Genomic DNA, 72,089 nt, shown 5'->3' with positions numbered 1-72,089 from the left:
GGAGATTACCGAATATTGTATAATTAATTTTTATGCTGATTGGTGGATCAACATAAATTTATTAGTGTTTGAAATTTCTCAGAATGATCGTTTCACAGAGCGTTTATTCGAAACCCAATTTTCGATCAATCATCCATCAATTGGCGAATTGTTGAAAATTAGTCATGAATGAAGAGGGACCGACCACATGGGATGATTAACGCCCATGTGATGCCCAGTGCTCGAGTGAGCACGCACCATGGTTCTCAGTTTGAGAGTTGGTGAAAGAATGATGATTAAATGGTGGTTTCACCATTTACTGAAAATATTGATGGATTCATCATTAGGTGGTTAAACCTAAGTATGAGAGATGAGACCGACCAAGGGGCATGGGACCGGCTCTTGGTGGTCACGGGACCAGTTGTTGGTCATTTGGAGAATCCCCAGTTGGTTGGAGAAAGTTCGGGCCCAGTTTAAGCAATTGAGAAAATTAGGTCAGAATTATGAAAACATGTGGGGCCAGCTTTGTTCAAGCCCTAGGAATGACTCTGGTCGGTCATGAAGGCGTGCACGTGTTGCCATGGTGTCCGTGTCTCCATACTGAGAGTTTTAGTATTTTCTGATGTGCGTTCGAGCAACATCATGAATTTTCAGAAGAGTTTCATCTTGACTGAGAATTCTCGATTTTTGTTGGAATGAGCATGTATGCTCAATTCATCAATATTTTGAAAATATTAAAATAAAAGTGTTTTAATATTTAAAATTTCCGTGAGAGGCTAGCCAGTCGTGTGACAATGTTGGCTTTTGGTTTTTCGTGATTCGAGCAATATTTGAGAAAATATGAAGAAATCATAAATTTTGCTCAAACCCAGGAGTTTCAAGAGTTGAGAAAAATAATAATTATTAAAGATTAGGGATTGCAAGGTGTGGGACCAGCCACGGCTAGGGCATGGCCGGCCGGCCATGTTGCCCGGTCCCGCACACCTTTCTCTACTTTATAATATTTTTTTTCGTGAATCCTTGAAGTTATGAAGAATCCTTGAAGATATGGAGAATCCTTGAAGATATGGAGAATCCATGAGTTTTTGTTGAAACGGAGGAGTTTCGTGAGATTGGGAATAATAATTATAAAAAGCTAAGGATTGTGAGGTGTGGGACCGGCCATGGGCATGGCCGGACGGCTACGTTTCCCGGTCCCGCACACCTTTCCTTATTTTATTATATTATTTGGTAAATCCACCATGTCATGGAGAATTCACAAGTTTTTCACAAAATAAGGAATTTTGCTTAAGATGGAGAAACCTTCATAAAATAAGGAAAAATAATGGAGGAAGCATGGGACTGGCCACGGCTAGGGCAGGGCCGGCCGGCCGGTGGGCCCGGCCCATGGGAGCTTCTCTATTATTTTATTATTATTTTATCTCTCCTATTTTTGTGTAGGATTCCTCATTATTTCATGTTTTTGGACGCTCGTTCGTGCATCCGGGTGCTCAGTCGTGCATCATTGTCGAGTACACTCGCACCATTTTTGTGGGGCTTACTCAGTGATGGTTCAGATGCCCGATTGTTGAGTATTTATTACTAATTTATGAAATTCAGTGGAGAATAGTTCATGAAACTGAGTAATAAAAAATGAATAATTATTCATGATTAATTCATAGAATCAGCTATGGATTCGACTACGAATTCAGATTAATAAAATGAGCATTACCACCCTATGGGATCGTGGATTCGACCATAGAATCGGAGTAATTAAAATTATCCATTACCATTTCATGAGATCAGTGGATTCGATCATGAAATCGGAGTAATGAGATAACACAGTTGTGTTTTATTGCCATTCTATGAGATCAAGCCATGGATTCAATCACAGAATCGGAGAAATTGTTATTGCCATTCCATGGGATCAGGCCGTGGATTCGACCATGGGATATGAGCAATGTTATTTCCATTCTATGGGATCAGGCCGTGGATTCGACCATGGAATAGGAGCAATGATAGATTATTCTGGGAATTCAGTAGTGAATGTCACGGCAGAAGTAATCTATTTCAGAAAAGATATTAGCCAGTTAAAGCGTCACATCCATTCTGAATGGTGCACAATCAGGGAGTCACAACGTTGTTTACGACCTGAAGGCGTTAGTTTTCTCAATCTACGGAGAACCACCTGAATCTATGCACTCTCTCCACATAATCAGGGAACGGTGAATGTCACCGACGTCTTGAAGGCGTCCGCCGCCAACTATTCTTCTATGTGGAGGTGAGTATCTCTCTTGCAGTCAGGGAACAATGAGTATCACCGACGTCCTGAAGGCGTTAAGTTCTCAATCTACGGAGAACCGCCCAAATACGTTATTCTGCATAGAGGGCATGACGAAATGCCAGGGATCGAAGGCTCAGCTAGTGGAGGCTTTTCGAAAACATATTCTTCATGCCTTCGTAAAATATGAATCGTTGCATGCCTAAAAGCCATGTCAAAACATGCCTCATGATTTTACGATTTCGCCCTTTGTTGAAAATCCACCATCTACAAAACTAAGGAATGCAAGTTTGCAAACCGTGGCTATAAAGTTCGTGAATCGATTCGAGTGAATCAAATCATTTTTGTTTCAATTGTGTTTATTATAAAGATCTAAGAAATTGAACAACTCTCTAACTAGTTCATTTGAGTCATTTGAACTAGTTGTGGTAAAGAAGAATATGGTTGATATGAAAGTGCTCATATGGCTAACCATTTGGTTAACTACTGTTGAACCAGCTAGATGTACATGTTTGGGTACGGTTACACAAACCTAGATAAACGTGCATTTCATCTGTGTGTAACAAGCTAAGTTTCGATCTAACGGTTGAAAGATGTTAGCTTGAATCTAATCAGGTTTTCATCTAACGGTGAATATTGAATGCTTTGTTACTAAGATTGCAAACCCTAATTTGAAAGACTATATAAGGGAGAACTCTAGCAACTGGGAAACCTAATCCCCACACCTCCTGTGTGATACTAGTTGTATTAGCTAGAGCCGATTCTCCTTTAACCTTAGGTTTCTACCGAGACCCTGTATTTTAACGACTTGAAGACTTCATTGGGATTGTGAAGCCAGACCGATACTACTTTCTCGTAGTTGTGTGATCTGATCTTGTTTTTTTTGTCGTACTAAGTACAATCGTAAGGATTGGATTGAGATTGATTTCTCCGATTGGCAAGATATAAAAGTAGTCATAAACATCTTCGTCTCATCGTTTGTGATTCAACAATATATAGTTTCACCATCATACGATTTAGATTATTATGAGGTGATTGATAATACTAAGTTGTTCTTCGGTAATATAAGTTTGGTTTATCAATTGGTTCCTGTTCACCTTGATTTATCAAAAGACAGAACAAAAACTCGTAGGTATTTCTGTGGGAGACAGATTTATCTATTACCGTAGACTTTTCTGTGTGATAGAGATTTGTTTATTAAAGTCTTCGACTTTCGGTCGTAGAAACTCTTAGTTGTGGGTGAGATTATCTAAGGGAATCAAGTGTGTAGTATCCTGCTGGGATCAGAGACGTAGGAGTGCAACAATACCTTGGATCAGTGTGAGATTGATTGGGGTTCAACTACACTCCATACCGAAGTTAGTTTGTAGTAGGCTAGTGTCTGTATCGGCTTAATACAGTGTGTGTTCAATCTGGACTAGGTCTCGGGGTTTTTCTGCATTTGCGGTTTCCTCGTTAACAAAAATTCTGGTGTCTGTGTTATTTCTTTTCTGCATTATATTTTGTTATATAATTGAAATATCACAGGTTGTGCGTTAAATCGATCAATTGGGAAATCCAACCTTTGGTTTTTGATTGAAATTGATTGATACCTGAACATTGGTCTTTGGTACCGTTCAAGTGATTTCTCTTGTATTCAATTAGACTCGCAGATTTCTATTTGCTTGAGTAAGTATTGAATCAAGAAAGAGAGATATAACTCTTTGATATACTTTTATTAAGATTGAGTTTGACTGTCTAGTTGATTCTCTTAAAAGTATATTGGAGTTAGTCCATACAGATTGCTAATCGAAATATTGGGTGTGGTCGTTAGACCCCCGCTTTTTCAATTGGTATCAGAGCAGGCAAACACTATAAACCTAAAAAGTTTGTGTTTGTTTGATTCTTAAAAATTGTCCTATGGGAAATTTCTTTGGAAAACTTGCTCTTGGCATCTGTAACGCACGCCGGAATTTCTTAAAGATTGTTCAAAGATTATTATGATCAAAATCTTCGGTTTCTTATAATAATCCCGTGCCATCTACGAACTTAGAAAACTTAGATGATGAGAAACAATCTAAAGAAAAAAATAAAAAGAAGGGAAGATTGAGAAAACATTCGTTACGCTCAAAGATATGGACTCTCACTGGATTAACTCTTAATCTGTTTGAGAAATACTATCGTAATGGATCAATTGACAAAGATCTATTTAGAGCATTTGAAAGCGTTTTCAGATTCCTAGAAAAACTTAATTCTGTTAAGTTTAAGAATCGACCCGATAAAATTTTTTTACATGTAAAACTGTGGAATAACGATGTACAGACTGAATGCTCTGTCAACACAAGTATATCCAATATGGGTTCTCATGTTTTTGACAAAGGGTCAAGGAATCAGAAGAACCTTCTTTCCAGTCACACCATAAAGAAGATAGAAAGCTCTGACAACCTTGATGTATGAACTTCAAAAGAAAATCCCACATTCCTTTTGAGGGTCGTGGTTCATAAACGGGTCCAAGCCCATTAGTGGGTCTTATAAAAAGGAAGTACGCACACCTTCTTCTTCATCCCATCAGTCCGCGTACGTGAACTCTTTAGGGTTCTTGTGTTTCCTCCATTGAAACTTCTTTGGATAAAGATTAAAATGAAGGGTGTTCAAGGTTCATTCCAAGTAAGTAATTTCCTCTTGGTTCCTTCCAATTTCTAGATCTCATGATGAATTCTAAGGTTTCAAAAAGAATTTGAAAAGGCTTGAGTTCTTCTAGCATGAATCTTCCTTTGGACCAAAATTCTCTTAGGATTAGGTTTGTTAATGATTCGTGTGCTAATGCTTTTGAGAGGATTTCATCTATGGGTTTAATTATAGAAAAGAAATTGAATTTTTCTTGTGGACATGAAGAGGATTTAGTTTGCTTTGAAAAATTCAATATTGGAAACATCTTTAATGATGTTGGTCAAGGATTTGATACTCTCACAAGAATTTTCTATGCCAACATTCATGATGTTGATCTCGGAAAAATGGAATTCAAAACCATGATAAATAGAGAAAGGTTTCTTGTTAATAGAGAGTTGATTTCGAAAATTACCAACATTCGGTTGGGTAATGTTCGTCTACCTAGGCCGGGTGATGAACGACCATCACATGAAGACATATCTCTTGGTCTTTCTGGTAAGAAAGTTGCATAGAATCAAGGAAAGTTTCCTGCTAAGGTTCTTAGTGTGGCATTGACGGCTTTCGGAAAACTCGATATCTCTAATCTTTGTCCCTCCACAATTTAGAATTCATGGTGGAGTCGCGAGTTTGTGGAATTGGTTTATTTCCTTGAATTGGGTGTTCCGAGTCTCAACATTTTTGGCTTCATCATTTATCAAATGACTTCGATGACTTCACCGAACAAGAAGTTAGGTTACCCTTGTTTGATTAGTCAAATTTTCCTTGAACGTGGTTTTGATTCAATTGGAAATTCTCTTGGGGTTATAAACCTGTTTGTCCCTATACTTTCAAACATATAAGGGAGAATGTGTGCAAACGACAAAGAGATGATTCCCTTGACGATTCTTGTGATCCTACCACCTTGAGTCTTCTTCAGAAAATTTATAAGGGTGTGTGTAAGGTCAATGCAAGGGTGAAGTGCGTGCAAGAACAATTGTCATTGGTTGCAACTAAGTTTCCCGAGCTCAAGGAAGAATTGAACATGATTCAAGCATCTTGGAGTGTTTCCGATGATGAAGATGATATGTGAATTGTGTCTTTATTTTGTCTAGTAAATCTTCTTATGAGAATTTTATTCTTGTGTTTTTAGGAAGAATAACTAGAGTTTGGAATAGCCATTATTGTGATTACACATAGCTATGTCCAACATTTTCATCTTTATTGTTTTTAGATTTATTTGTTTAAATTCTAAAAAATTGTTTGGAAGATGATTTTTGCAGTATTAATCTTTATGGTTTTATATATTGCAAACTTGTTATGGGATATGTGTGTTTGTGTCCGTGAACTATGATTGTCCCATACTTTGTCAAAAGTTAAGTCTTTCATATGTCGATATGCATGTATTGATAAAAGAACGAATGAGATTTTGACATTACAAAAGTTTTAAGCCTATTATGTCTTTATGCAAATATTGATAAAGATAGGATGAACTTTTGTTTACAAGGATTATGTCTATGGTATGTCATTGTGCAAATAGTGATGGGCAATAGAATGAATCCTCGTCTATTCCGCAGTATTGATCTTCCCTGATCCATATTTTATGTATATATTGTGCGGCTCCGTAAGTTCTCTTATGTCGAGCATGACCAATTGAATTGATCACACTCTTGTGGTAATTTAGTTGTGTATTCCGATTGAATTAATCATGGATTATCTTGTGGTTAATTTAATTGAGTATTTTTGGATTCAAAATTCATATTCGTATGTGATTTGTTATGTCCAAAGAAATCCTTCTTATCTTGTGAAAGTAAGGTCGCTCTTGTTGTTCTTTCAGGAATGACATTTTATTGGGGAAAGTTCTTAATTGAACTTGTGCTTAATTGCCAAATCTTTGTGGGGAGTGCGGCTGTGGAATATTATAGGGGTTATCTTGTATCTTTATAAACTCATTGATGAATGCATTTAGTTTCGACTATATGATGACATCTAAAAAGTTGATATGTACTTGCTTTTGGTCATGAAATGTATCTATGGAAATTTCATTAGGATCCCACTAGTTTTCGTACCTTTGCCAATTTTATTGACAAAAAGGGGGGAGAATTAATGTGTAGTTCATACTACAAATACATATAATTTTCGGATCATTATGTAAGGGGAGTGATTTCCATGTGAGAAGGAGTATTGACTAAGGGGGAGTGATACATATCACCATAGTATTGTTGTCGAAGTTGTGATACAATTGAACTTTGATGTTGTATAATAATACTATGACATTGTATAACAATGATTGAGAATTCTTGTTTTCTCATTGTTATGACTACGGATTTTCAACAACGGTGATACTAAACTTACAACCTTTGGGATCATTAGAGTACTTGGAAGTAACGAAGATTTCGAGTAATGTTGAAGAACCAAGAAGATCAGGCATGTGGAAGAGAAGCTACAAAAGTTTGTTTATCTATTTTTGTATTCCATATATATTGATAGTTTTGTCACTAAAATTAACAAAGGGGGAGATTGTTAGAGCACTGCTCGGTCGAACTCGCATGCGTTGCTATCTCAAGCATGTTTGTCAATGTTAGTGATCAAAACTATAAGTCTTGATTTCTAGTCTACTATTAGCTAAGTTTCGGACTAGGATAGAAAGTGTAGTTGAGCTCAAGACTCCATGGCGATCATCATACAAAGACGAAGAACTACTCAAGGAACTGCTGGAACTTCATCGACTAAAAGGTATGTGGAGATTTGAACTTATCTGTCATTCAAAAGTCTATCTACTCTATCTCCTATCTTGAGACAAAAGTCGTTTTGCTATATAGACTTTGATTATACACATTTGCTATTTCGAGCCGAGTTTATCTCGCTTATTTATTTCTCGAAATATGTGTTGGTAAGCTTTCGCTTTGGGCAAGTTCATCTTTACTAGTGACGAAAGTCATGTTAAGTTTCAATCACTTGAAAATGGCTTTGACGAAAAATCTGCTGGAGTTTGTGAACTATTTACAAACTTATTTCGGGTACTTAAGTCCGCGAACTTAAGTTGGTTATTTCTAAAAACGATTATTCGTGAACTTAAACTTATATAAACTAAGGAATGCAAGTTTGCAAACCGTGGCTATAAAGTTCATGAATCGATTCGAGTGAATCAAATCGTTTTTGTTTCAATTGTGTCTGTTATAAAGATCTAAGCAATTGAACAACTCTCTAACTAGTTAATTTGAGTCATTTGAACTAGTTGTGGTAAAGAAGAATATGGTTGATATGAAAGTGCTCATATGGGTAACCATTTGGTTAACTACTGTTGAACCAACTAGATGTACATGTTTGGGTACGGTTACACAAACCTATATAAACGTGTGTTTCATTTGTGTGTAACAAGCTAAGTTTCGATCTAACGGTTGAAATATATTAGCTTGAATCTAATCAGGTTTTCATCTAACGGTGAATATTGAATGCTTTGTTACTAGGCTAACATTGATTACAAACCCTGATTTGAAAGACTATATAAGGGAAAACTCTAGCAACTGGGAAACCTAATCCCCACACCTCCTGTGTGATACTAGTTGTATTAGCTATAGTCGATTCTCCTTTAACCTTAGGTTTCTACTGAGACCCTGTAGGTTAACAACTAGAAGACTTCATTGGGATTGTGAAGCCAGACCGATACTACTTTCTCGTAGTTGTGTGATCTGATCTTGCTGTTTCTATCATACTAAGTACAATCGTAAGGATTGACTTGAGATTGATTTCTCCGATAAGAAGGATATAAAAGTAGTCACAAACATCTTCGTCTCATCGTTTATGATTCCACAATATCTAGTTTCGCCATCATACGATTTAGATTATTGTGGGGTTGATTGATAATACTAAGCTGTTCTTCGGGAATATAAGTCTGGTTTATCAATTGGTTCATGTTCACCTTGATTTATCAAAAGACGGAACAAAAACTCGTACGTATTTCTATGGGAGATAGATTTATCTATTATCGTAAACTTTTCTCTGTGATACAGATTTTTTTATTAAAGTCTTCGACTTTGGGTCGTAGCAACTCTTAGTTGTGGGTGAGATCAGCTAAGGGAATCAAGTGCGTAGTATCCTGCTGGGATCAGAGACGTAGGAGCGCAACTGTACCTTGGATCAGTGTGAGATTGATTGGGGTTCAACTACATTCCAGACCGAAGTTAGTTTGTAGTAGGCTAGTGTCTATAGCGGTTTAATACAGTTTTTGTTCAATATGGACTAGGTCCCGGGGTTTTTCTGCATTTGCGGTTTCCTCGTTAACAAAACTTCTGGTGTCTGTGTTTTTTCTTTTCCGCATTATATTTTGTTATATAATTGAAATATCACAGGTTGTGCGTTAAATCGATCAATTGGGAAATCCAACCTTTGGTTGTTGATTGATACTTGAACATTGGTCTTTAGTACCGTTCAAGTGATTTCTCTTGTATTCAATTAGACTCGCAGATTTCTATTTGCTTGAGTAAGTATTGAATCAAGAAAGAGAGATATAACTCTTTGATATACTTTTATTAAGATTGAGTCTGACTGTCTAGTTGATTCTCTTAAAAGTATGTTGGAGTTAGTCCATACAGATTGTTAATCGAAATATTGGGTGTGGTTAAACCCCGCCTTTTCAATTCCCTATAGAGTGAAGAGCCTAGATAATTTTTTAAGCAAAACTTGACCGTGTTCAACTTGAATAAATAATTAAGTTAGCTTAAATAATGCATACAGTCAACATTCGAAACAACTGTGGTCTTCTTTAAGTGAGATACTTGAGATACTGCATATGGCTTTTGGAAGACATGACTTGGTTTCCCACAAATATATTTAGTATCTCAGTTCTGATTTTAACTTATTTATTTTGCGGCAACTTGCTTCATTGTCACACTATGTTTTGAAATTTACAGAAGATTTCAACTTGGTTCACTACTTTAATGGATATCTCAGAACACTGGGTGTAATCCTATTTTGCATATGAGAACATTATCTTCTTTGAAGGAAACTTTGAATTTACTGTCCTTTTGGTTCTTGTAATTGCTTATTTACTTGCACATTTAGCATGTACGTAGTAGGACCAGACTTACTTTAGCCATTCCAGACGTATATACATTCACAAATGCTAGAATCCCTACTGTGAATACGCATTTTCCACTTATTTTGTCAAGTAATGTTGTTAACTCCGTTTCCTCATATGTATGGTTTGTATGAACTAATTTGCTGTAGGTCTTCTGTTCACTTAGGGTTATATAAGGCTCGCGCATATTTAATAATGAGATAACAAAATGATTCACTAACGTGTTGAGTTCACGAAACTTAATGATGTAATGTGTACTCATTTTGCAGAATACATGTCTTGCATTTCTATCTTAATGGGCCTTGAGATAATTTCTAATTTGTAGATACCAGAATGCAGAATGGAGACTCAAGTCTCTTCCTGATGAAACAATTAGGTAAGCAATGGAACATCAATTACCGGACCATTGAATTTCAAGCCCTAATTTTTGCTTTCTGCAGGTGAAGAAGAATACAAAGAAGATGGGCAGCATTACATGATGGAGATACGTTAGCACTACTGAAGATGATGAGGATGCCCGCCCCAAACAATCGAAAACTGTTCCGGTCTCTTCAAAGTATTTGCTTTGGATAGAAGAATAAAAGACTAGATGGAAAGGAAGATCTAATCCGTTCCATCTGTTGGTAGGCTCATATTCTGGTACGATTAGCGTCTTCCAGTAGCTTTATAGTTTATTCTCCCCTATATCTTTATTTTTCCAATTTTTCCTTAATAGCATGAGCAAGCAGAAGTCTTAAAATGTTCTCAACGTCATAAATCCAGAATCCATTACATTTAGATTTGTTTACCACTAAAATGAATTGGTAAGACATTTCTGGGAAGATTTTTTTCTTTCGCTAGGAAAAAAGGTATTATATTAAGAGATGAAACTTACAGATATTATGATAGGAAATCAGGAACAATTTCCCACTACTCATTACAAGTATTTTTTCTTCTGCAATGCTTAGCCACTTTATCGACAACTGAATTAAAACCTCTACTGAGATGGCTAGTTTTAGAAAATGGAAAAGAATCTAACATCACACAACAGTCATCTAAAATGGTACTACTGAACCAATATAGACAGTTATTTTTATTTTCTAAGTAATCCATAACCTTCTTTGCATCACTATAGAGGCTGATGGAGTTCAAGCTCTTGCTACTGACCCATTTAATGGCTTCAAAAACTGCTAGACTCTCTGCTTCTTCTGCATTTCTTGCTATGCCTCTGACTGCTTTGCACCCCTTGTAGTGCCCTGAACCTGTAGTCATGTAAATATCAATTCCAATATTATTAGTATTTTTATCGAAAGATGCATCACAATATATGATAATACAGTCGCTTGGAAGAGGATGAGTATTCACTGATTTGGAGATACTAGTCATCTGATTATTCACAGAACTATCAGAGGTAATAACTATCTGGCATTATCCAAAGCCAACGAATTAAAGGTATTTCTGGGAAGATTTATTTGCTTAGATTTGGGACAACCAATCTAAGCCCGTGCAGAGCACAAGCGCAACAGCTAGTTTAAAGAGAAAATGCTAGTCTTCTCCCACCCATGTCCACCATGAGGTGTCATGTAGATAGCCACACAAAAGGCGCCCCCTGCTAACTCCAACCTAAGGGTTCAAGGGCTAAGATCAATGCTATCTAATGGTGGAAAGGAGTGGGGGAAGTGTAGCAGCTTCGAGTTTAAAGAATTAACATGTGAAGCACTGAAGGTCAATACAACAGGATTTAGATATCTAAAAAACTTTGGGTTTCTTCTATGATATGCATGGAAGACCAATTTTTTTTTTTTAAGGGGACACAACTAGGATGTAAGATTTTCTTTGGGCTTGGAAAATTAGGCCTATTAGGCTAAGTCTTATGTGCTAGATTGGAGGTGCTAGAGTATTTCAATTCAAAAAAAAAGTGTGGCAAAAAAGTTAACACTAGTTCTCTCTCCTACCATTTGCTAGCACGTGAACTAGCATGCTAGATAGTTTCGCTGAATGATTCAACGCTGAGAAAATCACCTTTTCGCTGAATGGTTTAGCGCTGGACGATATATCTTTTAATCTGACGGCTGAGATTTAAAGCGCTGAACCATTCATCGTTGGGCGCGGAACCATTCATGGATGACCGCTGAATGGTTCATCGCTGGGCTGACGTGGACTGCTAAGGCTAACCCCTATGGGCTAGATTGAGCAGCTGGATTGGCCAAAAAGTGTTGCAAATCAAGAAAAAAGTGTGGGAAAAAAGTTAACACTACTTTTGTCTACTTCTCTCTCCTAGCATTTGCTCGCAGTTCAACTAGCAGCGAGATTGAAACGCTGAATTATTCAGCACTCAAAAAGTGATACTAACGCTGAACCATTCAGCGCCGTATAATTTTTTCTCATGGAAAGAGGAAAAGATAGAGAGAAAAGAAAAAGAGGGAGAGAGAAGCGTGAGAGAGAGGAAAAGAATGAGAGAGGGAAGAAAAAGAGGGAGAGAAACGTGGGGAGAGAGGAAAAGGAGAGAAATAAAATAAAATTATGTGCGTTGTTTGGTTCAGCGTTCAGCGCTGTTTTATTCAGCGTTTCGCTGCTAGATTAGAAATACCATAGGACTTAGGAGGTTGTCCTAGCTGACGTGGATAACCAATCTACCAGCTAGATATCTAGCCTATAGGGGTTAGCCTAATCTAGCTGCTAGATTAACACTCTCATAAGACTTAGATGGTTTTGCTAGCTGACGTGGACTGCTAATCTAGCTGCTAGATTAGCACCCCATAAGACTTAGCCTTAGTAGAGATTTTGAAAATCAAGGGGTCGCACTTGCGCACCCTTGTTACACGTTGGCTCCGCCCCCTTGTTACACGTTGGCTCCGCCTCTGTGTCTGAGGATGATTCCTTTTATATTACATTTGCAAGACCATGTTACATGTAGGTTACAACCACCACCTTTTAGTTCTGTATTCCAGCATAAGAGATAAAATGGTCTCTTCGACACCAAATGAAGCAAATGCACGTTCCAACAAGAAAGAAAAAAAAGAAAGAAAAACTAATTTTGGATCCTCATAGGCAGCACCGCGATACCCCAGTTTGCATTTCCAAATCTGAAATTAATCACGTGCCTTCGTTGTGAATTTTGATAACTAGCGGCTCCAATGACTTCTACTGGAAAATGCATCTCACAGAACTATTTGCTTTTATAGACAATCTCGTCATCATCCACATCATACGCCGGATTACAAAGGCATCTGAAGAGTCTGCCAATACCCTGTTTAAGGATTGAACATAATAAACCTCATCAGTAACGTATAAAACTAATGGTCAACAAAACAACCTAATCTTTTCAGAGAGTTTCAGCCCTGGGATCCTGGCAACTTGGATACTTAGAAATTGCTTGAAACTTGTAATGGATAATAAAAAAATGCTTCCATGAGGAAACAATGGAGGAACATTCTGTTAAAGTACTAAATCCTCAAACACTTTCCATCAACTAACTGAAGAAGCCGAACTAGAACTCACAAACTCACTATGATAAATAGATACTAATTATATATTCGCAACAATCATTAAGGCTTGGCATGTTCTAGTCTTCCACCAAAGTTCTAATTGTCCAGCATTCCAGCAACATCATACCTGATCTCTTAGAGATCAAGTCTTCTCACAAAGAAGATGACTTGGTCGACAAGAGAAAAAGAATAGAGAAAAACAACAATAACAGCAAATATATCACAACAATAACAACTGTAGAAAACTTCCCGACTTGCCTGAGTGAGCATAGGAGTTCTATATGGAATTGATCGCGGTGAATCCTCTTCGGAACTGCTATCAGAACTGCTATCATCTTCATAAACACTGGAAACATCTTTCGCCTTTGATGATCCACCATTTCGTATATTCTTTCCTCTCTACAAAGATTTACATAACAATATGCTACTATCACAATTGCTCGTAGTACATCAACAGATAATTAGCTAAAAAGTCATCTTCTTATCTCTTTAAAGCATTCATTTGACATCGTATATAGCTTGAGTTTGTGACATGGTTTGACTATTCAGATTAATCAGGTATATCAACATCTTCTATTCTAGATTCGTCTAACTAAGGACTGATCAATACTCCAAGAAAAACAAACTGCTGGATACAGGAGTCTCAAATGCGCACCCCACCCAAGAAATATGAGGGTCTATCACACTAGACTTAGAAATCGGTTCAGAACTACACATTCTTTACTATCATCTACAAAAAAATATAAAAATTACATTATACTGACTAATTGATAAAAATCCAAAATATTGCACCTGAAATATTTTCCCTAGGATTTTCAGAGCTACTGCACGAGTTCTAAGCTCCTCTTTTTTGATGTTGTTTTCCCTTAACACCTGCACGCAATTTGAAGAACACGGATATAATAAGATAACGCTGGTTCCGTTCACAAAATTGTTTAGCAGTTATGCTAATGGAAGTGAAAGAGTTTGAGCTTACCATTTGACAAACATGTAAAAGTGTTACTTCAATGTCTACCACATTTAGCTTCCATAATGAATTCATCAGTGTGTCCTTGTTAGACAATATATGGGACTCTAGATGGTTTGTGGGGCCAGTTCCATCCATCTTAAATTGTCGACGCATATCATCTTGCAATTGTAGCAACTGAAAAGCACCTGAACATTTTCCTCAACAAAGTAAGGCCACGCCTTAATGACAATTAAAGGAAAACCTACATGAAATAAGTGCGACGGAACTAAATGCACTCACCTTTTGCTGCTGTGATTTGTGATTTCCAGAAGTGTCCTTTATTGCGCACCCACTCAGCCACAAACGGCACTCCTAAATAAATGGCTTTTTTTCCAAGCTCTTGTGCCGCTTGTCTCTCATATATGTAGCCAATGGTATGTAGAATATCAATCCCCACAGCTGTTTCACAAAACAAGATCAATTGTACAAATTACATTTCCTCTTGTTTATTACTACCTTCATTTCAAAAAAAATAAGCAGGTTTCATGTACAAATTACACACGAAACCAGCCTATTATTTTGAAACGGAGGGAGTATTTTGCTACATGACATCATTGTCATACTTAGTACTACCCTAATTATCACTGCTAGTCTAACTCTGTCACTAGTCTCTTTCAGTATTTCATAATTACCGCTCTAATTATCATGCACAAAATCTTTTGTCATATAAATCAAGTAATGAACAGACACATCTTTCTTATGAGGTATGGTTTTACTTTAATATCTCCATGAAGTTGAAGCAAATTCGATTCTGAAGAAACAATGAAACTGATCCTACCTACCACATTGTCCATGACCGGTATGGTCACTGAAAAGTAAGTTCACTATAGAAAGGTAAAGAGAAAGTGATACCACACAGCATCCATAATGGATATTATTTACGAAAAAAATCTAATAACATGGAATTGATAAATTTATTTGTAAGAATGAACCATGTCTACCAGTCAGTGGCTGTGACTGTGTTTATCAAATAGATTTACCAAAAAGAAGATTTTATTTGAAATAGATGGCTTGCAGTTAGGTTAACTAACCTGTATCAGAAAGTCGTTTCTCTTCAGCTTCAACATGCTGGAAGAACCCCTTTTTGTCACCATGTACATATTGATCAAGAAAATCTCTCAGTAGCCTAGCGAGTTTCTCTTCTCTTTCTCTTTGGACAACCTATGTTCAAGCAGTTGCAAACATAATGAATAAAAAAGCTTAGATCCACTTCCACAAATTCAGATTTTACAAGAAGGGAAGATTAAAGAACACAAGTTTTTTCCTACGAAATATTATCAATGCCTATATGAAAGGTTTGAGCGCCCCAAGTGAATTTTTAAACAGCACGTGTAAGTATCCATAAAATGCATCAGACCCTTGGTGGAGAAAACACAAAATTACTCTTATCACTATATGTTTAATGGCATATACCCACTCCACACTCAGACATGCTCATGTGCTTGCACTCTAAGAAATCCAAACCATTCCCATGACATAAGATGCTTCAGCTAATGTTTTCAAATAAAAGCATAGTTCTCTGAATTATGAGGTAAGAACTTGTCATCACAGAGAGCTTTCAGAAACATAGAAACTTTGACACTTTGCTAAGCCAAGATGCTAAATATTTCCTATACATGTAAGTTTTACTAAAAAATTGCAGATTTAGTGACAATTTATCAAATAGGCAAAGCAAAGAGACCCATCTATGATACACCTGAGAGGTGTAGAGTCCTTCTTTCCAATGACATTGGCCTGTGAGTTGATAAAATGAAACAATACAACAGGGCTCGATTATAGGAAACAGATTCGAGCATGAATTTGTCGGGTAGTTACTGGAGAGAGTTAACACTACATGAACTCTACTTCAGAAAGGGAGAAAAAAACATCGGTGGCACTCATTAGTATTTTACTGTACTTTCGTCTAGTTGTACGAGGATATGATTGGAATTCAAATTATTTTCGTGATGATGGCTGCAACCAATATCAGACTGCTTTCATTATAAGCGTTGGGAGTGTAGAATATCAAACTATTCTCGCGATGTTGGATGAAACTATTTTACCTGTTACTATAAACATGTATTAAAAATGTGTTCCTATATCGATGAGAAGGGATTGTGCCACTTTTTGCGGCCACTGCTTAGGCACGTGGCTGAGAGAATCCATAAAGAGCTGATTTTGTGGAATGGTGTACTACTCAGTACTCAACATATATAGTCCCATTCTAAAACTTCTAAACCCATCATCCACAAGTGGAAATGTTAGGGGTACTGAATTAGTGAACAAAACACATACCCGATTATTCAACCTTTACTAAATTTTGCTAACAAAAGAAAAATGACTTACTAAAGAATATTAACTAGCCAAAAGTAGAGAACACTAAAGATTCTGAACATACTTGCCTTCATTCTGTCTTGAATTTTTTCAGCAGTATCGTTTTCACCAGCTAGGTCAGAGGATGCCATTGAAGCGACAGCAACATGTCCAATGTAATCCTCAAACAGTTCACTTCCAAAAAGAAGGGCAAAGACAGCCATAGGATCTAGCATTGTTTCCCTACAAAGGCAAGAAGCTTATAAGGCAAAAACAAATAAAATTATTATCATTTGTGACCAGACCTAAAAATAAATGAAAAAAATCACAATGATGCAACACTTCCCAGGATCAGAATGCTAAAAGTTGCCAGTAACTCCCAGAAGGCTTTATTTAGTCAGAGAAATATTGAAGTTCAATTTTTTTGGCCTACCTAGATATACAATACTTTCCATTCCGATCATAAGTCTCTCTCTGCGCTGGATCACTCAAAACCTGATAAGCTTCTCCAAGTACCTGTTGCAAAGCTTACACTTAATAAATATTCCAATATACTTGATGAAATTATACACCCTCAAATTGTAAGAGATCAGAAAACTCGCCAAAGAAAAAATTAGCTTATAGTCATTCTCGTTTAATGAATAGAATGTTGTCTCTCACGGATACAAAAAAAAAAAAAAAACAAAGGAAGTGGAAAAACATTATAATGTATGCAGATTTACCTGGAATCTTTCAGCAGCTTGAGGATCATTTGGATTTTTATCAGGATGAACTTGCCTTGCCTGAATTAACATTCACAGAAGACTCCCAATTAGACACCAATCAATTGCACTAAAGCTTCAAATTTTTATAAAAAACAACATCAAGAAATCAAATATCATAAATATCCAGCATTGAAACATAAAAGGATGTAAATGAACCAAAAAGAAATCAAAATTCATCAAGCACACACGCAATGTAACAGTAATAAACACAACTATATACACTATTCTCACTCAAATTTCAAATTTAGTACTGAATTCTTCAATAAGAAAAGAGATTGAGAACATACTTTGAGATAATAAGCTTTACGAATCTCTTCTTCTGAAACAGAAGAAGAAACTCCAAGAACGTCATAATACTCAGTCTCCTTCACCATATTACTCTCACCGAATTCTGATTACCAATTTCTGATCCACACTCCTTCTGCAATGCGAAGTGAATTGCAGAGAGAGAAAGAGAGAGAGAGAGAGAGAGAGAGAGAGAGAGAGAGAGAGAGAGAGAGAGAGAGAGGTAATGATTCAGATATCAAAAAGAAGAAGTGAAAGAAAGTAAAAGGATGATGGGAGAAGTGGGGAAAAGAAAGGGGTCGCCCCACAAATCCCATTTGAGAAGAGATTGAGAGCCTCCACGAGGGTTTCACGACTTTCCAGTTCTTCATACCAATAAACAACTGGGACCTCAGAAGCAGAAAGATAGATAGAAAGGACTTTTCTTTCCATTTTAATGATGACTGCAAATGGAATTATGGATTTTTTAAGTGATGGAGATGGAGTTGAGTGATGAAGCCGAGGAACATAAAAGAAAAAGAGGAAATCTCACTGGTCTCGTTTTTTTACTGTTTAGGGGTCTATGTAATCCTTGTTGGGATCTGAAATGTGAATGGTACATACTGTGTAATGGGATTTTAAGGTGGACAGTTGTGCTGGAAAAAAGGAGTCATCAGGACACAAGGCAACCAAATGAACTCCAGTGGAGTTGCCGAGATCATGGACCTCATTCCATTTTATCGAGGTACCTCTTCTACAATCTGCAATTGGATTGCTGGGATAACGGGGTTTTAGACTTTCCTGAGGACTCGGGGGGCAAAAAATCAGAACCTGTTAGCCTCGAGAAAAGAAAGAAGAAGAATCGTTATGTCACAAAATTTATCACTCTATAAGGCCTATATTTTGAATATCGTTAACACATACAGAGGGAGCATTTACAAATGGGGCAAACATGTGTATATAATACATACATCAAGGCATTCTCACTCTTCACTGCAAAACTCAAGTAACAGGTATTTGTACAAATGCATAAAAATACAAACACTTGGAAAGAACCACAAAACAAAACCGAAGAAACAATACAAAACTTCTTCTGAACATTCCAAGGGTAACCAGTTTCAAATCTTGCTTCCAGTTTGATGCCATAAACACTCGTTCAAACATAATGCTGCTCGTTTCTGTGGTATATCCTTCACATAACCAAACCAAGTTTTGTTTGAAGACGCAAACAAAAATCCTTTACAAGGTTCGTAATACCCGGGTCAGAACACTACCACTCTCAACCTGCATACCTTTCACTTGTTACTGTCATTGCAGTCTGTACAATAAGGAATGCCGGTGTTCAGATAAATATGCTAATGCTCATTGTTGTTCAGCTTCTCACATTTATGATTATGTGATCATTTTCTTCGCATCTCTTGCCACTGTCTCCTACTACTGCCACTTCTTTCAAATGGGTAACTGTGAACATCTGTTGAAGAAGAAGGTGTTCTTAAACTACTACTGCTTCCATTGCCTCTCTTTTGGGAGTTCCTAGTCTCTTCTAGATCGTAACGTGAGCGCTGCAAATACAAAAGATTTAACAGTATTTATTATCAATACAAGGTAAAAGAACAGTCCCCATTTTGACAAAGGAAAGAAGATTTACGCTGCCAGAAAAAGTTGTTTAGACTTTTAAGTTAGTTTTGATTTTTGAGGTATTTGGAGATAACATATAGCAAGTATAAGCATCCCCAAGTTTAAAATATCCCCTTGCACCGGCCATGTCAAATGTACCACACTACATATTTGAGATAGCTAGAAATTGTATTTATCCTGCTGTCTTTCTTTTATTTTTGAGGTGAAATGCTGTGAAGAAAGCAAATCCGGATTGGTCAAGAGTTTTGATGCAGGAGAGCGGACTAGAGTTTGATGCTAATTGAAAATGCATCTAAACAAGCCAACAACACAATGTCCTGATTTTAGAATGAGCGGGGCACTAGAAATTTGGAGTTGACTCGCCAATAAAGAAGATAATTATGTCTATGGAAGCTATGGAGGCCTTATAAACTTCGAAAAACTGCTACGCAATCAATAACTTGAAGTAACATGGATTTATGGTGGACTAAGTAACTTAAACTCTGTGGAAAGACCAACGGGATTCAATGCGCCAAATACCTGAAGAGAAACTACACGTGATATAAGTTAAGTTGCAAACCTTGGCAGGGTCTGAAAGTACGGCATAAGCCTCTCCAATCATCTTAAAAAGCCTGTCAGCATCCTTATAGACTTCTTCAGCAATATCTTTCCAAAGTGCATCATCTCCATTTTCACTTCTTGCTAAGAATTGCCCAGCCTGATTAAAAAAAAACAACAATTATTAGCTGGGGCAGGGACAGAATCAGTAACAATACCATGCAATTGATAGAAGACATGAGAGCTACGACAAGGACCTTGTCCGGATGGTGTTTAAGTGCTGCTTTCCGGTAGGCCTTCTTAATATCTGAAGCTGTGGCAGATGGTTCAACTCCTCTGCAGTGTCAGAATCACACAAAGTTCAAACATTCCATAGCACTAATCTGTTATCTTCCTTGCAACCCAGAGTACCACTATTATGTTATTTAATCACATTCCTTTTACTTTACATTATTTGACTCTTCATAAAAAGCATGAGATGAGATTATATATTATCAAATGTCACAATTTCTTTAATCACATAGTTGTTGGGGAAAACATGTGAAACATCCAAGCATATCTGATTCAAGCATCTCTTTTAATCAACAACATAAACATTAAAAGCTGATTCAGGAAACACATGCAGCGACACAAACCAGATTCTTACATTTATAACAATTAAAATAAATCCAATTCTAAAGTACATAAAAAAAAGTTGTGACAAAAATTGGAGAGAGCACTTACAAGATGAGATACATATCTAAGGGGACTGCTTTTTTGGCTTCTTCCTCTATGGAGGAAAGTTGCAGACGAGCTTCTGTTAGATCATTCACAGGACTAACTGGTCTGGCTAGAGTCCTAGACCGATTACGATTATCATCCGTTTGCTTTTCAAGGACAGAAATAAGCCTTTGAAGATCCTTAGCTGCTTGCCCATAATCTCTAATCATCTCATGTAGTGCAGCTTTTCTTGATATTGCCTGAAAGGTGTCACGGTAATTAAACCAATGATGACCAAGGAAGAGATGCAAATTTTCCCCAAATCAAACATTATGGTCTTTCAGTCAAGATTATTCCTTCCTTAGTTACCTCTAAAAGTTTAACCAAGGTACTAAAAATGGTGAATATAAAATATTTTGAAGGGTCATATAAAGGAATATGAAAATTTATAAGAGAGACTATATTTTGAATTTTGAAGCGAGAAGCGTAATAATGCAATAAAGAAGAAAAACACTGAAAAACATTTGTAACTCAGAATATATCTTTTTTTGCGCAGCAGATTACCTTAATGGCCACATAGGGATACATTCAAAATGATAGAGAATGAGAATAAACAAAGCGTAACCACATAATGTGACTGAGATTTTTTAATAGTATAAGCAAACAAGTTCCTGATCAAGAGGAAAAACGTAATATTCAAGCAACCAATGTCTGGGATAACTTAATTCTTAGGGGACTTCATGGTTTTACTTATATCCTAGTACTACTACTCTGGAATATGACATCTCCATTTATAAATGGTGAAATTTGCTAAAGCCGATAACACATGTTAAAGTGTCGATGAGCTTAGACTGTTTCTAGGCCTTCTTGTACTTCCATTTTAAGTATGCATTTCACATGAAATAACTACAATTCACTAGATGAAAACATTCCTGTTAAGATGTTTTTTTCCCACTCGAGACATATGACATAATTGACAAACCTTAGAGTAACTCCCGTCGAGAGCTATTGCTAGAGTGCAATCAGTTATTGCATCAGGAATTTGACCTAATGCTTTGTATGCAGCAGCCCTATTGCAAAAACATATTGCACCAAAGGGACGTGACTCAATGTTGCATGATAAAGCAGAAGTATAATGGTCAATTGCTTCTGAATGCTTTCCTGATTGAAATGCTTCATTTCCTGCAGCCTGCAACAACAAACAACGTAAACAATTCAAACACCAAAAGCATACTAGTTCCAGCTACAAAAGAGAAACAACTCATTGCATATGGAGCACAACTGAAAGGAAGAACTTAGATAGCTTTAGTTTATTCACTAAATTGGACCTAGGCAAAAACATCTTAATTAACAATGGAGGTGGTTGAACGTCACAGAAGGAGCATGAAGTTCATACCTGCCGACTGCCGTGGCAATAAAGAATTTGACAAAAAAAAACGAACAAAATTTAAAGGATAAAAACATACCTTATGGCTTAATAGCTCACGCACAATTGGAAGTAATGAATTTGATGAATCCATGGTCTTGCTCTCAAACCTGGGCAGTTTTCTTAACATTAGAATTCAAACTTCAAATACATGGGTGGGTGGGGGGGGATATGGCCCTGATTAATTAAAATGAAACATAACTAACACTAAACCAAGCACATAAAAAACAAATATTACTTCTCTGCAGCAGATCCTGCTAGCTCTAGCTTCTCAAGATATTCGAGTGATTCTTCAAGCCATCCAAGATAAAAATATGATAGCGAAATCAGGCGCCACTGCCAAAGCCTTGCAGGAGAGGTCTTATTTGCTTTGTCATGACCCAAATTTTTTAACTTGCTATCAGCACTTACCGAAGCACAATTGACCTCCGCAGAACTCAGAGATTGCTCACACATCTGGACCACTTCTTCATACTTTCTCAACTATGAGACAATGGAACACAATTCAGTGACAATTTATTTATATTATTTATTATTCTGCATTAGGATGTTTATATAATTCAAATACTCAAGCAGATACCAGGTTGCAATCATATTTCAAGAACCAAGAGTAATTGAAAGATCGACAAATCATTAGATCATCATTTTAAGAAAATTGTTGCAAATATTTTGATTACAGAAGCACATACCAAGAATAAGGCCTCTCCCTTCATTTCAAACAATTTTTCTGAGTAGGGACTTATTGGCAAAGCGTCGGATATTTGCTGCAGTACATGTTCCGCATCACTGGGTGTTCTCCGTTGCAAAAGATCAGCACAAGACCCTATCAACTCTTCAACTTGCTGAGAATCAGAAAATACCATTCAGTCAGACATACTGCTTCATTTCAAGTCTTGAAGAATACCAGAATATGAAATAAGAATGAACTACTCACAAACTGAAGTTATATCCAAATATGGGAGATCAAATATTGGTACTTTTTTTTATGTTTGAGATTTCAAAAAAAAAAAAAAATTGTGCGGTCCATATCAATGTTTTCCCATAGAGTTTTCTTACCAATAAACCTTCTACTTAAAGAACCCTATGGTTGATGAACTGTTTCTTAAAACCTATAAAAAACAATTACCTAAACCAAATCATTGACCCACTATGCCAAAATAGAGATACCAAGTGATGAATATCGAACAGTACAAATCTGTTTAACTTCTTATCTCATGATATCAAGTACAAATGCTTAGGGTATGAAATGTAAAAGATGGCATAAACAAGAAGAAATAACACATTAGTTATAAAGATGATCACCGTGGTCTATAAATAAAGATCAAAGCACTACCTGGGTTTTCTCTAGTCCATTAGAAGCTTCGGTCATAACTTTTTGGTCCAGAGATACTCCAGCTCCTGAGTGCAGGCACCTCTTGAAATACTTCAATGCATCTTCAGTTTCACCCAATGCAAGATGACAACTGGAAAATAACAAAAGTAAATATAAGAATTAGTAAGAACTTGTCAAATGTTAATCACAAAGAGAACTTCAGACGGGAACTTAAAGATTATACTTTTCTCAGTTTGAGACTGTGAGTTTGTGATAAACATTCAGTAATAATAGAAAATTCAAAAAGAAGAGTTCAAATGCACAACAAGAGTCTACTGTTTTTGGGAAACTCCACTTGCTGCCAATTGGTTTTCAATTGATAAAATACCACACACTCAACATGTTGCAGGAGCAGATCCATACATGGCTGTCCCGAACAGCCACCTGTTCCACGCCAGCCAATAAAAATATCCCATGTGTTGGGCTCGAGGATCTAACTAATCCAATCTATAATGATCCTTGGTCAATTTGATCAAACGAAATTGTTTAAGTTGGTTTCCCCCAAATGTTGGGAGCTAACAAATAGATCCTTGCTTCTGTGAGTTTAGGATAAATGCGAAAGCCCAAGAATGACATAAAAAAACATCATGGAGGATTTTATTGTGTCATCATTCACTGAATGATACTTAAAAAAGATAGCCCAAGATATTGGATAAGGAAAACATGGCAGTGCTTCTCCCTGTTTCAATCTACAATACTAAACTGAAGCTTGTCAGCACAAAGAGAATTTAATGACACATGAAAACCAAGTTTATTTGACATCAGTGCAAAATGAAATAAAATCATTCAAGAAACCAAAATGGGGAAGGAAAATAACCTAAAAGAACTCTTACTTTGCAGCTCTAACAAGAACTTTAAGAAAGCTGGGGTCTAAAGTAGAAGCCATTGTACAGTCTCCCAGTGCTTCTCTCATTCTTCCCGAAGACATTCTTGCTGCTGCACGGTTGCTATAGCACATTGCCAAAGCCTTGAGCAAGCTTTCAGAGGTCTCGCTTGTAGAAATACAGTTCACCCCACGTGTATAGTAGTCCTCAGCTTTCGATAGATCACCATTTGCATAAGCCTTGTTTCCCCTGACGTAAACCCGTAACTATTAATTGCTAACATGGCCAAAAAATATATATATTAAGACTCGAGATTAATACAAAAAGACTGCAATCAGAACGATGCCAACTTTACCACCAATTGAAACTATAACTATGAAGTGATAACGTCAGAATTCTAAATTCAAGTCAAAGAATGAGCATTAAGAAAACTATTATATCAAAGCACCTGAGCCGCCACTTCTCACAGGCCTCTTTGGTAGCTGCGATTGCAGAAACTGTGGAGACAAAACCTCCTTGGTTGACTATTAATTTACCAGCTTGACTTGTAGTATCTTCTGTGCTCGGAGTAATAGGCGAATGCCCCTTCAGAGCCAGCTCCGGACCCAACAGAAAAGAACCATTACCAACTCCAGAAATAGGAACTGAAGGAAACGGGAGCTGAATTGGCGCAATTGAAGTATTATAATATGAATCTTGACCGCTACCCATCTTTGTTTGACTTTTCTTTCTACTATATTGGCGCTTCATCACTGATAATTGCTCTTGCGTAGAATTTGAAGCAGCAAAGGTAAAGTTAGCATTACCAACACCCTCTAAACGAGAAGCTGGAAAGGACCCTTGCCTTCCTTCGCTTGCTTGTGCCTCTAAATTCGAAGCTATACCAGTTTCAGTTTCTGAACTGGCAGAAGTGGAATCATTGTTAACAACAAACTTGTCAGTTCTTGATGACCTCAAACCACCATCTTCAGATTCTGCCGCAGATTCAAACTCTTCCAAAGAACTTCGTGAAGAATGCTGCCTTTCGACATGATTCCTGAACCCTTCCTTGTCCACTTCTCTGTGTTCGGTAATATCTTCTTTCATATTCAAGCTCTGTGAAGGATTTGCATGTGTTGATGATGATATACAACTGCCATCAAGATTGAAGTACTTATCTGACCGCACAGAACCTAACCCTGAAAACTGATAGAGAGACGTTGCTGCTGATATATCTTCAGAAGGAGTACATCTCACAGGCGAATGACAAAATCCCATACCAGGTGATAGAGGGGTATCTTGCAAACTGTTTTCATTTGGAAAACTGTGGTTTATGCCCCACTGTTGGACGGGGGCCATCAGTGGCATAACCTTTCCTCTACCCTTCTTCTTTGAACTAACATTCTTCTTAGATGATCCCACTTTTGAACTAAATTCCAAGTTTTTACCTGGCCCAATAAAAGTAGGATTCTTAGATATGCCATGCGATGTATCCTTCGTTAGAATTCCAGAAAACGGAAATCTGCTTTCTTTATCAGGCAAATAACCAGAATCTCCAACCCCATTTTTCACATTCGGCACTTTCGTTAGCTCTTCAGGGGTTGCCAACTTACTTTCTGTGGATCTGCCAAAAGAACCAGCATTGCTGTGATTAGCTCCAAGAGCATGACTACTGTTCTCACCAAATTTAATGCTAGAGTTGTAGTTTTTCTCCAATCCATCGCCATTGCCAGAGCCTTCATTCTTAATACTTCCTCCAAACACCAATCCTGGTTTCTTGTCATTGTCATGAAAAGTAGGTTTTATAATCTTCTCAACTGCACCACCACTCTCTGCATTGGCATTGTCTATGTTCAGCTCTTTTATCTTATCTGGTAGCTTTCTAATCTTTTCTTCATTTTCACCAAGAGCAATGACTTTACTTGTAGCGCCTCCAAAGACAAAATTAGCATTATGACCGGAGCTGCTGAAAGTCTTGGTAGCATCGGATTCTTTCCCAGTCTTCTCAGCATCATCACCCACCCTAGAGGTCTCTGCTGTGTTCAACTTCCCTACTTCATTTTGGAGATTGTTAAAAACTGGCTTTCCATCAACACCATAACTTTTCTCACTGTTAATGCTTTTACCTAGATAAGGAAAAATGCTATGCAACTTCCTCAAATCCTCTGGGAACAATGTCCTAACATTTGCCCCGAAATCACCACTACTCTTCCTAGAATTCGCATTAGAATTAGAGGATGTACCAGAACTACTACTCCAATTAGCTCCAAAGACGAAACCACCATCTTCAGAATTGCATTCCATCCTATCAGAATCCCCAACACCTGATATATAATCTAAGCTCTAGCTCATGCTCTTTAGAATTTGAGCTCTCGTTGCGTTCATCACACATTTTAGTATTATCGAATTCAAATTAGGGAATATGGGATTGAAATCTATATGGTAGACACAGATGCAAGCCAAGATATGATTTAGTGAAAGAAGAAAATAGAAGCTCTTACCAGTATCCCAATGATTTAATGCATTTGCATTTGAATAAATTTCTTCTTCCACCTTCTTGTCCAATCCCTATTAGATGATCGTGATCAGATTCAATGAAGAGAAAGATCTGATTATGCCAACATTTTTCAGCTGTTAGGGTTAATGATTAATGAATATTAGTGATCAGATAATTAATCAAAAATTCATTAAGAATGATCAAGAGGAAGAATAATAAATTTTTGAGGGGTTTTTCGTTTGACTTTGGTTGATGGTATCTTCTGGGATAAGTTTATCTATTTTCAGGAAAAGATTGTTGATTTTCATCAGGACGGAGAAAGAAAAGACGAGGTAGTTTATGAAAACTTATTTATTTACAACTACTTCTCATCTGCCCTGCCCTTTTTGGCTCCACGGTTAACATTTGCCTTTTTTGTTTAAAGTTTTCAACTTCTCCTTCATTAAGGTTTTAACTTTGCTTTCATAATTTATCATCCTCGGGTAAGACGCATTTCATCATCCACCACATGTGCAGAAAGAGACACGTGGAAGGCATGCAAAACAAGATATCAAAACATGATAGCAAGCATCTCATCAGAAGATGTCACCGGTCAGCAGATCCGACGGTCAGGAACAGAGGATCACAGAGGTATGATGGCTCAGAGGAGCACCAGATAATACCCCTTGGGTGTTAATACACCCAATACCGAGGAAGATCCCAGATCAACGGCTGAGAGGAAGTTTGACTGACACAGATGTGACCAGACAAAGATACACTTGTATGACACGAGCAGACATCCATCTACCCGCATTAAATACCAAAGAGATATACACGTGTCAATCAGCTCGTGGAAGAGGCGAGGATAATCCTTCGTATTCAAGATCAGGCCGCAGCATATGCCGAAGACCTCTGCGTAATGGGCACAAAGCACAAGAAGATAAGATTACAACGGCACCTCGGAAGTAGGACCCACGTTCTAACCCTATAAATACCCCTCTCCACTAAGAGAGAAGGGGTCGACCAATCCAGAGCAATTATAGGAGAATATAGGAGAGAGAAATAGGAAGAGTAAGTAATCCCCCTACTTCTGCAGACCTATTTATACTCTAAAGTCATTCGACTATCTTTGTAATCATTCAATACATAGTGAAACACCAGCCCCGTGGATGTAGGCCTTAGTTCCGAACCACGTAAATCTTTGTCTTATTTACATTTCAGCACCTTACATTCAGCGTTGAACTTCATGTGCTTTACATTTATACTTGATTCTCTGTTTATTCCTTTATACGAAATTTATTTGATAATATTCGACTAGACAATGACAAGCTCGAAGGCTTCGAGTCGATGAATCAATATAATCATCCCCTTTACACATATAGCGTACAATTCTAGAATTAGACTGTTTGTGAACACGTGGATGGCTTCGTGATTTATGTGTTCACAATCTGGCGCTAGAAACAGGGACCTTGTCCCGGTAAAAGATTTATCTTATCATGTGATTTCACCTTAAACGCGCATTATGGTTGTGCCCTATTCTGGGTTCAGCGTACTTTCAAAACCTTTTTTATTCTGGGTTTAGCGTGCTTTCAAAACCTTTTTTATTCTGGGTTCATGGTCTTCATTTTCACAAACACCATTTCAAAGCAGACACATCCACGTCTATCTATCATAGATTTGCACGTGAGGCGTTTTTCTTTTAAAACTAAGACTTAATAATCCAAATTCATGAGTTCTCGCGACGGATATGCCTTTTCAAGAGTTTTCCTTTTCAAAAGTAGTCTGAAAACAAGGTCCATGATTGTTTATCAGAGGATTTGTATTGTGAAAACTAGACCGATGGAGTCTTTATGTTTCTCTTTTATTAAGGCCCTTGGGCAGCTCATTTCCTTCTATTCCAATAATTTTGCGGATACGAATGGCACTAACCCGATCCTCGTGGATATCTTTGGTTCTCTTTATTTATTCCCCTATGCAGAAAAAGACTAAAAATGGAAAAGATACTAGAGGCAGGAAAAACCAAAGCCTCATCAAAGGAGACACCGAGGATTACCCCGGTCATGACCCGAAGCAAGCAGAAAGGAGACAAAGCTAAAACAGCTACTCAGAGACAGGATGCTGCGGAAATCACCTCGTCTAGGAACACTAACTCCATTGCAGCCGCGGCTCTCAAAGCAACAGCCACAAAGAACAACGCAACTGTTGCGGCCCTCCAGGATACAGAAGCTAACAAGACTTTGGTTTTAAACCAAATCCATCAACAAAGAGAAGGGGTGGCAGAATCTATGACACATCGGCCCGCACATCCACCAGTCTTCGGAATGCCGTCAACCAACGGTCAGAATCAAACCATACCAGTGGTTTTAGTACCGCGGGTGGAAGCTCAAACGAGGGGACCAAACTTGGTGATACCAACAATTGAAGCTGATCCTCTGCCACCCTTAATACACACAGTAGACGAAGGGGGAACTATGGTCGTAGGGGTACAAGCCAGAACTCCCAATCAGGGATCAAACCAGTCCCACCGACTGATGGTAGAGCTCGAAGAATTGAAAAAGAGCCAGCAGGTCTACGCAGATGCCGTAGCTCTTCTGGCCAGGGAGAACCAAGACTTGAAAGATATAATTGTCCAAAGCACGAAGACTATCCAACAACTGGACGAAGCAAATTCTAAAGCACCAGAGCCTAATCGAGACCGAAGAATCATCCTAGCAAACGCCGCTCGGGGAAGCAGTGCATCCGATCTGGAATATGCCGCCGAAGACTTAGACTATTATGACAGTGAAGTTCGAAGAAAGAAACACTCAACTGAGCATGAGAACGTGGGATATTACCGCGCAATGGAGGAGCTGCGTGATAAGATGATTGCTGAGATCGGGCAGTTAAAAGCCAGACAAGGCGGAGGAAGGCTTGAAGAGGTGATGAAAGAAGCTAACTCCACGCCCCTAACTCATCGCCTGGCAAATACCCCCATTCCGTTAAAGTGCCCTTCCCAACTTTTGAATGCTATGACGGATCCAGTGATCCCGCGGCACATATCCGGTATTATAATCGTATCTTAGCCCGATGGAGTCAAAACGACGCCGTCCTCTGTAGGTATTTCCCATCAAGTCTGAAGGGATCGGCTTTGTCTTGGTTTGACAACCTGCCACCTGATTCCATCAACTCCTACGATCAACTCGCAGAGAAATTCTTGAGAACCTACATGTACAACAAAGCTGTCAACACCGGAATGGATAAACTTTTTTCTCTGGCAATTGGTTACAAGGAGAACACGAGGGAATACACCAACAGATGGCACAAGATCTGCCAAGCCATAGGGAGTGTGGATCCCGTAGTAAGCATCAACTGCTACAAGTGGGGATTAGACCGAATGAGTCCACTATTTGTTGAGATCCACGGAAGCGTACCTAAGACAGAAGGATCTTCGAATAATTATTGAGAAGTACTCGTCTTGAAGAAATCCAGCGTGAGAACCCGAGGGCACAAACGCAGAGGTCTCACCGTACCAATTCCGCAGAACAAACCAGCGGGGCCAAAAGAAATAGCTCAGTGGAACGACCGCACGAAGATAGGAAGGAACGAAGATATGAACGACGAAAAGACGATCGAAAATTCGAAGATCAGGTTTACACGAAGCTCAATGCTAGCTACGCTCGGATCTTGCGAGAGATCAAAGGAAGGGAAAATTTGGAGTGGCCGTGGTCTAAGGGAAAACAGCCCCCAAGACCGAGAAGTCTAAAGATTACTGTGAGTATCATTGCTTCAATGGACACCAGACCGAGAAATGCAAAAACCTCAAAATAATGATCCAAAAATTGATTGATGCTGGCGAACTCAAGCAATACATACGAAAGGAGTCACCGAGGACAGATCCAAACGAACCAAGCAAGTCCAACTTCCAGAGGGAAACCGCACAATCAACACCATCTCGTGTTCCGAAGCCGCAGGGCCCTCACTTACAGCGCAGATAGGAAAGAGGCTACGAAAGCAATTCGAAGACCACTGCGAATTATATAAGATTGATGGCGTAGAGGTGGACGAGCACGAAGAGTGGATGGACGCACCTATCATCTTCGATACTGAAGATATCGAAGAAGATATGGAAGACCATAACGATCCCTTGGTCCTCACACTACCAGTGGCCGGATGTAACCTCAAAAAGATCCTCATCGACGGGGGAAGCTCAGTGAACGTTCTATTCTACGACGCCTTCAAACGGATGAGAGCTCCATGATGAACAGTGATGACCTCTTATTACACCATCTACGGGTTCAACGGAGCGCCCACAAAGCCATTGGGAGACATCGTGTTGCAGGTGAACGCCGGGCCCATGAAAGTAGAAACACGATTCAGCGTGGTTGACGCCCCATCCCCCTATAACGCCATTATTGGACGAAAGTGGGTACATAAACTCAAGGGAGTGGCAGCAACTTACTACCAATATCTCAGGTTCCCTACACCCGAGGGAGTATGGAAATCAAGGGAGATCGGGTCTCTGCAAAAGAGTGCCAGGCCACTCAGGATCGTATCAACAACGAACAGGAAGAGCAGCGAAAAACCCGAAGGATCAAAAATAAAGAAGCTGCGAAAGAAAAGGCCATAGACCTGTTCCTCAAGGAAACCAGGAAGGGCTTGACAAAGATGATAATGTCCTTAACACAGAGGCAAGTACTTCAGCAGCCAACGAAGGACAGAAACATACCAAATAGCAATTAAAGAACGTCCCAGTCCTTGGGGACCCGAAGCCGGTGTTCACACCAGTGGAGCCCGTAAAAGAAATCAACATAGGAACGGAAGAAAACCCGAAGATGATCAAAGTAGGGACCATAATGGACGAAAAAGAGAAGATTCCTTAACCAAATTACTTAAAGAATACGCGGATGTATTCGCCTGGAAGTTAGGAGACATGCCGGGGATTGATCCGAAAATAATCCAACACGAGCTGCGCATCAAACCAGGCACGCCACCTTTCAGGCAGAAAATAAGAAAAGTTGCACCAGAGTATCATAAGGCAGTAGAAAAAGAACTTCGGAAACTACTAGAAGCAGGCTTCATCAAGGAAGTCAAATACCCTACATGGATCTCCAACATGGTCGTCGTTCCTAAGAAAAATGGAGGGGTTAGGATATGCATCGACTTTACTAACCTCAACAAGGCATGTCCAAAGGACAGCTATCCCCTACCGAGCATAGATCAACTGGTTGAAGCAGTGGAAGGATACGAAGAGCTGTCATTCATGGACGGATATTCTGGTTACAACCAAGTAGCCCTGGCAGAAGAAGATCAACTACACACACACATACTTCTACACCCGCATGGCCTTTATTGCTACACTAGAATGCCCTTTGGACTTCGAAACGCAGGGGCAACTACCAAAGAATGGTCGATGCTATCTTCAGGCCATGGATTGGTAGTACCCTAGAAGTCTACGTTGATGACATGCTCGTCAAAAGTAGGCTGCGCAAAGATCACCACCAGGACCTGAGAGATATTTTCGAAGCAATGAGGAAACATCACATGAAAGTAAATCCAGAAAAATGCACTTTCGGTGTCACCTCAGGGAAATTCCTCGGATATCTGGTAACAAAAAGGGGTATTGAGGTAGACCCCGCGAAGATTCAGGCCATAGTGGAAATGCCATCTCCGAAGAATTTAAAAGAAGTGCAAAAGCTCAATGGGTCCTTAGCAGCCTTGGGCAGATTTATTGCCCGATCCTCGGACAAATGCAAACATTTTTTCAATATTCTCAAAAAAGGGAGTAAGTTTGAATGGACCGCAGAATGCGAAGAAGCCTTCCAAAGAATCAAGGAACACTGGCTTCAATTCCAATCCTGCAGAAGCCTGATCCTGATGAGGTTTTGGCATTGTACATAGCAGCGACAGAAGACGCAGTTAGCGCAGTGTTGGTCAAAACCAATACGAAGATAGAACAACCTATCTATTATGTCAGTAAGACCCTCAATTCTGCGGAAAGGAATTACACGAAGATCGAACAACTCATCCTGGCATTGTATGGGCTACTCAAAAGCTGAGAACCTATTTCCTAACTCACTTCATCCGCGTCCCATGCAAAGCACCACTGGAAGCAGTCCTCAAAAGCGCGGGAAAATAGGTAGAATAGCCAAGTGGAACACCCACCTGGACCAATTCAACATCATTCATGAAATTCAACATTCCCAAAAATCCCAAGTTTTGGCGGATTTCTTAGCAGACCTCCCCCTGGACAACGATGAAGAGATTAGGGGAATACCAGAAGCCGACGAGGAAAGCAAGGATCCAGTTGATGTCCTCGAACCCGCGAGTCAAAGACAATGGGAAGTCTTCGTTGATGGTTCCAAAAATAAGGAAGGGGCAGGAATAGGCATTGTCATCACCACCCCAACTGGAGAAAGGATCGTACAGCACTCAGGTTAGAATTCAAAGAGCATACTAACAACATCGTCGAATACGAGGCAGTCGTACATGCCCTCCGCTTAATAATAGAGATGGGGGTAACTGATGTAAGACTGACAAGTGATTCGCAGCTTGTCATACGGCAAATAGGGCTCGAATACAATGTGTACGACGACACCCTCTCAGCTTACATGGCCTTGGTCCAAACATTGGCATCACAAATTCCGAACATCAAGTTCCGGCACTTATGCAGAAGGGATCTCAGGCACGCGGATGCCCTAGCATATATCATCCATGCTGAAGGACAAGAGTATCGAAGCTATCAAAATAACAAGGGTATACGAGCCTTCGATTGCATCACAATTTTCCTTTGCTACAAATCAAGATACAGTGGAAGAAAATATCGAAGATCAGGTGGGAGAAGACATCCGTGACGATTTTGACGAAGAAGATATCCTGTCAAGAGCAAATCAAGACGAAGATTTCAACAACGAAGATGATTGGAGAATGATGATCCATGCGTTTCTCAAGGATGGAACCTTACCCGCGGATCACAAACAAACCAGGAAAATACTCTCCAAAGTAGGAAGATATGATCTTCGGGATGGGATCCTGTACAAGAAATCTTTCCTCGGACCGTTACTACGTTGCTTATCCAGGAAAGAGGGGCATCGAATTCTAAACGACATCCATTATGGTGACGCAGGGAATCATAGCGGCATGAGATCACTAGCCGACAAAGCAAAAATGCAAGGATATTACTGGCCCACAATGATACAAGATGCTGCAAGAATGTCCCGACGATGTGAAGAATGTCAGCGTTTCGCCAAAAATACACGCACCAGCAACAACGTTGAATTCTGTGGATAGTCCGTGGCCATTTGCAAAATGGGGCATAGATATCGTTGGGCCTTTCATCGAAGGATCAGGGAAAAGACGATTTTTGATAGTAGCCACGGACTACTTCAGTAAATGGGTGGAAGCCAAAGCCTTAGCCAGGATCAGAGACGTGGACGTGTTTACTTTCATATTCCAAAAATTATTTGCAGGTTCGGCATACCAGCGGAAATCGTGTCCGATAATGGTAAACAATTACAGGGGAAAAACATAGACATGCTCTTCGACACTTTCAAAATAAGGAAAAAAAGTCCACCCCCATATACCCTCAAAGCAACGGACAAGCGGAAGCTACTAACAAGACCCTCGCCCTTATCCTCAAAAAGCAATTAGACGAACACAAGGGGCGATGGTGTGAACAGCTACACAATGTATTATGGGCATACAGGACAACACGAAGATCTGCCACTGGGGAGTCCCCATTTCTCCTCACTTATGGAGCTGAAGCAGTCATCCCAACAGAGATCCTCATGCCAACCACAAAGACCGAAGCATGGGAGAAAAATCTCACAACAGACATGATGTTAGAGAGACTGGACGACCTGGAAGAAGGAGGGAAGCAGCATTGCAAAAGATGGAAAATTATCAACGGAGACTAGCGAGAGAGTACAACAAAAAGGTTAAGCTTCGAAATTTTGTAGAAGGGCAGTATGTGCTAAGAACAATCCCGCAGTATCAACGAGAGAAGAAATGGGGAAAGTTAGCACCTACATGGGGAGGACCTTTTAAATACACGACATTGCGGGAAACGGTTCCTACTATCTTCGCAATCTGAAAGGCGAGGTCCTCCGGCACCTTGGAATGCTAAATGGCTCAAACCGTACTACCCATAGGAGCAGCGCAGCTTTGCATCTGCGTGAAGAATACCAGAAGAAGAAGGCAGCGTAACCGCTTTACATGTTTCTATCTCTGGACGAGGAGTAGCAGGCCTCAACCTATCAATCAAACAAACTTTTTGGGAAATCTTCAAGCAAACGAAATGGTCAAAAGGCCCGCTGGATGAACGCATGTACATTACATAATAAATTAACAATATTGGGGAAAGTAGTTAATCTACAATCTCTCAGGGCTCCCCTATCAGTGTCTATGAGTGTAAGACCAGGGGGAAGGCACCCAGCAGAAACAGATACCCAACCAATTTTAAGGCAGCGGGTCGACGGAATGGGTGCATGTAAATATTTCAAATAAGCATTCCATATCCTAGAACGCTGCCTCGGCCCCCACCGTTTGGGAATCCTTTGGCCCAGGATTCGCCAGCGGGGTGACAGGTCTCAAGACGATCACAAAGGTATGCCAAAAGGATGATCCATTTCATAAAGAGTTGATTACAAGTTCAGCAAATAAGATAAAGCAGGAAACACATCAAAAAATGATCCGAAATTATATAATCAACAAGGATCAACTTTCTATGACTAATAAAAGAAATCTACTTGGACGATACAGCTCCATCAACAGGGTTGTCTCTGCGAGATGAAGGTACGCTACCCCTGAAGAAGGCCCAGAAGAACCAGGCAAGGGCGCGGGAAGGGGACGACGCGGATAATTCTTGACAAGACCATGTTCGACTTTAAGACAAGTTCAATCTTATCTAGGACTTTGTTGGTCTCTCAGCCAACTGACATCGAGCTTTATAAGTGATAACAGCGGTCCGCTGGTTGGCCTGAGACAATATGCAGATAGGCGTTCCGCCTCTTTGGAGGAAATCTCCGCTGCTTCCTCGCGAGACGCGGCCAACCCTTTGAAATAGTTGGCTTGTCCTTCCTGCTGCACTAAGGCAGATTGAGTTTTTTTAAGCTCATCATTTGTGCGTGAAGCTGTCCCTCGAGTGCTGAAAACAAGAAATACCAAGGGGTTAAAACGAAGAAATAACAGAATCACACTCGATAAAACGAGGTTATACCTTCGACATTAGCCGAAGCCTCTTCATACTCATTACAACTGCGTCCCGAGCCTCATCAAGAAATCATATTCGTCGGATAGTTTCTTATAATCCGTTTGAAGGTTCGTAAGAGCAAATTGACTCGCGTCTAAGTCTACCTGCTTCATTGAATCCAAGTGACGAAGATGGTTGACTTCGTCATTCATCTCCCCCATCTTTTATGGAGTCGATACACATTCACTTCAAGATCTCTTTCAATCCACTTGGCGAGCAACATCAGCTCGAGACGCTGTTGGGATTTACTAAGAGCACCAACCTCAGCCCTAGTATTATCTCTTTCCTCGGAAATGCAGCATACTATCCCTAACCCCGGGCCTAAGAAAGAACGAGCCTGTGTAACTCTCTTCCAAAAAGCGCACTCTAGCCTCTAAGTCCGAAGCATGTCCTTGAGCATCACGCAGGTTGTCACGCGTCCATAGCGGCGTACCATTAAACAGACAAGGTCATGATTGTACTTATTTTGCATATCAACCATCAGTGTTCGCTTTTCACGCCACTCAGCTGCTAAGGCGTTGTGCTCATCAGCACGAGCATTCCACTTTACGGCTTCGCTTTTCAACTTACCCACCAACTCTGCAATGCAGGATTTCTGTCGCTCCCTTTCTTTACGAAGCCATATGAGCTCGGGGACTCCACCCACTGAAGATAGGGTGGGGAGACTGAGACAGAGCACCAGAGTACAAATAGGGAATCACGAGGAGTAAAAGACCAATAAAAAAATACGAACCTGTGAGGGACGATACATTTCTGCGAGTTTGCTCCAATTCGTTGCGGACTATATCAAGTTCCGAACGGAGACTCTCCTCGGCATTACCCAGCCGCTCCTTTTCCTTCAGGCGACCCTTCAGTTCACTTATTTCCATCTCGGCCGCAGATAGTTCTTCTTCTCTATGACAAAGCTTAGCCTCCAACTTTAAAGACTTTGCTTTAAAGAATTGGTATAGAACATGGTTACAATGTTCGCTCCTCATCATCTATGTCACAAACGACAAACATTATTATACCCAAGGGATCAGATATCGCGAAGAATACAATGTTCGTATATCATGAGGGAATCAGTACAAGGACTTACCTCTAAGACACGTTGCTGGGGAAAACCGTATTGATACCCATCAGCTATGGCCATCATATCAGCAACATAGGAGGGAGGGTCAACCACTAGGTTAGCTTCTGAAGCTCTCATATTCTTCTCCCACATCTCAGCAACGCGGACTTCAGAAGACACTTACATCATCTGACGAGTATAAGCGTCAGAATTCTTCTCACCGGGGACCACTGGGGCAGGGTTGGGGACGAACATCAGACTTTTCTTCTTAAGACAAGCCAAAATGGCATCTTCGCCTCCAGGCATTAGCGAGTAAGGGAAATCCTCTGAAGGAGATTCAACCGCAGACTTCCCTTTGGCTGTTCTCCCCTCACTCGCGCAAGTCTCGACATCACCAGCCTCAGTATGACCACCGGCGTTTTCAGCCTGCTGACCGGTGGCATCTTCTTTACCAATATCCCCAAGCATATCCCAATCATCATTTGGGGAAAGCAATGAGAAGTCTTCGGCAAGACCCATGGCAACATTCACATCAAAGGATTCCCCCGCGGAATATATCCTACCGAAAGAAAATTCAGGGGAAATAACGGGCAGAGTACCCACACCAACAATATTATCGCCAACAGGGGCAGATCCACCCCCGCCAGTACCACCAACGGTAATATTACCGTCATACTCACCATCACCACCCGCGACAATTCCTTCTTCACCATCACCACCCGCGGCAACTTCTTCTTCACCATTACCACCTTCGTCATCAGGGTGATAAGTGTCGGTACGCTCTTCTCCATCGGACATTTCTTCATCCTCATCATACCCTTCGTTTACAGGACTGGTAACCTCCTCATAAACCTCAGCCTCACCGGTAACCACAGTAGAAGATTGTTTGGGTCCAAGTTTCTTCTTCTTCGACACCTACAAACCAATACACATCCCCACAAAGGCTCATTTTTTTCCCTCACTTCAAAAATGAAAATTATTTCAAGCAAGGAAAAAGGGGCAAATAGAATAGAGAATATAAGAAGAAACTATACCTTAGCAGCAGCAGCACTCTTCGTTGGATGGGTAGCACCAGAACCCTCCTCCTCATCTCCATCAACGACATCAAGAGCGTAAGGAAAATTCATGCCCGCGAAATTCGGCCGCCAAGGACAGAAATCTCCATAACGAACAAGAGGATTTTCACAAGGCTTGATGTTTTCAGAAGGACGCCAACCGCGCGGACCCGGAATCCAACCATAAGCCCAAGGATCAACTACCTCAATAACAGTAGCATGACATTCATAATCATGGTCACGCTTAATCCTTTCACGAGCAGGAAAGAGTTTCCGTTTAGCAGATCCCTCAGTACCAGGAACATACTTCAGCTTGGCATCACTCACCTCACTCAAAAGACGAATTTCACCACGGGGAGCAGCAATATTACGAAGACTAACACTCCACGGCTTACGGTTTCTCCTGTTCACATAATCCCCAAAAGAACTGTTAAAATTCTGAGGAGTGTACCACTCTCTCTCAGCAGGATTTGGAACATAGCAGGTCATCATAGTCTCTCCCTTGCTTCGCAGGTAACATTCCTTCAGTGAACGAAGATAATTCCCAGATAGTTGTGACACGGAACGATTATGAGTTTTCGTGGAAGAGCCTTCGCGACTAGCCAACACGTCATAATAAAAGGAGTCACCCGACTTATATAGGGGCAACATGAGACCCGCCTCGAAGGCTCCAACCGTAGTCAACAGATGAAACTCGTCAAACTGATACTTAGCAAGGAGCTCTTAAGTGATATCATCGTCAGGGGCATAGAAGCGAACCTCAAAAGCTTGAAGTTCATGTTTTTCCTTGAACATCTCAAGATCAATATGCTTGAAAGTGACTTTCTTCTTACCAACTGAAATGTTGCGTATCACGGGGACAGTTTCTTCTTCGTCTGCGGAATCAGAAGTAGGACTCAATTCTGAAGATTTCCTTTTAGAAGAAAGATTTTTAGACAGATCATCTCTTGACATAGTACCTTTGGAGTACTTCCCTTTGAAAGAAACCGCGGGAGGAGGCGGCAAATATTTCTGCGGAGGCACTGAAGGAGGAGCCATTGAATGAAGGGGCGGAACATCCAGTGTTTCAGTACGAGGAGGAGGAGCTCGCGTACTCCTAGAGTCATCACGAGGAGGAGAAGGGGCGCGGTTAACAGCATACCTAGATCCAAAAAGACCCTTCGGCACATCCCCTTTCTTAGTAGGCACAACCTTCGCACCAGAGGAAGATGAAACCCTATGACCCCGAGGATCCGATTGCGAAGACTTGCAAGAACCTTCCCCAAGTGGAGATCTGTCAGAATCTCGACGCGGAGGGGATCTTGGCGGACTAGACGGCGGGGTTTGGTAAGGAGACCGCGGACGATCAGACATATCTACAAGGAAACACAAAAACAGTTTAGAGAAGAATACGAGGAGATCACTAAAGATCAAAAAAATCCATAATTGATGGTTCATCCGGATAAACATTAAAACCCCTAAGAACTAAAAATAACCAGAAATACTCCATCCAACTCCAGGGATAATACTTAGATACAGACTCACAGACTTTGTAGCAAAGAACAGGGGTAAGCATATATGCTTCGACATGTGTGTTCTTCATCACAAAGCCAACAATACAGCAACAAGAAACAAACGGATAGATACATAGATAAATCAATGATGAGCAGCTAATGAAAAACCCCATACCTGTATAGAAGAGGACGACAAGCACCAACCACAGTCGAAGAAAGGAGGATCGGAGATATCAAAAGCTAGTTGTCTGCGATACATGGGCAACAACAATCGAGAGCGAAAGAGACAAAAAATTGAATGTTGTTATCTTCCTCACAAGAATGACGATAATAAATGACTAAAGAACAAGAATAGAAAACAAGAAGAGCATGAACACTGACAAGAAGAGGACAAAATTTTTTTTCACATTCTCTTTCCTATTTATGAAGCTAGAGAAGACAATAATTGTTCCTCGTACCAAGGAGCAGTTATGGGGAAAGTTAATGCAAAGTGGGAAACGTGTAGGACGACCTTTCTTCTTCTAAACTGCAATATACACCCAAGTCAGAAGAAGAGGGGCAAATTGTATGTACACCTTTCATCATCCACCACGTGTACAGAAAGAGACACGTGGAAGGCATGCAAAACAAGATATCAAAACATGATAGCAAGCATCTCATCAGAAGATACCACCGGTCAGCAGATCCGACTGTCAGGAACAGAGGATCACAGAGGTATGATGGCTCAGAGGAGCACCAGATAATACCCCTTGGGTGTTAATACACCCAATACCGAGGAAGATCCCAGATCAACGGCTGAGAGGAAGTTTGACTGACACAGATGTGACCAGACAAAGAGACACTTGCCTGACACGAGCAGACATCCATCTACCCGCATTAAATACCAAAGAGATATACACGTGTCAATCAGCTCGTGGAAGAGGCGAGGATAACCCTTCGTATTCAAGCTCAGGCCGCAGCATATGCCGAAGACCTCTGCGTAATGAGCACAAAGTACAAGAAGATTCCAGATCAACGGCTGAGAGGAAGTTTGACTGACACATATATGACCAGACAAAGATACACTTGTATGACACGAGCAGACATCCATCTACCCGCATTAAATACCAAAGAGATATACACGTGTCAATCAGCTCGTGGAAGAGGCGAGGATAATCCTTCGTATTCAAGATCAGGCCGCAACATATGACGAAGACCTCTGCGTAATGGGCACAAAGCACAAGAGATAAGATTACAACGGCACTTCAGAAGTAGGACCCACGTTCCAACCCTATAAATACCCCTCTCCACTAAGAGAGAAGGGGTCGACCAATCCAGAGCAATTATAGGAGAATATAGGAGAGAGAAATAGGAAGAGTAAGTAATCCCCCTACTTCTGCAGACCTATTTATACTCTAAAGTCATTCGACTATCTTTGTAATCATTCAATACATAGTGAAACACCAGCCCCGTGGATGTAGGCCTTAGTTCCGAACCACGTAAATCTTTGTCTTATTTACATTTCAGCACCTTACATTCAGCGTTGAACTTCATGTGCTTTACATTTATACTTGATTCTCTGTTTATTCCTTTATACGAAATTTATTTGATAATATTCGACTAGACAATGACAAGCTCGAAGGCTTCGAGTCGATGAATCGATATAATCATCCCCTTTACACATACAGCGTACAATTCTAGAATTAGACTGTATGCGAATATTGTTTGTGAACACGTGGATGGCTTCGTGATTTATGTGTTCACAATCAAAACGGCTACCTTTCCGGAAAAGAGGTACTATCACTTTTCCCCTAAATTATACTCGCTTCGTCCTAGATGACCTATACCATAAATAAGTGGAGTGATAGATTAATATTATTGTAAGAAATATATAAAATTTGATAATCATATTTATATTCATTAGATAGGTGTTTTAAAATGCTTTCCGATGATACAAAATTTACGAAAATCCGTTGTATAATTTGAGAGATAAATCATTTCTAAATTTACTAGTAAATTTTAAGTAGGTCATCTAATTAGGGACGGAGGTAGTATACTATCTCCATTTCTGGAAATTACCAACACAATACCATCTTTTACAGAAACAGATGGTGGAGTATTTCATTGTTAAAGAAGGCTATTATTGGGGCGTCACATTCCATTAGAGGGGCGTCACCTAATAGGACAAAAACGGGTCACCCATAAGTAATATCAAAAACCCCTTATCTAAAATAATTTTGTAATGACTAAACAACCCTTATTTAGTTAATTTTAATTTAATTCAATTAGATAAAAATTAAATTAATGAATTTTGTTGTATACTTGGTGAATTCTGAGACAAAGTTTTTGTGGGAAGAAAAACTGGCCGTAAAATAAATTTCTATGGTTGGAAATAATCCAAACTTGGACGTCAAATCACTTCTACGGTTAGAATTAAAAGAAAACTAGACATAAAATCAAATTCTACGGTTGGAATTAAAAGGAACCTGGACGTAAAATGAGCTTCTACGGTTGGAACAAATTCAAACCTGGACGTAAAACTACATGCAAATAAAATTCTAAGGTTGGAATTAATCCAAACCGGGACGTAAAATCACTTTTACGGTTGGAAATAATTTAAACCTGGACGTAAAATCACTTTTTCGGTTGGAATTAAAAAAAAACTGGACGTAAAATCGGATTCTACGGTTGGAATTAAAAGAAACCTGGACGTAAAATGAGCTTCTACGGTTGAAACTAATCCAAAACTGGACGTAAAACTACATGAAGATAAAATTCTACGGTTGGAATTAATCCAAACATGGACGTGAAATCACCTACGATTTTTAAGTTTTTATTTTAGTTAAAGGATAATCTAGACATTTTATATATGTGTTAGAATATCCCATAACCACCTATTTGGACATTAAAAATCCAAATGAAACCCCTCTATTTGAGTGTGATGTCCCAATAATAGCCTTCTTGTTAAAGGACTAATGGATTGGAGACATGAAATGAATGATAGATTTTATCTTTATCCTCTTTGTGGGACTCCGACACTTCTTTTTCTAGATAGGACCAAATGGTGAAGTCTCGACAAGTCGTATAGGACCAAATCGCGGCTCCATCCTTGGATCCGTGGACATTATCATCAATAAAGGGAAAAAGCCAAATGCGAAAGAGAAAGCAAACCCACCAACTGTTGCATTAATCAGTTTTAACACATAAATAAATAAACACACAAACAGTACTACAATTTGCTATTACTATAGTTTCGGTGGTAGTTTTTTTCTTCTTTTTTTTTTCTTTTTGATAGTGAATTTACATCAGACGTAAAATGCCTCCTCTTGATAGGAGTAACCTGCCATTGGAACAACTTCAGCAACAACCACTAGCTGATGCTGCGTCAGTTTGTGGTGGCTTCTGTTTAAAGATGTTCTTCTTTCCACCTGCCGAACCTTCAGCTACAAGGCTTGGTGTATCCAAAATCTGCATTATCAAGTTCACATATGAGATTCAGCTATCATCCATTACCAAAATAACTAACCAACCACGCTTTACAAAAATGCAAAACATAGAATCGATAATTTAGTAACAGTTCCAACTTTTTCAAATTATTCTTATTCACAGTGAACGGAAACACAAGAAGGTGGCGTATTTCCATACCTTAAGAACAAGCTCCTCGAAGCATTGCTCCACATTAACCCGAGTCTTTGCACTACACTCAAGAAATAGGCACCCATACTCCCTTGCGAAGTCAATTCCTTCTTTTTTAGTAACTACCCTTTCACTTTCCTGGTAATACAGCAACAATATAAATACTGGTCACTTTAAATAGAAAATATCTTTGTCACGTCTTTGAAGAAATTAAATTAATTGATGAAATTATGCATCCTCGGTCCTGAATTGGCTAGCATCTCGACGAATCCTAAATATTTACCTTGTCAACTTTGTTCCCCACAAGCATTTTGATGCAGTCTTGATTAGTGGAGTAGAGATCAATTTCCTTAGCCCATACATCAGCAAGATTTGTGAATGTATCTCGCCTGGTTACATCATAAACTGCAATTTAAATCAAAAAATAGCTAAGATGAAACATTTAACTGTGGAGTAATAAACTTATTCACAACAGAAACTAACTACAAGTACTCTAAGAAGACGGCGGAATATCTGAAAAATTAGTCGTACCTAGTATGACTCCTTGTGCTCCTCTATAATATGAACTCGTCAACGTTCTAAACCGTTCCTGTCCAGCTACATAGTAAAAAGAGCACCTCCATGAGTTAAAGTTAGGTATTGGCAGTTATCTTTCCGTCCAACGAAAATAAATTGGCGGAGGAAACACACAAATTTCAAGTTCTTTATTGCAGTTATTGAAAAGAAAAACAAACAAGACCCTGCAACAATATTCTAACAGGTATGTCAAACACTGTATCAGCAATTTTCTTAAAGAACCACACCAAAACATGAACAGTATCATCAACATGAATCCAATTTCTGTTTCTTACAAAATCATCGATTATAAGTATGCATTAGAACAAAAATCTCCAGTACAAGCTGAACAGAAAGCTCACAAAGAAAAGAAAGAAAGAAAAAAGCTAACTAGGAAAATAAAATATAACTTTGTGATATTACAAGGTAAACACGTGAGATTTATCACCGACTAGAATGTATGTTACTTAACAACTGCGATATGTAACGCATTAAAATAACCATGAACATGAAAAAGAAAGTGGATTGCATATTTGTAGTTAAATCAATACTAAGTACCAACAGTCCCTTCTATGTCTAAGTGAATAAACTAGCATAAGAAATAACAAAAGGTAAAGTTCAAGTATAATTTTTGTAGCAAAGCAGCCAAGTATAAGTAATTACAACAAAGTATCTTATCATCAAAAATAAAAAGTTAGGCAATGTTCTATACAAATAACACAATTTATTAGTAAAGTACAATTATATAATGAATTTAATTTTTGGCATAACAATTTCACAGAAAAATTGTAACAATTAACATATCGATTAGAGTCCTTATATAGAATATAAAACCGTACGCAGGCACACAAATGTACCTGTATCCCATATCGCAAGCTTCAACTTTTTCCCTCCAAGGGTAACTAACTTTACTTTGAAGTCCACACCTACAAAGAAGAGATAACAGCAGAATGGGATATCAAGAAACAGAAGACAGCAATGACTGAAAAGTAATGATGTATACAAATTTACTTTCTTGGGCCAATTAATCGATTACGTAATGGTGGGTAGTGTAACCATAGGTTTCATAAACTATTTTATTCAATCCAATATGTTTTTTCCATGATCCACACTATAGGAATGATTGCAGAAGCATCTTATTTAGTGCGTTGGTCTTGGTCTCATATAATGCGGAGCATACTATGTTTCAGGGTTTTTTATAGATATTGATTACTGATATATGCATCCATTAGTACGGCTTGAGCAGGCGGAATAGATGCTAAAAGAGTGAGTTCATACGGGTATGAATTAATGTAGCCAATCCTGCAAGGGATAGACATTTTCTGACAAACCTTTAACCACCAAGGAAGTCCCTGATAATGATTGTTGAGTTATGTTCTAATATTAGTGCAAGATCCTACCTACCAGCTTGACATACTTGCAAACATATTTTAAGGCATTGAATCAACAATGCTGTATGGCATTCGATGTCAGGGAGTCGTTCTATTTTATACTCTTAACTTGGTAAGACTTTATGTGGTGACTTGAAGTTCTGGATTAAAAAGGTGGTGTGAGCCACTAATTAAAGAGTGACATCGTCTTCAAAATTTCAATTTCCATCAAGGGCACACTTAATTCGTCAGCAATCAACATCAATACACCTCCGAAACCAATTACAAACACAAAGTGCAAGCTATTTAACCTGCAGTACTAAGTTCCATTAAAACATAACCCAGGACCAAAAGCTCAAAAACAGTTCAAAAGATAACGTCGAAAGTGTCTAACTTTAACGATATGACCCAATGGTAGCCCTTTCATTGCAGTAGATCCACCACTCATGTGCACAACATCAGTGCATCTGGTCCAAATGTTAAGGATCTAATGACACATCTCAAAAAGTGATGGCTAATCAGATGCATTGCGCCAGATACTCTTCATATTTGATCTAACTATTGCAAAGCTACTTATTCAAAGCTTTATTCTTTTTAAGTATGATACAAATGTGACATCAAGTACTAAAGCAGAACTAGACAAAAACCTAATCATTGTTTATATACAGATTAATCAAAATTCAACATACATTCTGGTTGCATATGGATACAAACATCAAGACCTATTAACATAACGCGATTTTCAAGTCCCCAGGAAATTAGAGCTCGGAGAGTATATTCTCTTGGTTGGAAAAATAAGTAGATGGGCGGACGGAGCTTACCAATTGTGGGAGAAAGATCTTCGAAGGTGTCAGATGTAAAACTGAGAAGAAGACTACTCTTCCCAACTCCAGAATCTCCAATCATCAATAACTTAAACAGATAATCAAAATCCGGCTGGCTTGAATTGGATAGAGCCATTGAACTCACCCTTTATCTATGAAACAAAAAAAATGTCAGTATCTAACTTAAGCCAGCATAGAAAGACAGGAGCACCTCAATAGTACAAGAAAGCGATAGAACCATGCGCACATTGCCATTGCACCATAATAAAGAGATTAATCCTTAGCACGAGTTTGTATTTCATTAGAACTTAGAGATTCGTACCAATCAAAATGGACTAATGTAAGATCTCCCACTTGATTTTCCATAATTCTGTGTAAGTTTTTAATCGGAAACCAACGTAAATCAAATTACTAAAACTCTGTCAACATGTCACATTCCACAACATTAAGAAACGCTTTAACCCTAAATGCTTTACAAAGTCTTACCCATGGTCAAAAACACCTTACAAAATCACTAGAATCGATCATTATAAATAATATCTCAATGCTATTTGATGCAAAATATTGTTCAAAATTTGCCGGTGTCGCGATCTAAATTTAAATTTAAAAATTGAATAATAATGCTGAAAACAAATTTTAATAAAAATAATAATTATTAACTAAAAACATGGATAAACATCAAAAGAAAAGTAAAATCAGATATCAAAACTTTAAGGTTGTACCAGAGAAATCAATCATAGGGTTTTGGTTCAAACGCAAATAGCTGAATTGATGCACAATTTCAAATATCCGAAAGAGAAATCGTACCTTTGTCACTGTCTTTGCAACGATGGGGAGAAGCTACGTGATGTTTTTATGAGGTAAGAAATGAAAACCCTAAATTGGATGGAGAATTATTAGACTGGATAAATTTTTGAGGAACGAAGATCGAAGAAGAAGAAAAGGCAGAGAATTGCATCCGAAGTAAAGGAAGGAAAAGAAAACTTTTTTAATAAAAGTCTGTGCCACGGAAACATAAACGAATCTCGGTCTACCGACTTAAAACAGACCCGGGGGCCCGATATGTGATGTGTTACCATTTGCTCTGTTAGGTTCTATTGGCACGACTCTCGGTTGCCATCTTGATTAGAAAGTATTCCCTCCGTTTCATCATGATCTATTCATTTTAAATTTTATCCCCTACACGCAATTCCTCTGTCAATGTACAAAATCAAATTTTTGTTGAGCCAGGTGGATGGTCAAATGGGATTTTGCAGTATGGGAAAGAAGTGGGTGGTTGGTCGTCAAGCACCGGAACGAAGTGTTGTCGCTGGTGCGTATCGTACAAACGCTGACGCTCGTGGTACAATCGCTGGCGCTCCTAGTACAACCGCGAGCTTGCGTACCAGAACCGCTGGCGTTTGAATCAAGACCGCCAACTGTTACTTTTAAAAGGTCACCGGAACGACTAGTTTCTACTTTCATAAATACGGCTCGAGTTTGATCTCACAAATTCACAACAATCTTTCATCCTATCAATCTTTTCTTAATTTCAATTGCTTTTAATTTTCAACCATGAATTCTGATTTTGATTCTTATGAGGAAGATATGGAGATGGATGAAATGTTATATGGAGAAGAGGAAGAAATGTGTATGGAGTTTTTGCGTCAAATGGATGAAGATGCAATTCAAGATAGAAGAAAGAGAAATTTTATGTTGCGGATCATGAAAACCTTTAGAGCCATATGAAGTTACGACTAGAAGATGGACGTGGCGAGATCGACATTTTTACCACGAAAAGATGATGCATGATTATTTTAATCATGATTGTGTCTATTCCGATGAGGATTTTCAGCGACGATCCCGCATGGGCCGCAACTTGACGCAAAGGATTATTGTCGAGCTTTCTCAGGTACAACCTTTATTTAATTATCAGTATGATGCACGACATGTGTGAGGCTTTAGCCCTGAACAAAAGGTCATTGCGACCCTCCGTATACTATGTTACGGGGTACCAGCAGATTCCGCGGATGATTACATCCGTATTGGGAAAATAACCTCCTTTAGGTATCTCAAATTTTTTGCGAAACAATAGTCGAGCATTTTGGTCCAACCTTTTTAAGAAAGCCTACTCAGGAAGATGTTCAAAGAATAATTGCAGAAACACCGAGAGGGGTTTTCTAGGAATGCTAGGTAGTCTTGACTGCGTGCACTGGATGTGGCATGCGTGTCCGGTTGAATGGGAAAGCCAATATAAGGGTCATTATCCAAAACCAGCTGTAATTTTGGAAGCTTCGGCTACTTATGATTGTTGGTTTGGGCATGCCTTTTTTGGACTCCTAGATTCAAATAATGATCTCAACGTTTTATATAAGTCACCATTGTTTGAAGATATTAAGAATGGGATCGCGCCGCACTGTAGTTTCACCATCAACGATCATCACTACACTCAGGGTTATTATCTAGCAGACGGAATATATGCATAATGGTCAACTATTGTTCAAGCTTATAGTCAGGTAGGTTTTGGAACGACGACTTCGAAGGATATGAAGTACTTTAACATCCAACAAATGAAATGCAGAAAGGATGTTGAACGCACTTTTGGCATACTAAAAAGGAAGTTTATTATCATAGCTGGGCCGGCACGCTTTTTTGATCTTCAAGAAATGAACAAAATTATGTTGACTTGTATCATTTTGCATAACATGGTCATTGAAGAAACCAGACGTGACCCAACCTGGACTAGTTTTCCATATGAAGATTTGAGGATGAATCTTGTGGTGGAGCACGGGCATCCGGCAAGAGAATATAGACTTGCCACTGACAGACTCCAAAACCGGAGAATCTATGGACAACTAAGACAAGATCTAACTAAGCACCTTTGGACTTTAAAAGGAGCAAGAGACAATGCGCAGGGGCGAGACAGAGGGAGAGGGAGAGGCAGATATATGTTATCTTCAATTTAGTGTTGTTTATTTTAATTTAAAGTTGTTTGTTTAAACGATTACACTTAAAATCAAAATTAAGGAAATTATATTAAAAGTAATTTTGAGTAAACGAGTACAATTAAATTAAACTTAAATAAACAAAAATTAAAATCAGTTATCAAGATTGTATTCATCTTCGTTTTCTTCCGAGGCATCATCTTCGTCTTCTTCCACATTCACATATTGGCCAGTTTGTTGACGGACTTGTTGTAGTTCGACCGTGACTTCTTGTTGTTGTTGTTCGGACGCGACTTGTTGTTGTTCAGACGCATCCATTTCCTTAGTCCATGCAGCAAGTTGTCGTTCATTCATTGTTGAAGTTGTTAGAGCATAGCTCGGTTGAACCCACCAAGTGTTGGTATGTCAAGTTTGGTTGTCATATTTTAGTGAACCAAAACTCATTTAAAGAGTCGCTTGATTATTTACTAGAGTCAACTTCGTATAGGTTAACTAGAAAGTTACTAGGATATGAGACTTACAAGTATTACGTGAAGACTTGAAGAATGTGAAGAAGTAAAGAGCTACATCGACGACATCATCCTTCCTCTTGAGTTTAGTAATATTTGACTTGAACTGTTTCATTCCTAACGTATCTTTCAAGTTGTGCATTTGAAAACATAACTGCGAAGCTGTGAATGATTATACTCTAGTTATACATAGTATTAAGGAATTACAATACGAAGTATAACGTCTATCTTTTGAACTTCGTATATAAGACATCGACATAATCTTAAGAATGCTATTGTGATTATGTATGGGTATGAGTGAAGATTTCGTCCTAGGAAACAATGTTTTACATTCGTTTAAAGGAAGTATAATTCATAAACTTGTTTTGTGAATCGAAAGGGAAATCGCTAGGCTTATTGGTAGTGTTATTCATTGCAAATCTTTGGATTACCAATATGTGTGTTTAGTATAACCGCTCATAAATTGTTTATGTATCTTGGTAAAACTATTCACAATGCCTGACTTTTGTATTGATATGACTTTTATTAGTGAAACCAATCTTAAGTAATCACCTGAGATGGTATGATCGATATATTATAATTGGTATGACCAACTCTAGACATTGGGGAACCGATCCTAGTAAGAGGTGCAACCGATCACAAGCATGTGGAATTGACCCTTGTAAGAGGTACAACAAGTCTTAGTAATTGATAACCGATCCTATGACTTGTGCAACCGATTACAAGTTAAATACCATAATTATGTGGTAACCGATCCTAGTACCTAGTCAACCAATTTTTGGAAAGCTAGTGTGACCGATCCTAGTACCCACATGGAGGTAGAACCGAACTTGTGTTTTGGTAGAACCGTGAAACCCGTTAATGGTGATTTGATAGGATAATCAATCACATAGTTCTTGACAGTCAGATGAACCAATTCTAAACTTGTTTGGAAGTGTGGCAAACCGGTTCCAAGATTGTAAATATAAAAAAGGATTTACAAAGTAAAGATGTCGACATATTTTGAACATGTGCGGTAATTCTTATCTTTTATTGTTCAAAGATATTCCTTAATAACTAAAGGAGAATCCCGGATCGAAATAAATTGAGAATCTTTTAATTAAGGTTTTTAGTTTTATATGCTTTTAATTTCCAGCAATTTAAATGCATATCTTTAGAAAATAAAAATTGGTAATGTGCATTTACTAATTGGAGATTTTCTGCTGAATTTCGGTCAATATTTGGACAGAGCATTTCCAAGAATTATGAAAACCGAATTTGGAAATATATTGCATATCTTGAGAATATTTTCGGTTTTGGAAATTCCTTGGTGTCTGAACTTCCTTGGTCTATAAATATTGAAGTTTGCATTTTGAGAAAACTAATCCTCAGAGCCAGCAAAACTACCTAATTGTGTTGTTACTTGTGGAGTCGTCTATTCGGAGAGGAAAGTACCCTAATTAGGCGAAATCTCTTACGACTGCTCGTTTTAAAGACTTCTTTGGGATTGGGAAGCTCTACGAGTACCGTTAGTGGGAAACTAGATAGTTGCAGTTTATTATTAGTTTTCGATTGATTTGATTGACTAACGGTTGTTGAACTTTGATTGCACCTAATATGTTTATGCTTGAGAATCTTCTCTTATGATATAAGATTCACTCAAACTAGATCTAAGTATCGACGGGTATCTTTAGACTGTTTGTAAATCTAAAGACGTCTTGTGATAATCCATTGTTAACGGACTCTGTTTTCTGTGTGTGATTGATCACAAAAGATTCGAGTTGATTGTATGCAGGTGTTTATTGAAGATCTAAGAAGATTTAAAGACAAATAAGATTTCTTATTTGAGTTCATAATCTTTGATGTGCAAAAAACTTGATCGGCTAGGGATCCAACTATAATCGGTTTATCTTTGTGATAACCTTGATTGATTAGTTGAGTAAATCGGCATCAATACAATTCTTTGTGATTCAAAGTATTGATTGCATAGTCTAGACAATTACTTTGGTAGTTATTGATAGATTGATCTAAGAACCTGACTGTAAAGACCCTCAAGCTCGTCAACGCTATTAGACTAGTCAAGACACGTCTTAGCTGTTAATAACTCGATTATTTTAACACGAACGTTAATTATTAGAAATTAATCTAACAATGATCTAGATTCGAAACTAGTATCGTTAGATAGAACTCGAGAAGTGTTGCGAAATGGACTACTCAAACATGTCAATCGGATACCAGACGAAGGAGATATCATCAGATTGATTTGAAGGGTAAAATGGTATTTTCACAAGTAGACCGACCTGGGCTTCCCTTAGCAGAGCGAGTGGGTGCAATAGTTTTACCTTGGTCTTATCTTCACCCGATCGAGAAGATAAAACTCTTCTTTATTTTCTTCTTCTTTCTCTTTATCTTTCTCTTTATCTTTCATTCTTCTTTCTTCTTTTCTTTCTTTTTTCACCATTTCTTCACGGCTGCTGTTTCTGGGAGAAGTGTGAGAAATCGATTAGAGAGGGTTAGTCGATGAAGATGTTCTGATGATGTAGGAGTTGGTGTTTCTGTTAATTATTAAGAAGAAGATTGAGATGATATTATAAATCGAAGTTAGGGTTTTCTGTGGTTACGGATTGGGGTTTTGAATTACGGTTGATTAAGATAGAATTGAAGATGGGTTTGTTCTTAATTGGTATTTGATGGAAGTTGTGGGGTTGTTCTGAAGTTGGTTGAAGATGAAATCAGAGTTTTGGGTAATCGGTTAATTAGGGCTGCTGTGAGATGAATTTGGAGTTAGATTAAGAGCAGCAGAGTTGAATCAAGAGTATTTGATGAATTAAGAGGAATCAGATGGAATCGACGGGTGGGTTCTGTTTGAATTGAAGTTACAGACAGTGGATAGAAGAGGAATTGAATTATAAGTTAGGATTTCGAAATTGGGATGGTTATAGAGTGGACAAGGCAAGGTGTTAAGATCAACTATGTTACTCAAGGAAGCTGATTTAAGATAATTCTTCTTTACTGAATTGAAGATGATTGTTTTGTTGTTTCAATTATCTATAAGTTAAAGATGTTGTTAGGTTAATTGTAAATGGTGGTATGGAGTAGAATTGTGTTGAGAAGATGTTGATAGTTGTTGTTGTTTTGAATTACTGGAATTGAACCTGTAGAGTTGGCTTTGAATATGAGTTATTGAATTAGGGGAAAGTTTAAGAATATGGCTGTGTTATTGTCAGTGATACTGAACTAGTAGTGTTGATAGTGAAAGAATTGATGAGTTTGAAGTATAATTGAGAATAGGGTGTACTGAGAAGGTTTAAGAAGATGGTGATGTCCCTTAACTGGTGGTATGGGTTTGAGATACAGGATGAGCTTAGTTGAGCTGTCATAAGTGGTGTTGAAGAGAACTTGATTGAAAGTTGGATTTGGTAATGAATGTATATGAATGTTACAACTGGTGTTGCAAATAGTGGACAAAGGACATGAAGGAGATTATGGTTGTGGTGTTATGAGCTGAGTAGGAAGAGGTGTGGTTATTATGTTGCAGGTGCAAGTGAATTGAAGTGCAGATGGAGTTTCAGTGTCATGGAATAGCTGAGTTAGTAACACTGTGGGATGAGTGGAACTTGGATTGAGTCTGAAGAGCTGAGAGTGCAAGGGGGGAAGTTATTAGTAGCTCAGATCAAGAAGAAGGTTAGAATAATCATTTTGAATTGTAAATAGTGGTTGCTGTGAAAGCTAGGAATTACTGCAATTGCAGGTAAACTTAGTTTGCATTTGTAATTGAAATTCAAAGTTTGTTTAAGTATGAATGTATAGTTTTAGTTTGGTAAATTTGAAATGTTAATGAAGTAGAATTGGAAATGAAACTATGGCAGGGGAAATGTTGCCCAGTTTGATCTTAGTTTGGTGTGTTGAGTCTTGTGAAGCATCATTATGGTGCAGTTCAGCTTCTTGCTTGTGCAAGGGCCTTGGTTTGTATAACCTAAATCAGTCTTGTAGACTGAGTCGACTCACCGAGTTCCCTATCTTGACCCAATTGACCGATTTAGACTTTCGACTTTGACTATTTGACCCTGGTCTTTGACCCGACCTTTGACGTTGACTGTTGGTTGACTTTTGACTTTTCATTGACCGTTACTTGACTCTGTTGGGCATACCTTGTGTAATGGGCTTTTCAGTGATCTTGGGTTTAGGGCTAGAGTTCATAGTTGTTGAATTGGACCCTTATGGTCTGAATTGACCTTTGGCTTCTTCTACAAAGTTGTAGATGATCATAAGACTTAGTTACGAACTATAGAATCAACCCAATTGGTTTGGTAAACTCTTAGTTATGTTAAAGGTAGATAATGAGATACCATACTGGGCTTAGATTCATTAGATAGTTCACTTAGCTTTAACTGGAACTTGTATGAATTATGTTATGAGCCTTGTGCGAGCCTCTTGGCTAGATTCTTAGAGTTCTTGTGTGATTAACAATTAGACTATATTAATAACGATCGATTCAAAGGATGAACCAGTGGATCGTGGATCTCGAGATAGGCGTGGCTTGTCATCAAAAGAGGTGTGAATACATTTAACTCTTTTGTAACCACTGTCGTTGCTTTTACAAAAGTTTATGCTTAACAAACTCATGTATTGTCTGTCCGTGCATTCCATGCTTTGTTTAAATTGCATTATGATAATTCTGTTGATTATGTGAATCTTTCCACGATTTGGAAAGGACTTGTAATGTTTTGTTTGTCAGTATGAATTTTTATGGGAAATAAGAATTTCCACTTGTGGTATATAGGATACGCTCCTTCGCATTTATACCTACATGAATTCAGCTTTTATGCTTAAATTTGGTCATCATTAATGGGTGATATCAATAGCTATTCGGTGTGGAACAACCCGACATCAATATTATACATTGTTTGAAGAAGGAGTTTGTCCATATACAAATTTTTGTTATTAGAGTGACTTGGTCACTTTTTAATGTTTGGGAAAACATGTATTGTTTTCCAACTCTTACTTATGATTACTTTAAAGTTAAATGTTATTCCTACTGGGCACCCCTTTTAGGGATGATGTGCTCACCCATTCTCATTTTCAGTTTCAGAGACAGATCAGACTTGCGCAGCGAAAGCTTCGAGGCGTTGATTTCGTTTGTTAGACTACTTCTGCTATGATTATTATGTCGTACACTTTATTTGCAAACCTAATGAATATTGTATATGTATCATTTGAGAGGAGTTCTTGTATATATATTTTTGAGCGGGGCTAATTTTGGGTTACGTTTTGTAGCAGATTTCTTAATTGAATGTTTAAGTAAATGATTTAGTTTCTTAGTGCCTCTTTATTAGTTAATCTCTTGGATTAGTCAGCTGCTAGCTTTGGGGGCGCTACAGTGTTGGTATCAGAGCTCACTATTAGATCTTATATGAGAAAAAATAGAAATAGCCGGTGCTAGTTAGTGAACTAGATTAGTTTAGAAATGGGTTGGGTTGTGAGATAAATATTAATCATTAAAAGCTATCGATAATTAAAAGATTTATTTGATTGATTGATTTGTTTGTTTGACTGTTTGTGTATGTAATGAAGTAAAAATTGTAGGGTACACCGGTAACTTTAGTTAATAAAGGTTAGGAAATAATCAGACTAAGAAGTATGAACACGTACATAATCCAATACTAGAAAAATAGTGAGATTAACACAATTGATAAATCTTGAAAGTCATATAGAAATTTATTGCGCACCTTGACTTATACATATGTTCAACAATTTATGATCACATAAATGTTAATAATTTGTTGGGATTCAATAATACTTTTAAGAGTAGTTAGAATGATACTTCAACCATCAATTTAATAATAAAAATATTATAATAGTAATTATAACTGAAAACAATAGTAATAACAATATTGAGATTCTTAGTGTAATATTAGAATTGAAAGAAAATAAATTTGTATATTGATAGGATCCTTCTTAGTAAATAGATTCAATCATCTTTTGAAATGGAAAATTAGTATGACAAACTTAAACTGTTAGAATTTAAATTAATATTATACTGAGCATAACTTAAATTAAAATATCATTAACAAATATATAGCGATAAAATATTGATTAGGATTAAATAGTTATGGGAAATTATTAGTGCTTATCTAAGTTTCAGTTTTGCAAAATTAACTAATAACAAATTAGAATTATTTGTTTTGTGCTCGAATCAGATAGATAATATAAGACTTATTAGGTAGGATTAAGAACATAAGGTCATATAAGGCATAAAGACTACACTTGTTAACGATCTTATACCCATATTATCTTTAGTCCAATAAATGATTCACTAACTCACTAAATTTTACACATAAAGTGATATATTATACAATTTTATGCAGACTCAAATTTAAATCATATTAAATTACCAACGCCAATATTTAACAAGATATAATATACAGATTCAATGTGAATAAATAAAATCTATCATATCAATCTGTACGTGAATGTAGAGTTATACTTAGAAGATTAAGGTTTAGTGTACCAACGAGACTATTAACTTAAGAATAATGAGAATAATAGATAATAGTATGCGAATAAATAGACTAGTAGGAAATTTAGAGTAGATTATATTTGGAAAATTTATATATATGGTATTACAGTAAAGTTAAAATTATCAAATATTACAAATTGGCGTAAAATCGAATTGGGATACCTATATGGGTAAAAGGATTAAATAAAATAAATTTTGATGATTAAATTGCTTAAAATGATGTAAATTATTTACATATTTTACGAAGTAAAATTTATCAGACTTACACCAGTTACGATAAAAGTTTAGAGACTAATTAATCTTAATAATTAATATTTAGTTAATCCAGCACTGGGGAATAGTGAAGGTTGTGTTTTCTCTGCTCGTAGGAAGGCATTGTTGGGCTTGGCCAACCTTGACAGGGCAACTGCATTCAGAGATGACCGATCATGGAAGCTTGGTATAATTCTTTAGGAAACAGATAAATATAATTTCACTTAGAAAGATTCGTAGGATTCTTCCTTGAGATTAGAGACAAATATCTTATAAAATAGAAATTGGTCTAAGAAAAATTAGACTTCCTTATTTGATAGAATTTAAATCAGTATAGTTGAACCTAGAGCCACAAATTTTAGTAGTAGAAAACCATATAGGTTTGTGCTTTGTTTCTTGTTGTTTTCGTTTAGACAAAAGATGAGATTATTCCATAAGGTGGGGACTTTTTGAAGACCAGAAGGATGGTTTGATGTTCGAGGACGAAAATGTATAAGGTGGGGAGAATGTAAAGACCCTCAAGCTCGTCAACGCTATTAGACTAGTCAAGACACGTCTTAGCTGTTAATAACTCGATTAGTTTAACACGAACGTTAATTATTAGAAATTAATCTAACAACGATCTAGATACGAAACTAGTATCGTTAGATAGAACTCGAGAAGTGTTGCGAAATGGACTACTTGATAGACACATTTTTGTGTCTAATTTGTCCTCAATGTCTGTATTGTTGGAACTCTATTTTTGTACTAATATTATGTTTTTATGTATTTTTAGGAAATAAAAATTTTTGGAAAATTTGGCTCGAAAAGTTGATTTTGGCACCCGGAGGACAAGTGTTATTCGGACTCTCGCTTTTGGATAAGGGGTAACCTAATTACTAAGGGGCACCCCTATGTCACCCCCAAGGCATCTGCTATTCGCACCCCAGTCCATGATAGGGGCATATCATCTTCAACCTTTTGAAATTCAAATTTTGGCGGGAAAAAATTGTTATTGAACTGCCGTGACTAGGGTTGAGGATATGAAGGTGTTCCAGTGAGATTCAACGGCCCAAATTAAATGGGTTTGTTCCTAGGGCCTAGACAGGGCTGGTATGGGTGTTGGATTCGGTCAAATTTGGTTAGATAATCGGTGGGAATCAAAACAGGGAAGATATTCTCAAATAGGGAAGATATTCTATTCTTGGAATTGTTGGATGGAAGAGACGTGCATGGGTTAACTCTATTGGCTGGAAACTTCTCCTACAGCTCAGAGATGATGCGTGAAAGAGATAAACCACGAAACAATCCGTAACAAATCAGAGAAATAAATAAAAAATAGTTCGGAAAATATTCTTTTTATGACCGGATATTCTTGAAGTTATTACAAGGATTGGAGTGACCTGTTGTGTATAAATAGGTCCCTAGTGTCGAGCAGAAGGCGCTAGCGAAGTTTAGAGAGAATTGGGAGAGGTTGAGAGCACTACAGAGCAAGAAAATCCAAGTTGCAGAGATTCTGGTTCTGCTACTGCTGCTGCTGCTGCGAGGAGGAGGAAGAACGTGAAGAACAGACTCTCCAAGGCCGTCGTTAATCAACAGTGACATCGACTGTCACCTGTGGGTCGTAGTTTCCCAACGACAACAACACTTCAGCTCTGTCGTTGACTCTGGACGCCTTGTGTGGGTCGCAAAATCCTGTGTTACATCATTTTCTCGTCTTTTTCTTCATTGTAAAACACTTTTGAGCATCAATGAAATTCTTTGAGAGGTTTTCCAACATGATGAGCGGCTAAAATACCTGGTGATTGAGGTAATGGAGGATCTATTCACTCATGTTTGATTGGTAATATTTTTATTTATAATTTCTTTAATTATTTACTTTATTTAATTCACTTGGATAAATATAAAAAAAAGGATAAAATGGTTTTCTTAATTAGTTGTGAATCAGTTTGATGTTTTATGCTTAGAATAATTCTTTGATAAATCATGCTTAAGGATTACAACTTAATATTTGGACACCTTTTAAATTAAAAAGTGATTTAATAAGAAAAAGAGCTTAATAATAATTTCTGAAATATTATTTATAACCAATCAACTTGAAGTAATAGTGAATCCTGAGCCTTAATCTTTCTAAAATCTTGACATTACTATTAATTTCCTTCATTTATTTATTTGTTTAAATCTTAAAAAAAAAAGAGTTACCTTCACAAGTTCGAAAAGAACCCCTTTTACCACTATCTACAACAACTTTTGAAAATACATCAAATTTTTGGCGCCGCCGACGCGGACCTGTGCATAGGTAGAATATTTTTTTTTGTAGGTTTATTTTTTTTTTTTTAGAATTGTTTGTTCCTTTTTACGTTTCTTTTTGTCTTTATTTTGCAGGTTCAAAGTGAAAACTAAGGACTTGGAGAGGAAAAAGCTTAAAGCGAAAAGAGAAGAAAAGAGGACAATTTTAGGATTTAATTTTAATTCTTTTTGAGTATGTGAGGAAAACTGTAATTTTTTTCTTTTTGAACTTTAAATTGGACTGGACATTTGGACTTTAATTTTTAAACCCTACGGAAGGGTACCCTTAAATACAAACTGTGTGCAGGGAAGGACGGTGATTACAATATCACCTCGGCCCCTCGAGTTCGCACACGGCATAGGAGTCGTGGCCCGAGTCGACGACAACGGTTCATCCCCCGTCTGGTACGGGAGGTAAGTCCAATCGAAACACTCGCGAATCCCCTGCAAGCGAGTTACTGTACTCCTTAAGGTGGTAATTGTTTGAGGACGAACCGGACTGTCTTTATTTTCCTAGTAAAGGGCAAGTCCTTGCATAAACAAGATAAGGGTTCGGATTTCATCACCGCTCCCTTCTTGCCCGCTTTAGGAGAACAAAACCTAACGCGAACCCAAGCTTTAAAATCTGATTAGAAAGAGACCTATAGGGTATCGAGCTTGTTAGGAAAAAATTTCGAAGGATATTGGTTATTCTTTTAGCATACTTCGAAGCTCATGACGGTTTCTGTGAGTTGAATGCGTGACTGCGCCGCCTTGTACTGCGGTGAGGCCTTGGGTATCAAAGCTCCACTAAGCTTCCCTCGCCTCGATTCAACTTACTTTGACTCGGATTGATTCCAGAGGGGTTTGCTTAAATTGTAACGAATTCCCTTTCGAGATATAGAAGCTAGTCTAGAAACAATCTAAGTGAGCCATCATGCTTGTTGTTTGCTAGAAATCTCTAAGTTTGCTGTGGTAAAGTCGAGTCAGCCTGCTGTGTGATTGCTAGAACCTTCCTGTTAGGATTTTTATTTCTTTTTGATTTTTTTTAGTGTATGCCCGATTTTTGTTAATAGGGCTTGGAAAAGAGATACTCTAGTTCGATTGATTAGAGAAAAACCTAGTAGTTCTTCTGATATAAGCAGGGAGCTCGAAGATTGTTCTTTTGAGAGCCCTGTTTTTGGAAACTTCAGTTTTAAGAATCTGTCTCTTCGTGAGGAAAGTACCCCTAGTACTTCTGTTGTGCCAGCGATGGCAACTTTCAAAGATTACATGTTCCCAACTAGGTCCAACCGAGCTTCGTGCATTAAATTGCCAGCCACTACGGCTAATTTCGAGATAAAACCTAGTATTCTTCAGATGATCCCTATATTCTTAGGAAAAGATGATGAGAACCCTTATTTCCGTATTAGGGACTTTGAGGAAATTTGCGGGACAATTAGAATAAAAGACCTTACTCATGAAGTCTTGAAACTTAAGATGTTTCCTTTTTTCTTGAGAGATAAAGCCAAGACCTGGCTGAACAACCTACCATCTGAATCCATAGAAACATGGCAGGAACTTATCGCTGCCTTCTATATGAAGTTCTACCCTATGCATAAAACTGCAGCTGTTAGGCAGAACATTAGTACTAGTGTGCAACAAGAGGGAGAGTCTCTTTATAGGTTTTTAGAGAGATTCAATGATCTCCTATCCCAGTGTCCTCACCATGGATTTGATAAGATGAAACTTGTAGAGATTATTTATAATGGTTTAGACTATTCGACCAAAGCCATGGTCGAGTCTATGTGCGCTGGTGAGTTCACTAGTAAAAATGCTGATGATGCTTTTACCTTCTTAGGAGCTATCGCTGAGAAATCCCAACAGTGGGAGTCTTGTGTGGAACCCCCTAAAAGACTCTTAGTCAATAGAAGTAGCACCAATATGGTAGATACAAGTTTTGCATCAGATGCCAAGTTTGCTGCTTTATCTAGAAGGTTAGAAGTGTTGGAAATGGGTCAACCTAAAAATAAGTCCCTTGTTGAACCTAATAGAGCCTCTCAAATCTCTAGTTGTGGAATAGAGCCCGAGAACTCATTTTGGGAAGGTCAGGTTAGTGAAGAGCAAGCTCATGCTGTCTATAACAATGCTAGGTTTGAGAACCGTCAGAAGTTTGACCCATACTCAAAGACCTACAATCCTGGTTGGAGAAACCATCCTAATTTTTCTTGGTCTAAGGGACAGAATCAAGGCCAGTCTAGTAATTCTCAGCCTCCCCCAGGTTTTGGTTATACTAAGAACCCTTCAGGGCAGACCCAGAACCCATCTGAGAATAGAATAACTAGCTTATAGGAAACCCTTAGTATATTAAGGAAGAGCCAGGAAATGCTATCACAAAGCCAGGAAATGTTAGTAAAAAGCCAGGGTAATTTTCAAGAGGAAACCAAACAGAATTTTAAGAATAGTGCCCAGTCTTTTGCTAAATTAGAACTTCAAGTCGGCCAAATAGCTAAGTATATTAATGAGAGAGAGGAAGGAAGGTTCCCTAGTCATACTGATCCTAACCCTAGAGGAGAGAAATCGTACAGTCATGTTAACTCTGTTACGACCCTTAGGAGTGGAAGGAAAGTTGATAATAAGGTCGACATACCTGAAAGTGAACATGCTGTAGTTCACCCGTCTGAACCAGAGAATGAAGAGACTGATAGAGTCTCCAAAGAGACCAATGAGGGTCCTGTTGAGCCCGTCTTTGTCCCCAGAGCCCCATTTCCCCAGCTATTAGTACCAACAAAAAGTGAATCCAACTTTAATGATACAATTGAGGTTTTTAAGAAAGTTACCATAAACCTTCCGTTACTAGAAGAAATTAGGCAACTACCAGCTTATGCCAAGTTCCTCAAAGATATGTGTACACGAAAGCGAAAGCTTAGTGTCCCTAAAAATGCCTTTTTAGCTTGTCATGTAAGTTCGATTATTCAAAACACCACAACTCCTAAGTATAAAGACCCAGGTGCACCTACCATTGCTTGCACGATAGGAAAATACCGGGTAGAAAAAGCTTTACTTGACTTAGGAGCCAGTGTGAATCTACTACCATACCATGTGTACTTAAAGCTAGGACTTGGTGAATTGAAACCTACCAAGATAACACTCCAGTTAGCTGACAGGTCTGTTAAAATTCCTCGTGGTGTGATAGAGGATGTTCTTATTGAGGTCGACAAGTTTATTTATCCTGTGGATTTCGTTGTCCTAGATACCCATCCTGTCCCTGACCCAGAGAACCAATACCTGTGATTTTAGGTCGCCCATTCTTAGCTACGTCTAATGCAATCATAAACTGTCGAAATGGTATCATGAATCTATCTTTTGGTAATATGACTATTGAGCTGAATATTTTTAATATCAATAAGCTACATTCTGAGCTAGATAACACGTGCATTGAAGAGGTGAACATGATAGGAACCTTAGTTCAGGAGCCATTACCAAACATTGTATCGGAAGATCCGTTAGAGAGTTGTCTACCCCATTTTAGCCTGGATTTCGATGATAGCAACATTGAACAAGTAAATTCTCTATTGGATTCTATTCCTGTGTTAGATATTGATATATGGAAAGATAGGTTTGAAACATTGCTAGCTTCTGAGTCTACCTTAATACCTTGTTTAAAAGAGCCTCCTGAGTTGGAGCCTAATTATACATTTTTAGGCCCACCCGAGTCTTTTCTGTGATTATAGCTTCCGATTTGGATAGTGAACATGAGAATAGGCCAGAGACCGTGCTTCAAGAAAATAAGGAAGCTTTAGAGTGGACCATAGCAGATATAAAGCAAGTAGAGGATGAACCACCTGATCATAACTTAGAGAAAGCAATCGACCTTTTTCAAGAACCCGATGGTCTAGAAATTAGGAATATTGTGACCAGTCTATGTAGAGACAACCAAAATCCTAAGTTTTGGAGTAGAGAACTAGAAGAATCTCTTGAGTATTTTAAGGACTGGGATGATCCGGAAATTCAAGCAATAATCAGAGGTTTGTCTGAGAGTGGCCAAAATCCTAAGTTTGGGGGTAGTGATGATTCTTGTGATCGTCAAGTGTCCCTAATTCGAGTCCCTAACTTGGGACTCGAACCTTGTACGTCTGGGATACTAATAGAGTCTGTTCAGACTCCGCAACCCGATCCTCCTGATACTGTCCAGGAGGTAACCCAGGTATTAGAGACCCATTTTGCGGATGACTCTAGTTATCGAGACACACATATGAAGCTCAATCATGCAAACCCAGTTGTCTTGACATAAACCTTAGATGATGACGTGCTCATTCTTTTCATTTGTCTAAACCAGTGTAGTTGTCTCATACTTGTGTTAGCTCTATTTGGTCTTGTGGATCCACAATCGTTTCGACTATCGGTATACGACTTTGGAAGGTGACAATTCCTTTAGAGGTATTTGATGTCTAGCTAATGACTATAAATTTAGCATTTATTGGGAGGCTCCCGCGCTCATGTGATACGGTAATATCCTTCCTTATTTATTTTCCCTTCAGTGGTATCAGTTTCTCCTTGTTCATGCTTTTAACTTCATCTTTAAAACATTGAGGACAATATTAGATTTAAGTTTGGGGGTATGGGAAAATCTTTTAGTTGCAATAAATAAACTCCAAAGCCTAGAAATTTATGCGTATTCAGGATGGCACTAACTAATCTAAGTGGATGGAAACATCTTGGTTGTAGGAGTTGAGGAACCAATCTGATTAGATGGAAACATCTATAGAGTCTATTCATAAAAGCACAGAGCTCAGGTGTTAGAAATAACATGATAGTTGCACCATATCTCGTTGAGTCCTTTTCACTTCTATTTTTATTTTGTTTTGAAACTATGTTTCTCTAAGTGATAGGTGGGGCCCACGATTCAAGTTGTTACCAATGCTAGGGTGAATTAGAGTGATTGAGATACCATGAAAAAATAAAAAAGAATGGTAGTTACCAAAAAGTTGAAAAAAAAAAAAAAAAAAAAAAATTGAGACCAGACCATTTGACCAAAAGGAATAAATTCAATAAAGTCGACCACTGGTACCCTTGTATATGCCAGTTGTGTTGACCTAAAGTTAGGTTATCGACCACTGGTACCCTTGTATATGCCAGTGTGTTGATATTAGTCAGACTAGTATCTCAATCCATTAGGATAGGTTCATTTTGGCGGAGGCCTTCAGACAGATATGGGAAACGTCGTTCACTTAGTAAACATCAAAACCATTTATGTTTTTCTATATCCATCTCTTAATCTTTCCATGTGATTAGTTTGACTCCGAATATGATGTCCATAGTGCAACTATCTGAGTAGAGATCTGTCACTTATATATGAATTTTAGTATGCTTGAGTGCAAACTCGTGTACATCAATTGGAATTTCGCATCAGGGTACTTCCTCTTGTAGTCAATAAGTATGCCAACCAAGGAGATTCTTTAGTGCCTTCCAAGGTTCGTTGTAGATAGCTAGGGTCTGGAGTATAAAGGTTTTGTGGGTACACCTCTGGTAAACCCTCCGGAGACAACACTCCGCCACTAGGGCCACCTAGTGGTTTAACGGCTTGCTGCACGTGCTAAGTGTAGTCATTTTATTAGTTTTGCTCGAGGACTAGCAAATAATAGGTTTGGGGGTATTTGATAGACACATTTTTGTGTCTAATTTGTCCTCAATGTCTGTATTGTTGGAACTCTATTTTTGTACTAATATTGTGTTTTTATGTATTTTAGGAAATAAACATTTTTGGAAAATTTGGCTCGAAAAGTTGATTTTGGCACCCGGAGGACAAGTGTTATTCGGACTCTCGCTTTTGGATAAGGGGTAACCTAATTACTAAGGGGCACCCCCAGGTCACCCCCAAGGCATCTGCTATTCGCACCCCAGTCCAGGATAGGGGGCATATCATCTTCAACCTTTTGAAATTCAAATTTTGGCGGGAAAAAATTGTTCTTGAACTGCCGTGACTAGGGTTGAGGATTTGAAGGTGTTCCAGTGAGATTCAACGGCCCAAATTAAATGGGTTTGTTCCTAGGGCCTAGACAGAGCTGATATGGGTGTTGGATTCGGTCAAATTTGGTTAGATAATCGGTGGGAATCAAAACAGGGAAGATATTCTCAAATAGGGAAGATATTCTATTCTTGGAATTGTTGGATGGAAGAGACGTGCATGGGTTAACTCTATTGGCTGAAAACTTCTCCTACAGCTCAGAGATGATGCGTGAAAGAGATAAACCAGGAAACAATCCGTAACAAATCATAGAAATAAATAAAAAATATTTCGGAAAATATTCTTTTTATGGCCGGATATTCTTGGAGTTATTACAAGGATTTGAGTGACATGTTGTGTATAAATAGGTCCCTAGTGTCGAGCAGAAGGAGCTAGCGAAGTTTAGAGAGAAGTGGGAGAGGTTGAGAGCACTACAAAGCAAGAAAATCCAAGTTGCAGAGATTCTGGTTCTGCTACTGCTGCTGCTGCGAGGAGGAAGAACGTGAAAAACAGACTCTCCAAGGCCGTCGTTTATCAACAGTGATATCGACTTTCATCTGTGGGTCGTAGTTTCCCAACGACAACAACACTTCAGCTCTGTCGTTGACTCTGGACGCCTTGTGTGGGTCGCAAAATCCTGTTTTACATCATTTTCTTGTCTTTCTCTTTATTGTAAAACACTTTTGAGCATCAATGAAATTCTTTGAGAGGTTTTCCAACATGATGAGAGGCTAAAATACCTGGTGATTGAGGCAATGGAGGATCTATTCACTCATGTTTGATTGGTAATATTTTTATTTATAATTTCTGTAATTATTTAATTCACTTGGATAAATATAAAAAAAAAGGATAAAATGGTTTTCTTAATTAGTTGTGAATCAGTTTGATATTTTATGCTTAGAATAATTCTTTGATAAATCATGCTTAAGAATTACAACTTAATATTTGGACACCTTTTAAATTAAAAAGTGATTTAATAAGAAAAAAAGCTTAATAATAATTTCTGAAATATTATTTATAACCGATCAACTTGAAGTAATAGTGAATCCTGAGCCTTAATCTTTCTAAAATCTTGACATTACTATTAATTTCCTTCATTTATTTATTTGTTTAAATTTAAAAAAAAAAGAGTTACCTTCACAAGTTTGAAAAGAACCCCTTTTACGACTATCTAAAACAACTTTTGAAAATACATCACTACTCGAACATGTCAATCGGATACCAGAAGAAGAAGATATCATCAAATTGATTTGAAGGGCAAAATGGTCTTTTCACAAGTAGACCGACCTGGGCTTCCCTTAGCAGAGCGAGTGGGTGCAATAGTTTTACCCTTGGTCTTATCTTCACCCGATCGAGAAGATAAAACTCTTCTTTATTTTCTTCTTCTTTCTCTTTCATTCTTTTCTTCTTTTTTCTTCTTTTCTTTCTTTTTTCTTCTGTTCTTCACGGCTGCTGTTTCTGAGAGAAGTGTGAGAATCGATTAGAGAGGGTTAGTCGATGAAGATGTTCTGATGATGTAGGATTTGGTGTTTCTGTTAATTATTAAGAAGAAGATTGAGATGATATTATAAATCGAAGTTAGGGTTTTCTGTGGTTAAGGATTGGGGTTTCGAATTACGGTTGATTAAGATGGAATTGAAAATGGGTTTGTTCTTAATTGGTGTTTGATGGAAGTTGTGGGGTTGTTCTGAAGTTGGTTTTAAGATGAAATTAGAGTTTTGGGTAATCGGTTAATTAGGGCTGCTGTGAGATGAATTTGGAATTAGATTAAGAGCAGCAGAGTTGAATCAAGAGTATTTGATGAATTAAGAGGAATCAGATGGAATCGACGGGTGGGTTCTGTTTGAATTGAAGTTACAGACAGTGGATAGAAGAGGAATTGAATTATAAGTTAGGATTTCGAAATTGGGATGGTTATATAGTGGAAAAGGCAGGGTGTTAAGATCAACTATGTTACTTAAGGAAGCTGATTTAAGGTAATTCTTCTTTACTGAATTGAAGATGATTGTTTTGTTGTTTCAATTATCTATAAGTTGAAGATGTTGTTAGGTTTATTGTAAATGGTGGTATGGAGTAGAATTGTGTTGAGAAGATGTTGATAGTTGTTGTTGTTTTGAATTATTGGAATTGAACCTGTAGAGTTGGTTTTAAATATGAGTTATTGAATTAGGGGAAAGTTTAAGAAGATGGTTGTGTTATTGTCAGTGATACTGAACTAGTGGTGTTGATAGTGAAAGAATTGATGAGTTTGAAGTATAATTGAGAATGGGGTGTACTGAGAAGGTTTAAGAAGATGGTGATGTCCCTTAACTGGTGGTAATGGTTTGAGATACATGATGAGCTTAGTTGAGCTGTCATAAGTGGTGTTGAAGAGAACTGGATTGAAAGTTGGATTTGGTAATGAATGTATATGAGTGTTACAACTGGTGTTGCAAGTAGTGGACAAAGGACATGAAGGAGATTATGGTTGTGGTGTTATGAGCTGAGTAGGAAGAGGTGTGGTTATTATGTTGCAGGTGCAATTGAATTGAAGTGCAGATGGAGTTTTAGTGTCATGGAATAGCTGAGTTAGTAACACTGTGGGATGAGTGAAACTTGGATTGAGTCTGAAGAGCTGAGAGTGCAAGGGGTGAAGTTATTAGTAGCTCAGATCAAGAAGAAGGTTAGAATGATCATTTTGAATTGTAAATAGTCGTTGCTGTGAAAGCTAGGAACTACTGCAATTGCAGGTAAACAGTTTGCATTTGTAATTGAAATTCAAAGTTTGTTTAAGTATGAATGTATAGTTTTAGTTTGGTAAATTCGAAATGTTAATGAAGTAGAATTGGAAATGAAACTATGGCAGGGGAAAATGTTGCTCAGTTTGATCTTAGTTTGGTGTGTTGAGTCTTGTGAAGCATCATTATGGTGCAGTTCAGCTTCTGGCCTGTGCAAGGGCCTTGGTTTGTATAACCTGAATCAGTCGTGTAGATTGAGTCGACTCACCGAGTTCCCTATCTTGACCCACTTGGCCGATTTAGACTTTCTACTTTGACTATTTCACCCGACCTTGGACGGTGACTGTTAGTTGACTTTTGACTTGTCATTGACCGTTACTTGACTCTGTTGGGCATACCTTGTGTAATGGGCTTTTCAGTGGTCTTGGGTTTAGGGCTAGAGTTCATAGTTGTTGAATTGGACCCTTATGGTCTGAATTGACCTTTGGCTTCTTCTACAAAGTTGTAGATGATCATAAGACTTAGTTACGAACTATAGAATCAACCCAATTGATTTGGTAAACTCTTAGTTATGTTAAAGGTAGATAATGAGATACCATACTGGGCTTAGATTCATTAGATAGTTCACTTAGCTTTAACTGGAACTTGTATGAATTATGTTATGAGCCTTTGTTTGTCAGTATGAATTTTTATGGGAAATAAGAATTTCCACTTGTGGTATATAGTATACGCTCCTTCGCATTTATACCTACATGAATTCAGCTTTTATGCTTAAATTTGGTCATCATTAATGGGTGATATCAATAGCTATTCGGTGTGGAACAACCCGACATCAATATTATACATTGTTTGAAGAAGGAGTTTGTCCATATACAAATTTTTGTTATTAGAGTGACTTGGTCACTTTTTAATGTTTGGGAAAACATGTATTGTTTTCCAACTCTTACTTATGATTACTTTAAAGTTAAATGTTATTCCTACTGGGCACCCCTTTTAGGGATGATGTGCTCACCCATTCCCACTTTCAGTTTCAGAGACAGATCAAAGTTGCGCGGCGAAAGCTTCGAGGCGTTGATTTCGTTTGTTAGACTACTTCTGCTATGATTATTATGTTGTATACTTTATTTGCAAACCTAATGAATATTGTATATGTATCATTTGAGAGGAGTTCTTGTATATATATTTCTGAGCGGGGCTAATTTTGGGTTTAGTTTTGTAGCAGATTTCTTAATTGAATGTTTAAGTAAATGATTTAGGTTCTTAGTGCCTCTTTATTAGTTAATCTCTTGGATTAGTCAGCTGCTAGCTTTGGGGGCGCTACACTGATAAAGGAGTTTATTGGGATAAACGGAAGAGCCTTTTGTCAAACTCATATCACTTGTTTGAAAAGAGTTGTTACCGAACAGATTTGTTGTTCCTTTACTGTTTGGAATACGAACCAAAAGAATTTTTCCAAGTGCGTGACTTATTGCAAGTTGGAGGCGTAGGGATACAGACGGAACTAGGTGAACTATAGGTTTAGTTGCTTGGTCTCAACTATACGAAGTTGGTTTAGATTTTGTATAGCGGCTTAATCCTGAGAGTATTCAATTCTGGACAAGGTCCCGGGGTTTTTCTGCATTTGTGGTTTCCTTGTTAACAAAATCTTGTTGTGTCTTTTACTTTTCTATTTCCGCAATTATAATAGTTTTTATTATAATTAGAAGTAAAATACACAAATGTTAATTTCTAATTACTTGATAGCAATTCTGTTGTGTTTGGTTAAGTCCGAACCTATTATCAAGTAATCATACTTCGTTGTTGTATTGTCTCGATAATGTATCCATAGTCAATCACACAAGTTATCTTGTTGTCGTATTGTCTCGATCTCGTATCCATAGACGATCACACGAAGTTTGAACCGATTAGTTGTATTGTATCGACTCAGTCCATAGACAATCACTTTCGTAGAAAGGACTTATAGGTGGAAAAGTTTTAGATTGAGGTATATTTGGGTACCCTCGTCTTTTCATAAGTGTTCAAGACGAGTAACTTGTTTAGCTTACAATCCATGTAGTATTGTTCTCGCGAAATTAGACTTTTTCGTTGTTGATTTATAGCAATGTCACGGTCCCTGGCTCTATCTGCTTCTATCTTCAACTCGAATTCCTTGTGCTCAGCATAGTTGAACTCGTTTGAACCTCCTTCTAATGCTCGTTGGGCTGCGTCTCTCGATGCTTTTGTAGCTTTCTGACCCCCTTCTCTTTTTTTTCTTAACGTTGGTGTTAACGTCTAGATTAGTGTCGTGTTGTTCCTGACTACTTGGAGACCCGGTATATGGAGATCCAGTTCCTTCAGGTGAGGAAGCAGTCCCTCCATTCTGAACATCCCGCGATATTGGACCATGTGGTGATCTTGCAGACACTTGATTACCTTCCAGCAAGTATGTATTAAACTTGTTAAGCACCCTCAAAATGGTGAAACAAGTTTTATGTTGGAAGCCCGATTTGTGGGATCTTTGCCACTTTTCCCGACATTTTCGTTCCACATCCGCTTCGTCATCACCACTTCTTCTGTTGCGCCATATTTGAGTGATCAAAGCTACATAAATTGACTCGTCTTCATGCATCGTATACTTGACACTAAGAATTCTTGTGTTTCTTGGTTGTGATTGTTGTGTCTTTTGTTGTGTTTCTTGTTGTGATTGTTGTTGTGTTTGTTGTGGTATTTGTTGTTGTGATCGTTGTTGTAATCGTTGTTTTGATCGTTGTTGTGATCGGTGCGATGAGGATGCCATATTTGTTAGAAATGAAATTTATAGAGATGAGATTTTTTCTGGTGGATTGAGTTGATATGAATAGTTTTGTTTGAAATAAAAGAAAAATTAGAGATGGTATGAAATTGTGTAATTTTGAGGTAGTGATGAGGAAGGTGTGAGTTTTAAGTTTGGAGATGAACTGAATTTATAGGTAAACAAAAAGGAGAAATAGCCGTTGGATGAAAGGATCCGTTGGCGGTTTTCTGAAAAACGCGATGGTTTTACCAGAAACGCTAGCGAATGAAGGAACAACGGGCGGTTGAGGGACAAACGCCAGCGATTCTGGATCAAATGCTAGCGCTTTTGGAACGATCGCTAGGCCTTCCATCGCGCGCGCGCTTGTTCTTCCATCGCGCGCGCGCTTGTTCTTCCATCTCACTCAACAAACCTGCAAATTTGTTGGTTTGTTGATCCGTTTTTCATGTTTGTTGAGTCCATAGTGGGATCAAAATGAACAAATTCTTGTTTTGTTGAGTCCATATGAACAGCTCTAAAATAAATGACCTTGTTAAACAATTGGGTATTTTTAAAAAGGGGTGCTTTTCTGGATGATCACTGTAACCTAATTGGTTTCACAAAATTATCACACCTTTAATTAGTGTTGACGAAAGATTTTTTTTCCATCCGAGTTAACTGTTTTGAAAACAAAAACATTCATGTTTTGGTCCTAAATATCCATCCTTCATTGTTGAGGTGATGGTGATGAAGGGGCGGTGAATATACCCAAGATAGAGGAGGTGAACCCTTTTAGAGAATATAATGTAACGATCCTGAATAACGGTTGAATTTCAGGTGCTATGTAATTATCATGATGAATGTCAAAATATGATCATGTGAAAATTGCCGAGTAACATCTTACATGGCTTGTGTGATACAATCATTTGGTGTAGACTTGGAATGTTTCATTATGATTATTTCAATATCTTGAAAATTGTTTTGATGCTAATAGTATGTGAAAACGGTTATTGTCATCCTCTAAGAAAGTTTCAATGATTGAAATAAAGATTTTAGAATCATATAACCATGTTTGGATATAAACATAGTGTGTTCTCACATTTGTGTATAAGTCTAAAGCCGGGAACCTGAAGTATGCGTACCCGTACGCGTACTGGCGATTGTTGGATGTCTGGGCAAGTATGCGTACCCGTACGCATACTGGTAGAAGTCTCACGTACGTCAATTTCTGCTGGAGTTTGGAATGTAAATTGGTATGCGCACCCTTACGCGTACTAGCGTAACCAAACTCGGTCCGGCTACTTAAGTACGCGTACCCGTTTGCATACTTGAGTTGGTTACTTTCTAAAATCGGTTGTGTACATGAACTTAAACATTTATAAAATAAGGAATGCAATCTTTGCAAACCGTGGCTATAATGTCCATGAATTGATTCAAGTGAATCAATTCGATTTTGCTTCGATTGGGTTCTTGTATACTTCTATGAGAATATAGCAATTGAACGGCTCTTTAACTAGTTTCATTTAAGTCATTTGAACTAGTTATGGTTAAGATGAGCAAGGTTAATATCAGAGTAATCATATGGCTAACTTCGGTTAACTATTGTCGAGCCAACATGGTGTACACGTTTGAGTATGGTTACATAAACCTAAATAAGGGTACATTTCATTTGTGTGTAACAAGTTAAGTTCGATCTAACGGTTGAAAGATATTAGCTTGGTTGAATCAGGTTTATCATATAACGGTGAATATTGAATGCTTTGTTACCAAGGTAACTTGGATTGCAAACCCTGATTTGAAAACTATATAAAGGAGAACTCTAGCAACTTGGAAACCTAATCCCCACACCTCCTATGTGTTACTAGTTGCATCAGCTAGAGTCGATTCTCCTTTAACCTTAGGTTTTTATCGAGACCCTGTAGGTTAACGACTTCAAAGACTTCATTGGGTGTGTGAAGCCAGACCCAACTATTTTCTTTATAGTTGCGTGTTCTGATCTTTCCCGATTTCATCGTTTGAGTGCTATCTTCTCTAAGATTTTCTCGAGATTTAATCTCCGATAGGCAAGGTAAAGAGTAATAACAAACACCTTCGTCTCATCGTTTGTGATTCCACAATATCTAGTTTTGTCATCATATGATTTAAATTATTGTGAGATGGTTGATAATACTAGGTTGTTCTTCAGGAATATAAGTCCGAGTTATCAATTGGTTCCTGTTCACCTTGATTTATCAAAATACGGAACAATAACTCTTGGGTATTTCTGTGGGAGACAGATTTATTCATTTTATAAACTTTTCTGTGTGAGACAGATTTGTTTATC

The 72,089-nt window shown here is 38.2% G+C and overlaps 3 protein-coding genes across 3 annotated transcripts; all 3 read right to left on the bottom strand.

Annotated features, from left to right (window-relative positions):
* Nucleotides 1-12,705: 12,705 nt before the first annotated feature.
* LOC113356461 (chaperone protein dnaJ 10-like) lies at nt 12,706-18,399 on the bottom strand. The gene is made up of 10 exons (XM_026599603.1): nt 17,764-18,399; nt 17,435-17,494; nt 17,146-17,228; nt 16,802-16,955; nt 15,452-15,581; nt 14,661-14,819; nt 14,388-14,566; nt 14,204-14,284; nt 13,670-13,810; nt 12,706-13,173 (listed from the first exon to the last, which is right to left on the bottom strand). The coding sequence occupies exons 1-10, from the start codon at nt 17,848-17,850 to the stop codon at nt 13,093-13,095; spliced, it is 1,155 nt and encodes a 384-aa protein (XP_026455388.1). The 5' UTR covers nt 17,851-18,399; the 3' UTR covers nt 12,706-13,092.
* A 284-nt stretch (nt 18,400-18,683) lies between these two features.
* Nucleotides 18,684-27,123, bottom strand: LOC113356460. The gene is made up of 11 exons (XM_026599602.1): nt 24,685-27,123; nt 24,246-24,485; nt 23,374-23,503; nt 22,730-22,882; nt 22,279-22,523; nt 22,081-22,150; nt 21,597-21,803; nt 20,639-20,874; nt 20,173-20,251; nt 19,938-20,075; nt 18,684-19,302 (listed from the first exon to the last, which is right to left on the bottom strand). The coding sequence occupies exons 1-11, from the start codon at nt 26,517-26,519 to the stop codon at nt 19,141-19,143; spliced, it is 3,495 nt and encodes a 1,164-aa protein (XP_026455387.1). The 5' UTR covers nt 26,520-27,123; the 3' UTR covers nt 18,684-19,140.
* Nucleotides 27,124-42,651: 15,528 nt separating this feature from the next.
* On the bottom strand, nt 42,652-46,881 carry LOC113356459 (ras-related protein RABC1). Its single transcript, XM_026599601.1, has 7 exons — nt 46,688-46,881; nt 45,878-46,032; nt 44,544-44,612; nt 43,663-43,728; nt 43,415-43,536; nt 43,141-43,269; nt 42,652-42,963 (listed from the first exon to the last, which is right to left on the bottom strand). Exons 2-7 carry the CDS (start codon nt 46,014-46,016, stop codon nt 42,853-42,855), a joined length of 636 nt encoding a protein of 211 aa, XP_026455386.1. The 5' UTR covers nt 46,017-46,032; nt 46,688-46,881; the 3' UTR covers nt 42,652-42,852.
* Nucleotides 46,882-72,089: the final 25,208 nt, after the last annotated feature.

This window comes from Papaver somniferum, chromosome 3 (assembly GCF_003573695.1).
Source record: "Papaver somniferum cultivar HN1 chromosome 3, ASM357369v1, whole genome shotgun sequence".
Classification (NCBI taxonomy): domain Eukaryota; kingdom Viridiplantae; phylum Streptophyta; class Magnoliopsida; order Ranunculales; family Papaveraceae; genus Papaver; species Papaver somniferum.
The sequence above is the reverse complement of the archived record's forward strand: the minus strand, read 5'-3'. Positions and strand labels throughout refer to the sequence as shown.

Bases quoted from the DNA above. Each gene is read 5' to 3' on its own strand.
- LOC113356461 (XM_026599603.1), bottom strand. From the start codon at position 17,850: ATGGTGAAGGAGACTGAGTATTATGACGTTCTTGGAGTTTCTTCTTCT. The intron at 17,229-17,434 runs GTAAATCTGCAT...GCTTTGCAACAG, and splicing joins AAGCTGCTGAAAGATTCCAG to GTACTTGGAGAAGCTTATCA. The intron at 15,582-16,801 runs GCAAGTATGTTC...GCTTGAACATAG, and splicing joins AAATTCAAGACAGAATGAAG to GTTGTCCAAAGAGAAAGAGA.
- LOC113356460 (XM_026599602.1), bottom strand. From the start codon at position 26,519: ATGGAATGCAATTCTGAAGATGGTGGTTTCGTCTTTGGAGCTAATTGG. The intron at 24,486-24,684 runs GTGCTTTGATAT...GGTTTACGTCAG, and splicing joins TGTGAGAAGTGGCGGCTCAG to GGGAAACAAGGCTTATGCAA. The intron at 21,804-22,080 runs GTATGTTTTTAT...TTGTTGTTGCAG, and splicing joins GTGAGCTATTAAGCCATAAG to GCTGCAGGAAATGAAGCATT.
- LOC113356459 (XM_026599601.1), bottom strand. From the start codon at position 46,016: ATGGCTCTATCCAATTCAAGCCAGCCGGATTTTGATTATCTGTTTAAG. The intron at 43,729-44,543 runs GTACATTTGTGT...TTTACTATGTAG, and splicing joins GCTTGCGATATGGGATACAG to CTGGACAGGAACGGTTTAGA. The intron at 42,964-43,140 runs GTATGGAAATAC...TTGATAATGCAG, and splicing joins TCGAGGAGCTTGTTCTTAAG to ATTTTGGATACACCAAGCCT.